Source organism: Zosterops lateralis, assembly GCF_965231275.1.
Source record: "Zosterops lateralis genome assembly, contig: HAP1_HAP1_SCAFFOLD_56, whole genome shotgun sequence".
NCBI classification, from domain to species: domain Eukaryota; kingdom Metazoa; phylum Chordata; class Aves; order Passeriformes; family Zosteropidae; genus Zosterops; species Zosterops lateralis.
Window position 1 is genome coordinate 281334 of NW_028154610.1, and position 71912 is coordinate 353245.

At 44.0% G+C, this 71912-nt stretch overlaps 2 protein-coding genes across 3 annotated transcripts; one reads left to right on the forward strand and one right to left on the reverse strand.

The window, feature by feature from the left end:
• The first annotated feature begins 20399 nt into the window (after nt 1–20399).
• Nucleotides 20400–23297, forward strand: LOC310923452 (uncharacterized protein). Of its 2 annotated transcripts, none has more exons than XM_083885452.1 (4): nt 20400–20473; nt 20583–20666; nt 21681–21761; nt 22851–23297. In XM_083885452.1, the coding sequence occupies exons 1-4, from the start codon at nt 20423–20425 to the stop codon at nt 22923–22925; spliced, it is 291 nt and encodes a 96-aa protein (XP_083741578.1). In that variant the 5' UTR covers nt 20400–20422; the 3' UTR covers nt 22926–23297. The 2 variants fall into 2 exon arrangements, with proteins under 2 accessions (XP_083741578.1, XP_083741577.1); XM_083885451.1 differs by lacking the exon at nt 22851–23297 and adding an exon at nt 22565–22843.
• A 241-nt stretch (nt 23298–23538) lies between these two features.
• Nucleotides 23539–36943, reverse strand: LOC310923451 (mitochondria-eating protein-like; the record flags this gene model as incomplete). The annotated part of the gene is made up of 12 exons (XM_083885450.1): nt 23539–23592; nt 24331–24384; nt 25908–25973; nt 26324–26447; nt 28355–28530; nt 28890–29051; nt 30033–30525; nt 31196–31330; nt 33148–33266; nt 34691–34755; nt 34868–34973; nt 36857–36943. 12 exons carry the CDS (start codon nt 36941–36943, stop codon nt 23539–23541), a joined length of 1641 nt encoding a protein of 546 aa, XP_083741576.1.
• Between the last annotated feature and the right edge of the window lie 34969 nt (nt 36944–71912).

The window sequence follows — 71912 nt, forward strand, 5'->3', positions numbered from 1 at the left end:
AATTTCTAAGCCTTAGAAACCTTTAGTCCTTTCCTTCATATCCATTGCCCATTTACAGAAATGCTAGGTCTGGTTTAACATGGGAATTTACTTTCCTGGCCTTTTGGCCTTTTTCTGTTCTTGGCACTGGGTATAAGTGGGGTTTTTTAATAATGAGCTGATATTTTTTTTCTTTAAAGTCAGACATTGATATCTTGGACTTAATTTAGCTGGTTACTTATGTGTAAGATGAAGACAGAAAAAACAAAACAACAGATCTATGCCACTGTGATCTAATAAACAAGTTCATTTAAAGTTTGGGAAAAAATCAAAAAATGAAAGGTAAAATATTCATAATACTTGAAACAGTCCATGAAATGCTGATGGGAGAGAAATGACAAGGCCAGGGAATCTAAAGGTTTGCAAGGTTATGGGAAGCGAAAGCTAGTCAGCTACCATTACCCTTTGGGTGACCACTTTGATATGGTGAACAAAAAGGTTAAAGGTCTCATGTTGTTTGCTTCTTCCCTTTTCCTTCTGGGAACAGTTGCATCCCTTTTCTTGGCTTGATCAGCAGTAATGTCCCGACCTCATGAGGCATTTTCCCAGGAATTAAAGTCCCCTCCCTCTGTTTCCTGCCCTCCTGTGTCCCATGGGATGGTGCTTCTCTCAGCAGCCTGACTAAATATCCCCATCACTGAAGGAGGATGTGTCTTCCAAGGACTTTTCACTGGGCTGGTAGGATTTTCTCTTTCCAGAGAAGACACAGTATTTATGATCAAGGATCTTCTGGGTGCTTTCCTCTGCTGTGCTTTTAAAAGCTATAAGCTTTTCCTAAGCTTCTCAGGGGTTACTGGGTCAACCATGGCTTCTGCTTCCAGAGAAATTCATTGGTTGGTGTTGATGTTAACAGTTCCAATCTGGTATAAAGTACAAAGCCAGTGAAAGGCAGGGAGCTCTGGCAGGCAGAAAAACACTCTTGTAGGTGGCTTGAAAGAACACAGCTTTTTCACAGACTGTCTTTATGTTACCTGTTTTAAATTTAATGTTTAACTGAATTTGATATTTAGGATAAAAAATGTAGTTTGTAGACTCTGGATCTTTTTTCAGAGTGAATTCCTCTTTGTGGAAGCTGTTGTGTTACTGGACTACCACAAAGTTCTCCAGTGCTACTGTTAATTGCTAGTTTTATGATGTGACTTTGCCTTTTTGTTGATTGTGAAGTGTGGTGACATTTGTGTTTTGATTGCACTGTTTACACCTTTGCTTTTATCTGTTCACCTGTCATCACAAAATTCAAGACTTCTTGCTATTAGCATTAGACTTCTACTCCCTCTATCGAATGATAAAGTAAAAGACTGAAAGCTTTGTGGGTGCAGAGGTTATGGTGTGTGTGAAGGCTGCTTGGATGAGCACCAGAGCACAGTTGTGAGCAACCAGTGTAAAAGTCTCACACTTTTCTTTTTGTTTAATGCTTTCCAATAGTTCCAGTGGTTCTGAAGGTCAGAGCAAAGAAAAGTACAGTCTCAATGCAAAGACCACTGTAAACAAACATCCTACTGTTCTTTCTGAAATCAGAAATGGCCAATTTGATCCTGTGCAGAAAAGAAAAAACAAACAAACAAACAAACAAAAACCACAAAAAAACCACAAAAAAACCCAAAAAAACCCAAAAAAACCCCCAAAACTTTGATACTCGTGATGGATTCCAGCCCCTTCCCGGGGCTCTGCCGGATCCAGAGGAGAGAGTATTTCTTTATGTATTTGGTTTTTTTTGCCACTTACACCTATACACCTTACACATCTATAAGAACTTTCTTTTGGAGAGTTCCTTGTTCTGGATTTCTTGTTCTGTATCAGTTTTGCCCTGTTTGTCTCAAAGTGAAAAGGGAGATGCTTTGCACATGTGCAGGATGAGGAATCACTGTGCAATTTACAGTGTGTTGCCGCTTCTGTTCAGATTTTTACCATATTACTGAAGAGACCTTATTTTCCGTTTTATCTTATTCTCTGGAATCTTGTCCAAAAGATTATCGTCAGTGATGTTCTGGAGTGTAATGGAATGATTTTAATGTGCATTGGACTTCTCATGTGGATAGTACCTGGGAAAAGAATTGCATTCATAGCTATAGCACAGTGTGGATATTCTCTGAATGCTGCTGTGCTATTCTGGGCACACTAAACCACCAGATGTACATTGCCCATTTACAACTTTCTAAACTTGCTGATAATTATAGCTACCTGCTGCTGAGTCACCGTACTGTGCATATAGCTGGCATTAGTTTGTATACTTAAATTCAATACCCATCTCTTTCTGGATTGGGATGACAGTCGAAAAGTAGGTATACTCTTGCTCCAGAGTTCAAGCTATGCTCTTGCACAGGAATATGTAGATGGCATTTGAAGTCCTGAAACTAGGGCACTCTACCAGTTCTTAGTGATCAAACCACCCAAGACCACCAAGATAACATCAACACACTTCATTGTGGAATCAAAAGATGACTTGTGTTTGTGCTCTTTGTCTTCTCCTTCAGTTTCTGGTTCAAAAGGAAAATAAAAATGGATTTTCCAGTTTAACACAACAGAGACTTGTTTTCTCACTGGAGCCACCAGTGCCCCAGGTGGGGTTTGGGGAAAGGGGCCACGATTTGGGGACAGCTGGGGACACCGAGATGGGGCCGGGGCCAGAGCGGGGAACAGGAGCAGTACCAGGCCCAGCACCATCAGCGTAAGCGCTGGGACCGACAGATTTCCCGCAGAAATAGGAGCCGGAATCCTCGTCCTGGAGGTTGTTCATGGTCAGTGTCACCGAGCTCTGCCCGTTGTCCCTGGAGATCCTGAACCGGCTCAGCACTGATGGTCCGTAGCTGATGCTCAGAGCTGTGTTGATGTAGGCGACCCATTCCAGCCCCTTCCTGGGTCTCTGGCATGTCCAGAACATCGCGAAATATCCCAAAATTTAACCCAGATCCGTGGCAGAGCAGAGTCAGGGACCCCCCGGGGTCTGCTCGGCCCCCCCGGACTCCAGCAGGGTCACGGCCGCCCGGAGCCCTGCGGGAAAAAGGGGAGATGGGGATGGGAAAAGATCAACCACTGACACAAAATTCTGACTTATTATAAATTAATTAATATTTTCTAGTTTAATTTTTTACTGATAATGTGTGATCTGTGGCCAAGAGTCGGGATTTTGGGTCAATGTGGAGCTTTTCCCATCCCTATGCCACAACCACGACCCATCAATTGGACGCTTGCAATTAACACCGGACAGACTAATTAATGCATTGTACACCAGCGATCACCTGGGACTGTTTAATGAATGGGCGGGGTCAGGGAATTAATTAATATGTGTGAGGGGGGACCACGGAATGTCATGGATATGTAAAACCTCAGGGAATAAATAGTGAGGAGGGGGAGTTCCCTGGTGGGTGGGCGTGTCTTTGGTGAAATTATTCCCCAAACATCTCGACATCGATAAATCCACACAGCTCCAACAACTGCCATTGGTTGTGGGGTTCTTTCCGCGGCGTTTCAGTGTCCAATTAATTATTTAATACATCTGAGTTAATTGCAGGGGTTCAATTCAATAATGAATGGGTCCTGTGCTAATTGCAAGAGTCCTAATAATGGATCCTGGTTTTGATCCTGGAGATGGGAAAAGCTCCACCATTGACCCCAAATCCTGACCCTTGACTCCAAATCAAACCCTTGGGGTTCCCAATCCTCCTCCTGGCCCTGCTGGCCCTGCCAGGTGTGTCCCGGTGCCGCGGGTTTGCAAAAACCACCTGAACCGACACCCTGATCTGCCGCGGATCCGGGTTCAGTTTTGGGAGTTTTGCAATAGACTGGATTCGACAGAGCCCCGGCAAAGGGCTGGAACACGTTGCAGGGGTCAACATTTATGGTAGTGCCGGGTACCCACCATCGTTCAAGGGCCGGTTCAGGATCTCCAGGGACAACGGGCAGAGCTCGGTGACACTGACCATGAACAACCTCCAGGACGAGGATTCCGGCTCCTATTTCTGCGCCAAAAAAGGTGGTGCTGTTGCATGGGCTGATGATATTGACAATGCCTTTGGAGGCTCTGCCCCCATCTGGGTGTCCCCAGGTGTCCCCACAGCCCAGACCCTTCCCACAAACCTCAGCCCCTGGCCCAGCTCTTGGCCCTTTGCCCCAGATCTCCCCCGGCTGCCCCAATGCTGGACTGCTTGGGCTGCTTTGGCCCCAAACCCCAACCCTGGGCCCCAAACCCCAACCCTGGGCTCCAAACCCCAACCCTGGGCCCCAAATTTCCACTCTGGGCACTGAGTCACTCTGGGAACTGAGGACCCCAATCTGCCCCATCAGACCCAACTCTCGACCCTTTGCACAAAGTTCTGGGGAACTCGGGTCAGACCCGGAGCCGCCAGCTGAGGTTTGCTGCCAACAGTTGAGATTTGGGGCTGAACAGGGGAATTTTGGGTCCAATGGTCACAAGTGAAGCCCGTTGGGATCTGGGGCACAAAGGGCTGAGTTTTGAGGTGAAACTTTGGGATTTGGGTCAAACGCTGAGAGCTGCAGAGAAATGTGAGAGTTGGGGCAGCGATGGGGGAGTCTGGGGGAAAATGGCCGAGATTTGTGTCCATCCAAGGGTTGGGATTTGGGGGAAATATTTGGGGCCATTTGGGGGTTTGGGGTGACAAGGAGCAGCAGAGCCCCACCCGCCGCACCCAGAACATCCCGAATTATATTAAATAATAGAACATTAAATATAATAATAAATGTAATAATAAATGTAATAATATTAAATATAATATTAAATATAATATTAAATATAATATTAAATATATGAAAATTTATAAATACTACTATTATTTCAATTATATTTATTATTTTTAAAATAGAGTTTTAAACTCTTAAGAGCTTTAACTTCAATTTAAAATAAAATATACAAATACTTAATAAATATCTTATTCCATTTCCTGAATTTTTTAATTTATGACACAATTTTATACTTTAAAAAATTATATTTAATATTTAAATATTCGACTATTAAATAACCTTCAAATACATTTAAATAAATAAAATAAATATATTAAAAATTTATATTAATATATTACAATTTCCAAATATATTTCATTAAATAAAATAAATATATATAAGCTTAAGAAATTTAATTTATTATTTTTTTAATAATTTCAAAATTCTTTAATTCTAAATTGAATTTCTTGGAAAATTAAATTTTTTTAAAAGATTGAAAAGGGGAATTTTTGTCCCAAAATTCCTCAAAAAAAACCCCTTAAAAATTCAATAAAATTTGCTTTAAATGCCCCAATTTTAACAATTAATAAACATTTAATTGATTAAACAACTATTCAATAAATTATGTAAATATTTAATAAATTTAATTGTATTTTATTGTATTTAAGTAATGGGTAAAATTGGAGATTAATAAAGGGAATTTTTGACCTAAAAAAGGAGCCAAAACCCCTCAAAGTTTAAATAAAATCTGCTAATTCTAATAAATATTAATAAATATTAAATAAATATTAAATAAATATTAAATAAATATTATTAAATTTCGATAAATTACATCAATATTTAAATTATTTCAATAAAAAACGGGATAAAAAGGCAAAAAAAGCCTCAAGAAAAGACCCCAAAAGCCTCAAAAAGCTCCAAAACTTTCCCCAAAAATTGAATAAATATTTAAATAATTTAATTTAATTTTATTTAATAACAAGTTAAAGGACTTTTAATTAACTTTAAATTTTTAAAATTTTGTGCCTCAAAGAAGCACAAAAACCACCTTTGAAATTAATTAAATTCAACCAATTAAACGCTTTATAATAAATATTATTAAACTGAGCTAAAATTTCATTTAATTGGATTAAATTTAGCTAAAATTAATTTAATTTCAACAAATTAAAGCGCCTAAAACACAAATTGGTCCCAAAAAGGGACAAAAACCGCCCCAAATTTAATTAAAATTAAAAAATCCCGAGGGAAAAGTTCCTTAAAATTCAGTAAATTTGAGGCGATTTGGGTTAAATTTGAGGCAAAAAAAAAAAAAAAAAAAGGTTTAAAAAGCGAATTTTGCCCTAAAAACCTCTCAGGGAAAACCTGAAGAGCCTCAAAAAAAAGAAAGAAAAATTAATTAATTAAATTAATCAATGAAATAACTTGCTTTAAATTAATTAATTGGCTTTAAATTAATTAATTGGGTTTAAACGCCCCCCCCCCCGGGTCGGATTTTCCCCTTTTAAAACCCAAACCAGCCTCGAATCGCCCCCGGCGGGGCCAATTAACGCTTTAATTAACGCTTTGATTAATCGCCGCCGCTCCCCCCACGCCACTGATAAATTAATTAAAGTAATTAAATTAATTAAATTTATTAAATGAGGGAATGAAGCGTTTAAACCGCCGCCGGAGCCACCTCCGGACTGAGCCTGAAGGGGCCACGCCGCCTCTTTTACCACCTCGGTGGCCACGCCCCTTTTTCCTATTTCAACCAATCACCACGGCGCTCCCCACAGGAGCCCCCGCCCTTTTTCCCGCCCTTCTTTATCCCGCCTTTTTAGCTTCCAGCCAATCAGCGCACAGCTTTCCCCTCGGCCACGGCCGCTGTCCAATCAGAAAAGGGGCGTGGAAAGGCGGGAAACGCTCAGCCAATAGCAGCGCCGGGCGCCTCACGGCGGGCGGCCAATCAGAGCGCGGCTGCCGTGAGGGAAGAAAGGGAGGGGGGGAAATGGCGGCCGCCAGAAACCGCGGGAGCTTTGAAGGCTCCGGGGGAGTTTTAAAGACGATTTAAAGTGAATTTTTGAGGGTTTTGATGAATTTTATTAAAGGTTTGAGGGATTTTGAGGGGTTTGGGGGATATTTGGGGGATTTTGGGGGTTTTAGGTGAGTTTGGGGCGGAAATTTGAGGGATTTTATTTTTTTTTTAGGGGTCCCGGGTGGGTTTGGGGAGAGATTTGAGGGGTTTGGGAGGGATTTTGTTAAAGTTTTGAGGTATTTGGGTGGTTTTTGATGGATTTTGTTGAGATTTGAGGGATTTTGGGGCGAATTTGAGGGATTTGGGGGGTCCCAGGTGGGATTTGTGGGCTCTGGTTCAGTTTTGGGGTGAATTTCTGTAATTTTGGGGCTCCCAAGTGAATTTTGGGGTAAATTTGGTGAATTTTGGGGTGAATTTTTTGAATTTTGGGGGTCCCGGGTGAGTTTGGGGAGTTTTTGAGGGATTTTGGAGGTTTTTGGATGGTTTTTGTTGAGGATTTGAGGGATTTGGGGGTGAATTTTTTGAATTTTGTGTCTCCCAGTTGAATTTTGAGGTGAATTTGTAAAATTTTTGGGCTCCCGGGTGGAATTTTGGGGTGAATTTTGGTGAATTTTGGGCCTCCAAGTGAATTTTGGGGTGAATTTGGTGGATTTTGGGGCTCCCAGGTGAATTTTGGGGTCAATTTTGAGGATTTTTGAGTTCCCAAGTGAATTTTGGGGTGAATTTTGGAGATTTTTGGGGCTCCAAGGTGAATTTTGAGGTGATTTTTTTTGAATTTTAGGGCTCTAAGGTGAATTTTGTGATGAATTTGGGGTGTTTTTGGGGTCCCAGGTGGGATTTGTGGGGTCTGGGTGAGTTTTGGGTGAAATTTGAGGGATTTTGGGTGTTCAGAGAGGATTTTTGGGGGGATTTGGGGGTGAATTTTCTGAATTTTGGGGTTTCCAAGTGGATTTTGGGGTAAATTTGGGGAAATTTGGGGTGAATTTTTTTTAATTTTGGGGATAATTTGGTGAATTTTTGGGGTAAATTTGGGGATTTTTGGGGCTCCCAAGTGAATTTTGGGGTGAATTTTTGGGATTTTGGAGCGAATTTAGTCAATTTGGGGGAATTTTGGGGATCCCATGTAGATTTTTGGGGTAAATTTGGTGGATTTTGGGGCTCCCAGATGAATTTTGGGGTGAATTTTTTGAATTTTGGGGTTTCCAGGTGAATTTTGGGGATTTTTGGGTTCACAGGTGGAATTTGGGGTGAATTTTTTGAATTTTTAGGCCTCCCAGGTGAATTTTGGGGCAAATTTTGGGGATTTTTGGGGCTTCCAAGTGAAATTTGGGGGGAATTTTTTGAAATTTGTGTCTCCCAAGTGGATTTTTGGGTGAAATTCTGAATTTTGGGGCTCCCAAGTGAATTTTGGGGAATTTTGGGGTGAATTTTTTGAATTTTGGGGATAATTTGGTGAATTTTTGGGGTAAATTTGGTGGATTTTTGGGGCTCCCAGGTGGATTTTGGGGTGAATTTTTGGGATTTTGGAGCGAATTTAGTCAATTTGGGAGATTTTTGGGGATCCCATGTGGATTTTTGGGGTAAATTTGGTGGATTTTTGGGCTCCCAGGTGAATTTTGGGGTGAATTTTCTGAATTTTGGGGTTTCCAGGTTAATTTTGGGGATTTTTGGGTTCCCAGGTGGATTTTGGGGTGAATTTTCTGAATTTTGGAGCTCCCAGGTGGAATTTGGGGTGAATTTGGTGAAATTTTGGGGCTCCCAGGTGAATTTTGGGGCAAATTTTGGGGTTTTTTGGGGCTCCCAAGTGAATTTTGGGGTAAATTTTCTGAATTTTGGGGTGAATTTTGGGGATTTTTGGGCGTCCCAGGTGGGATTTGTGGGGTCTGGGTGAGTTTTGGGTGAAATTTGAGGGATTTTTTAGGTCCTGGGGAGATTTTTGGGATTTTTTTGGTGGGATTTTTGGGATTCCTGAGGAAATTTGGGGCAAATTTTGGGGAATTTGAGGCTCCCAAGTGGATTTTTGGGTGAATTTCTGGGATTTTGGGGCTCCCAAGTGAATTTTGGGGTAAATTTGGGGATTTTTGGGGCTCCCAAGTGAATTTTGGGGTGAATTTGGGGAATTTTGGGGTGAATTTAGTCAATTTTGGTGAAATTTTGGGGCTCTCAGGTAGAATTTGGGGTAAAATTTCTGAATTTTGGGGCTCCCAGGTGAATTTTGGGGTAAATTTGGGGATTTTTGCGGCTCCCAAGTGAATTTTGGGGTAAATTTGGGGAATTTTGGGGTGAATTTTTTTGAATTTTGGGGATAATTTGGTGAATTTTTGGGGTCAATTTGGGGATTTTTGGGTTCCCAGGTGAATTTTGGGTGAATATTTTGAATTTTGGGGCTTCACAGATGAATTTTGGTGTCAATTTTGGGGATTTTTGGGGCTCCAAGGTGAATTTTGGGGTGAAATTTTTGAATTTTGGGTTCCCAGATGAATTTTGGGGTGAATTTTGGGGATTTTGGGGGTCCCAGGTGGGATTTGTGGGGTCTGGGTGAATTTTGGGTGAAATTTGAGGGATTTTTTAGGTCCTGGGGAGATTTTTGGGATTTTTTTGGTGGGATTTTTGGGATTCCTGAGGAAATTTGGGGCAAAATTTGGGGAATTTGAGGCTCCCAAGTGAATTTTGGGGTGAATTTGTGACATTTTGGGGCTCCCAGGTGAATTTTGGGGCTCCCAGGTGAATTTTGGGGTAAATTTGGTGAAATTTTGGGGCTCCCAGGTGGAATTTGGGGAAATTTTGGGGATTTTGGGGTGAACTTGGTGGATTTTTGGGTTCTCAGGTGAATTTTGGGGTGAATTTGGTGGATTTTGGGGTGAATTTTTTGAATTTTGGGGACCCCTCATTTGCATAAAAACGGGCGTGGCCAAAACACGAAATAAAACCATTTTAATTCTTTCAAACCAACTTTATTTGCATTTACAGAATTAATTAATTTATTGCTTTTCCAGGCCCCATTTGCATAAAGTGTGTGGCTGTTGGAGAAGGGAGACGCTGACACCATTTGGTCCTCAGCAGAACTCACTTTATTCAAGCACAGCCTCAAGTTATATACTTTGCTTAATTAGCTCATACATATTGCAAAAGCCAAGCTCTTGATTGGTAGTGACTACACAATAGTTTACTTCATGTTATATCAGCATATTGTAACAGTTGTATCGCCTTGTAACATTTAGTTCCTCTTTTCTCATGATCTCAGTTTCTCTCCCTCATCCTCATGCTGGCCTTGTCCTAGCTTCTAGTTACAATATTAGTCTGAGAGCTATTGTGTCCTTTATCTTCTTCCCATTTCTCAGCTATCCTCTCCACAATTCCCCCTTTTTCTTTAATGGTTGCAAGCACTTGGGGCTGACAATGAAAAAAGCAAGCAAACTCTAATCTTACGCATAGAATGACAATTAAAATCATAAACTAAAATTATAGCTTTTTTTTTTTTTTTTTTTTTTTTTTTCAAAAGCTGAGTTAGCCATGGTGTTAGACTAAAAGTTTATAGCGGCTTTGTTCTGAAAGACTGCGTGTCTTAAGCTGTTTACATTTTGAGTGAGTGCTGATATGACCTCTGTAGTAACATTTACCTGCTTTATAGCCCAACATGCAAGTGTATTAAGTGACACTAATGCATGAGCTGTGCCAACTTTAGGGGTTATAGATGCAAAAATACAAGCTGCAGGACCGCATAACTCTACTTTGTCATTATAATTTTTATCAAGGGCTTGTAAAGAACTTAGTCGTTGCTAACATCAATTACTAAATCAGATATAATGTTGGATGTAATGTTGTTTACCTGTCTAACAAGCCAATTGCTTTAACTGCATTAAGGCTTGTGACCCTGCTACACCTGGGGCAAGGATGGAGGCAAGGATCACTCCTGGGGGATCTCACAAGTTTACCTTGTTATTGCAGTTAGGACCCAACTGGTTCATGGCTTATACAACAGCTGACAATTCCAAAGTTTGTAAAGAATCTCCTTTTTCAGCAGGCAATATTACTTCTTGCCACTCATTTCCCTGCTGCCATGTAATAGCAGCTTTTTGTGACTTTTTCCCAGCATTTGTGAAAACTGTGATTGCTTTTGGGATGGGCTGTTTACTCCGCAGAGGTTTGCTCAGCCACTGTTGTTCTCCCACCCATCGCAAGGGTGGGGGCCACTTTACCGTTGTCACAACTGTGGCCCCTCCTCCCAGCAGAGCAAGGCCCACCTCCTCATGATTTTCAATGTACCATTGCAGTATATCTCGAGCTATTGGCAACAGAAGAGTGCCTGGTTCATTCCCCATAATCTGTCGTGCACGCTGTCTGCCTTTATGGATAAAGACTGCCAACATTTCTGATTTTTGAAAAACAGTTTTACATTGTTGTAGGGGTGGCTGTAACCATTCTAATACCCGAATGTCTTTCTCCTCTCCCCTATTCTCCCCCTTTTTCTTTAATTGCTGAACAAGGGCTTTAAGAAGATAGCGTTTTTTGAGCTATATAGCTAAATTAATAGGCAGGAGAGGGTTACGATGAAAAGTACTGCTTTGCTGAATGATTTCAGCAAACTAAGAGCAATATTTCCATTGTGCTGTTGTCTTGTTTTGCTAATGAGAAATGTAACTTTTCTACGCTTCTCTTGCACATTTTTGTTTTAGACAAGTGCGAAATGGATTGGAAGGCGTGGCAGGTGATAAACACAAATTATTCTGACCAGATTGATTAACCCAAGTGACTTACATGTTTTGCCTTTTGTCTGTTTTTGGTAGCTCTGTGAGCCTAGTGGCGACAACACATATCTCAGTCAGCAGGATCCACTTGATGCATATGAGGTATTTTTACTCCATATTTGCAGGTTGTCTGCAATATGAGAGTAGCTTTTTGTGCCAACAGGCGATACACCTTTTTTTCTATTAAAAATACTAATTTCAGCCTATCTTTTTGACTTAAATCTTGAACAAGGTTTACTGCTTCTGGCACAGTACTGCACTCTGTATAATTTTTTATGGCTGTTTGCCAATTATAACGATGCCAATAAAAGGAGCAGCGTGGGCACCATGGCTGTGCAAGCTGCTGTTGAAAGACTCACTATTGTCTGCAACAAGCCTTACAATATATTTTTACCCAAGCACCACAGTTAGGCTTGTTGCAGTGCAGACAGTTAGAACTCTTAATTAATTGTAGTTAGGTGCTTTGTAGTTCATGCAACAATGTTAGTACATTAGTTTTATTTTCTACTACTAGAGGATTAGGCTACACTGGCTGGAGCTGAGCTATCACAGGTTGAAGGATCAGGAGCAGGTGATGCCGCTCTCGTTTTGCTGGACTGCTGGGTGCTGTTATTTTCTGCTTGCATTTAGCGGCTGGGAATTTACACAGGACTTGTGGCTATAAGCACACACATGTGACTTCAACTAATATATTGTACTTCAGCAGGTCTAGTGTTAAGAATGCTGATCTTTTTGTAGAGTCAAAACTATAGTCTTCTTTTTGTGTTTCTGAGCAATGTTCTGGAGCCAAGGTCGAAAATGGTAACAATTGAGCTATCCGGGTGCCAGCTGGAGTGAGCACTGGAGGATACAGTGTCTGTGCTAAAATACAAATCTCGTTTGTGAAATCAGCATCAATAAGTCTTACAGTAATGTTTAATCTTTTTAAAAAAGTAGAAGATTATTTTAAAAGTAAAGCAGGAACCGACTGTCCCTGATAGGTTACTGGTCCCTTTACTCCAGTGGGAATTGGCACAGGGCGATTGTCCTTAATAGATATGTCTACTGTGGCTGCCAAGTTCAGGCTGAGGCTTCCGGAGGTGGCGGGGTGCAGGTCGCTGGCTGCTGCACAGCTGCTATTTGTGTCCCGGCGCGGCGGCTGGATGGCGCACTGGTTTTGCCGTTTTTCGATTTTCTCTGACAGGCTCTTTCTTCGGTCTCCTCTGCCTCGCTTCGGCTGACTTGCTGTAACAGCAGCTTGGAGTGGAGCAAGAGCAGCAAAAACTTGAGCTTGACTACTTTTTGCCTGTTTTTGAAGTGTTTTACTTAGCCTTTTAATAGCTTCGACAATAAATGCCTGAGGCCCAGAGGCATTTAGAGCCTCTTCTACAGACCAATTAGCTCCCAAGGTGTTAACTAGGTTTTTTGTAGCTTGATTACCATTTTGGAGTATACACTGTTTTAACATAGCTCCTTGCATATAGAGTGGCACTCTAGCTTTTTCTATTCCTTTTACTAGTTGATCTACAAATTTGTTTAATGGTTTTTTTTTACTTTGTTTTATTCTCATATATATAGGGGTTTTATGTGGATCTTTTACTTTATTCATAGCAGCTTTAGTGAGCTTCAGGACTTCTTAACATTTTTCTGGTCCTAACAGAGCCTGTCCCTCTATCCTTATTCAATTGCTTATTCTCTGCAATTTATCTAAGGTAACTCCATGTAGAGGATCTCCAGGTTGTCTCTATGTGGCAACTGACTCTTGCGCTAGGGCTTGCTAGTGAGCTTGAAATAACAAAAGTTGGTGGGGTGTAAACACAAGCTTAGAAATACCCCGACAATCTGCTGGCAATAGCAAATATGTACCCTAGATATAATCCAGCATTTGCCGAGCAGGCTCACTGTTTACTTCATATTGGCTAACAGTGGAGCGCAATTGGGAAAGTAATTTTCAATTAAGGGAAGTCAACTGGGCAGTGACACCTCCTCCCGGTGCAGGATTATATATTACCGGGCATGCTATCGAGCTCCCTGCTTCTATCATCTGTGCATTTTTTCGTTTTACTTTTTTTTTAGCTAGTGCACTCTATGCCTCCCTCCGATTTTTGGCCACTACTTCTGTCAAATCTGATTCAACTTTCAGAATAGTTTCATCGCTCTCCCCAGTCCATGGTAATGGACATGAATCTGTTAGCTGACCCGCAGCGACTGGAGGCATTGGGGGAGCCGATGGTACAGAGTCTGCAGCTACCGTGTCCCCTTTGGTGGCACTTATTTGCTCTGGAGACAGATGTACTGTTGTACATCCAGGAGGCAAGGGAAAGTCTGACTCTGATGAATATGTCAGATTCATTCCCTGGGCTGCTACTGCCTGCTGAGCTGCTCGTTTTTCTATTTGGTGTTGCAGCAGAGCATTATGTACTGCTTGCCACTGTTTCTGTAACTTCTTAGCTGTTTTATCATCATCTAAACTTGCCTCCCATATCTTATCCCCAAATTTTCGCCATTCAGAAAGCTTATGTACTGTATGGGGGTTTATAAAGCACCCTTTAGCATATCCATATGCTAGCAAGCCTGGCAACTCCTTTTTAATATCTATACCCTGGACTTGCCATTTTTCTAGCATACAGGCAAATAAATCATATGCTGCTTGCCTCTCCATATTAGTCAGCGCTGTGCAGCTCCCAGAGGTCTTCGGCAGCACGTATCAGCCGGCCCCACCGATGTGAGCACCGGGGCGCGGAAGCGTAATTGCTTCTTTCGCCGTTTCTCTGCCGGCCTCACCGATGTGAGCACCGGGGCGCGGAAGCGTAATTGCTTCTTTCACCGTTTCTCTAACCCTGTCATAAATAAATCATATGCTGCTTGCTTGTCCATTATGTCGTCAGCGCTGTTGCAACTCTCCGGCTTCGGCAGCACGTATGGCCCAGGACCACCGCTGTAGCTCCTGGGGGCGTTATCCCTTCGTCGTTTAACGCCGACCCGGTTGCATCAGGCCCCAACTCTACTTCACCAACCGTGGCAGACGTGCTCCCCCGTTTTCTTTTTATTCGAGACGCGAGGCAGACGTCGTCGGGGTCACCATTTGTTGGAGAAGGGAGATGCTGACACCATTTGGTCTTCAGCAGAACTCAATTTATTTAAGCACAGCTTCAAGTTATATACTTTGCTTAATTAGCTCATACATATTGCAAAAACTAAGCTTCTGATTGGTAGTGACTACACAATAGTTTACTTCATGTTATATCAGCATATTGTAACAGTTGTATCGCCTTGTAACATTTAGTTTCTCTTTTCTTATGATCTCAGTTTCTTTCTCTCATCTTCATGCTGGCCTTGTTCTAGCTTCTAGTTACAATATTAGTCTGAGAGCTATTGTGTCCCTTATCCTCTTCCCGTTTCTCAGCTATCCTCTCCACATGTGGCCCCGCCCCCATTTCCATATAAGGTGAGCTCATTTGCATAATGACCTCTGACCCCAAAAAATTACCCAAAATGACCCAAAAAGATCAAAAAATGACACAAAAATGACACAAAAATGACACAAAAATGTCACAAAATGAGCCAAAAATTTCCCAAAAAATGACCCAAAAATGACCCAAAAATGACTCAAAAATGACCCAAAAAATGACCCAAAAATGAACCAAAAATTACTCAAAAAATGATTGAAAAAATGACCCAAAAATGACCCAAAAAAGACCCAAAAAATGACCCAAAATGACCCAAAAAATGATCCAAAAAATGACCCAAAATAAACCAAAAACGTCCCGAAAAATGACCCAAAATTACCCAAAAAAGACCAAAAAAATGACCCAAAAATTACCCAAAAAATGACCCAAAAATTGCCAAAAATGACCCAAAAAAAGGACCTAAAATTCTCCCAAAATTGCCCCAAAAATGACCCAAAATGTCCCCAAAAATGACCCAAAAGTGACCAAAAATGAGCCATAAATGAGCCCCAAAGGACACAAAATATGACCCAAAAAATGACCAAAAATTGACCCGAAACCACCCAAAAAATGACCCAAAAATGACCCAAAAAATGACCCAAAAATGACCCAAAATTGAGTCCAAAAATGGCCCAAAAATGATCCAAAATTGAGCCAAAAATGACCCAAACACGACCCAAAAAAGGATCAAAAAAGTCCCAAAAAATTACCAAAAAATCACCCAAAAAATGACCTAAAATTGACCCAAAAATGTCCCCAAAATGTCCCCAAAATGACCCAAAATTGACCCAAAAATGATCCAAAATGGCCCAAAAATGACCCAAAAATGGTCAAAAAATGACCCAAAAATCACCCAAAATGGCCCAAAAAATGACCCAAAAATGATCCAAAAATGAGCCAAAAATTGCCCAAAATTACCCAAAAAAAGGACTCAAAATTCTCCCAAAATTGCCCCAAAAAATGCCCCAAAAAGCCCCAAAAAGCCCCAAAAGCCCCAAAAGCCCCCAAGGGCTCCAAGGGGCGCTGTCTCCTCCCGGCCAGCAGGGGGCGCGCTCTGCCCCGGGTCATAGAGACGTGGCGGGTCCAGCCCGGGCCGGGGGATCAGGGACACCAGGGACTCGCTGGAGCGGGGCCTGGGTGACCAGAGTGACCCCTGAGTGACCAGAGTGACCACTGAGTGACCCCTGAGTGACCCCTGAGTGACCCCTGAGTGACCACTGAGTGACCAATGAGTGACCCCTGAGTGACCAATGAGTGACCACTGAGTGACCAATGAGTGACCCCTGAGTGACCACTGAGTGACCACTGAGTGACCCCTGAGTGACCCCTGAGTGACCAATGAGTGACCACTGAGTGACCAATGAGTGACCCCTGAGTGACCCCTGAGTGACCAATGAGTGACCACTGAGTGACCACTGAGTGACCCCTGAGTGACCCCTGAGTGACCCCTGAGTGACCACTGAGTGACCAATGAGTGACCCCTGACTGACCAATGAGTGACCACTGAGTGACCCCTGAGTGACCAGTGAGTGACCAATGAGTGACCCCTGAGTGACCAATGAGTGACCACTGAGTGACCACTGAGTGACCCCTGAGTGACCCCTGAGTGACCAATGAGTGACCCCTGAGTGACCCCTGAGTGACCCCTGAGTGACCAGAGTGACCCGAGTGACCCCTGAGTGACCAGAGTGACCACTGAGTGACCACTGAGTGACCAATGAGTGACCCCTGAGTGACCCCTGAGTGACCCCTGAGTGACCAATGAGTGACCCCTGAGTGACCCGTGAGTGACCAATGAGTGACCAACGAGTGACCCCTGAGTGACCCCTGAGTGACCAGTGAGTGACCCCTGAGTGACCCCTGAGTGACCCCTGAGTGACCACTGAGTGACCCCTGAGTGACCCCTGAGTGACCACTGAGTGACCCCTGAGTGACCCCTGAGTGACCCCTGAGTGACCACTGAGTGACCCCTGAGTGACCCCTGAGTGACCCCTGAGTGACCACTGAGTGACCCCTGAGTGACCAATGAGTGACCAATGAGTGACCACTGAGTGACCAATGAGTGACCCCTGAGTGACCAATGAATGACCACTGAGTGACCCCTGAGTGACCAGTGAGTGACCAATGAGTGACCCCTGAGTGACCAATGAGTGACCACTGAGTGACCACTGAGTGACCCCTGAGTGACCCCTGAGTGACCAATGAGTGACCCCTGAGTGACCCCTGAGTGACCAGAGTGACCCGAGTGACCCCTGAGTGACCAGAGTGACCACTGAGTGACCACTGAGTGACCCCTGAGTGACCCCTGAGTGACCCCTGAGTGACCAGAGTGACCACTGAGTGACCAATGAGTGACCAATGAGTGACCACTGAGTGACCCCTGAGTGACCCCTGAGTGACCAGTGAGTGACCAATGAGTGACCCCTGAGTGACCAATGAGTGACCCCTGAGTGACCCCTGAGTGACCAGTGAGTGACCCCTGAGTGCCCCCTGAGTGACCACTGAGTGACCAATGAGTGACCCCTGAGTGACCACTGAGTGACCCCTGAGTGACCCCTGAGTGACCCCTGAGTGACCCCTGAGTGACCACTGAGTGACCCCTGAGTGACCAATGAGTGACCCCTGAGTGACCCCTGAGTGACCAATGAGTGACCACTGAGTGACCACCGAGTGACCCCTGAGTGACCCCTGAGTGACCACTGAGTGACCACTGAGTGACCCCTGAGTGACCACTGAGTGACCCCTGAGTGACCCCTGAGTGACCACTGAGTGACCAATGAGTGACCCCTGAGTGACCCCTGAGTGACCAGTGAGTGACCAATGAGTGACCCCTGAGTGACCCCTGAGTGACCAATGAGTGACCCCTGAGTGACCCCTGAGTGACCCCTGAGTGACCAATGAGTGACCAATGAGTGACCACTGAGTGTGATACCAAATTGCTCAAAAACCGCGTGAAAAACGAGCCAGGAATGGCCAAAATCGACCCCAAAATGACCCAGAAATGAGCCAAAATCGACCCAAAAATGAGCCAAAGTGGCACAAAATGGCCACAGAGTGGCCACAGAGTGACCACAAGGACAACCCCAAAATGACCCAAAAATGACTCAAAAATGACTCAAAAAATGACCCAAAAATGACCAAAAAAAGACGCAAAAATGATCGAAAAAAGACACAAAAATGAGCCAAAAATGAGCCAAAATTGAGTCAAAAATGAGCCAAAAAGTGACCCAAAAATGGCTCAAAAATGACCCAAAAAATGACCAAAAATTGACCCAAAAATGACCTAAAACCACCCAAGAATAACCCCAGAAAATGACCCAAAAATGACCCAGAAGTGACATAAAAATGACCCAAAAATTACCAAAAAAGACGCAAAAATGATTTAAAAAAACCTCAAAAAAAGATCCAAAAATGGGTCCAAAAATGGCTCAAAAAATGACCCAAAAAATGATCCAAAAATTACGTAAAATTGACCCAAAAATGACCCAAAAATGACTCAAAAAATGACCGAAAAAGGATCCCAAAAACCCCCAGAAGTGTCTCCAAAAATGACCCAAAAAATGACCCCAAAAACCACCCAAAAATGAGCCAAAAAATCAAGCAAAAAAGTTGCAAAATGTGCCAAAAAATGACCCAAAATCAGCCAAAAATTGACCCAAAAATGGCCCAAAATCACCCAAGAATAACCCCAGAAAATGACCCAAAAATGACCCAAAAATTACCTAAAAAAGATCCAAAAAATTACTACAAAATTGACCCAAAACCACCCAAAAAGTGATTCAAAAATGGTCAAAAAATGACCCAAAAATGACCAAAAAATGACCCAAAAATGACCCAAAAAATTACCCAAAAATGACCCAAAATTGACCAAAAAATGACCCAAAAATGACCCAAAAAATTACCCAAAAATGACCCAAAATTGACGCAAAAATGGTTAAAAAATGACCCAAAATACCCAATATATGACCCAAAACTGACCCCAAAAATGACACAAAAAATGACCCAAATTAACCGAAAAACCCTAAAAATGCCCCAAAAAGCCCCAAAAATGCCCCCCAAAAATTCCCATTAAAAACTGGTATTTTCAAAACCCCAAAAAACCCCCAAAAATCTCCAAAAAATCCCCCAAATTTCACCCAAATCCTCCCCAGTCCCCCCCAGTATAAACCAGTAACCCGCAAACCCCAAACCAGTATAAACCAGTATAAACCAGTATAAACCAGTAACCCGAATTCCCTCCCAGTTCATCCCAGTATAAACCAGTAAGGGAAAAATACACCAAACCAGTATAAAATCAATTCCCGCCCCTCCCCTCAGGCCACGCCGCTCTGAGGGCTGCCCTCACTCAATATGGCGCACTTCCCGCCTTTTATACCTTTACGCTGAATCCGCGCGCTCCTATTGGTTGATTCCGTTCCCGCCTCTCCTCTTTGGCCACGCCCCTCTGAGGGCTGCCCTCACTCGACATGGCTCTTTCCGCCTTTAATATTTTTACGCGCAAACCGCGCTCTCCTATTGCTGGATTTAATCCCCGCCTTGCCCTTTTGACCACGCCTTTGTAAGGGCTGCCCTCACTCACCATGGCGCTTCCCGCTTTTTATACTTTTACGCCCAAACCGCGCTCTCCTATTGGTTGATTCCGTTCCCGCCTCTCCCCTATGGCCACGCCCCTCTGAGGGCTGCCCTCACTATGGCGCTTTTCCCGCCTTTTACGCTGAAACCGCGCTCTCCTATTGGTTGATTCTATTCCCGCCTCTGCCCTTTGGCCGCGCCCTTGTGAGGGCTGCCCTCACTCAATATGTCGCATCCCGCCTTTTATGCAAATGCGCATGCGCACGCTGAAAGCGCGCGCTCCTATTGGTTGGTTGGTTGGTTCCGTTCCCGCCTCTCCCCTTTGGCCACGCCCCTCTGAGGGCTGCCCTCACTCAATATGTCGCACCCCGCCGTTTATGCTAATGCGCACGCGCACGCCGAAGCCGCGCGCTCCTATTGGTTGATTCAATTTCCGCCTCTCCCCTTTGGCCACGCCCCTCTGAGGGCTGCCCTCACTCGACATGGCTCTTCCCGCCTTTAATATTTTTACGCTCAAACCGCGGGCTCCTATTGCTGGATTTAATCCCCGCTTTTCCCTTTTGACCACGCCTTTGTAAGGGCTGCCCTCACTCAATATGTCGCATCCCGTCTTTTATACTTTTACGCCCAAACCGCGCTCCTATTGGTTGATTCCATTCCCGCCTCTCCCCTTTGGCCGCGCCCCTCTGAGGGCTGCCCTCACTCGATATGTCGCATCCAGTTTTTTATGCTAATGCGCACGCGCACGCTGAAACCGCGCTCTCCTATTGGTTGATTTCGTTCCCGCCTCTCCCCTTTGGCCGCGCCCCTCTGAGGGCTGCCCTCACTCACCATGGCGCTTTTCCCGCCTTTTATGCTAACGCGCATGCGCCGCCTCACGCCGACCAATCAGAAGCCGCGCTTTTGGCGGCCCCGCCCTCCTCCCCCTCTCCCCTCAGGCCGCCATGATGGCGGCGGCGACCCCGCGGCTGCTGCTCCGCGCCCTCAGGGCTCAGGTCGGCTCCCAAATCGCGTTATTTTAAATAAATTTTCACTTTTTAAAGCGGGTTCTGAGGTAAAGATGAAAGCTTTTGAGGTTTTAAAGGGGATTTTTTCTTCCCGCAGAGGTTTCGGGTGCCCGTGTGGAGCTGCGGAGCCTCCCCCGGGCTGGGCCTGGCCCTGAGGGGAGTGGCGAGCGCGGGAGCGCAGGTAAAGGGGAATAAAGAATTCAATTAGAAAGAAATTGGGGATTTTTGGGAAATATTGGAGAAATTGGGGCGTTTTGAGGGGGAAATCTGGGATTTGGAGGGAGAAAATCTGCGATTTTCGGGGAAAAATGGGAAAAATTGGAGGTTTTGGGGGGGAAAACGTGGGCTTTTGAGGGGAAAAAATCAGATTTTTAGGGGGAATTTGGGATTTGGGGGGAAAAATTGGGGATTTGAGGGAAAAATTTGGATTGTGGGGGAAAAATTGGGGATTTTGGGGAAAGAAATTGGGATTTTTTGGAAAAAATAGCGAATTTTAGGGGGGAAATTTGGGCATTTGGGGGGAAATTTGGGGATTTTGGGGGAACAAATTGGAATTTTTGGGGAAAAATTAGGATTTTGGAGGAAGTTTGGGAAAATTGGGGGGTTTTGTGAGGAAATCTGACATTTTTGGGGAAAAAATCGTATTTTGGGGGTGAAAATCTGGGATTTTGGGGAAAAATTTGGGATTTGGGGGAAAAAAATTGGGATTTTGGGGAAAAAATTTGGGGATTTTGGGGAAAAATTGGGGATTTTGGGGGGAAAATTGGGGATTTTGGGGGGAAAATTGGGGATTTTGGGGGGAAAATTTGATGTTTTGGGAGGATTTAAGTGAAAATTTGGGTCTTGAGGGGGAAAATTGGGATTTTTAGGGAAAATTTTGGAAAATTGGGGATTTTTGGGGGGAAATTTGGGATAAAATGGTAAAAACTGGAGGTTTTGGGGGAGAAAATGTGGGATTTTAACGGGGAAAATTCGGGTTTTTGGGGGAAATTTGGGATTTGGGGAGAAAAATTGGGGATTTGGGAGAAAAAATTGAGATTTTGGGGACAAATTTTGGGTCAAATTTTGATGATTTTGGTGAAATTGAGGAATTTGAGGGTCAAACTTTGGGGTTTTTCACTCGAAATTTGGGATTTTTGAAGTCAAAATGTTAATTTTTTTTATTTTTCACCCCATTTTTTTTTGTTTTTTTCAGGTCCCTCCTCCTCCCCCAACCCCAAAACCCGAAAATTTGGGGGAAAATTCCCCAAATTTGGGGCAGCCCCAAATTCAGGAGGTGAGTTTGAAGATTTTTGGGGTAAATTTGGGGGATTTTGGGTAAATTTGGGGTTTTTGGGGTTAAATTTGGGGATTTTGGGGTAAATTTGGGGGATTTTGGGTAAAAAAATGGATTTTTTAGAGTCAAAATTTGAATTATTTTGTTAAATTTGGACGTTTTTGGGGTGAAATTTTGGTGGTTTTTTTCTGTGAAATTTTGGGGGTTTTTTAATCAAATTTTGAGGGTTTTTTGGGGTCAAATTTTGAGGTTATTTGGGGTTAAATTTTGAGGTTTTTTAGGATCAAATTTTGGGTTTTTTCTGTCAAATTTTGGGGCTTTTCTGTATCAATTTTTTTGGTTTTTTTGTAGCAAATTTTGGGGGTTTTGTATCAAATTTTGGCATTTTTTGGGTTAAATTTTGGGGGTTTTTGGGTTCAAATTTGGGGGTTTTTTGGGGTTAAATTTTGGGGTTTTTCTGTCAAATTTTGGGGCTTTTTGGGGTGAAATTTGGCATTTTTTTGTGTCAAATTTTGGGGGTTTTTTGGGTCAAATTTTTGCGGTTTTTTTGGTCAAATTTTGGGAGGTTTTGGGGGTCAATTTTTGGGTGTTTTTTTTCTGTTGAATTTTGATGTTTTCTGTCAAATTTTGGGGAATTTGGGGTTAAATTGGGATTTGGAAGAAATTTAATGTTTGGAGGTCGAATTTTGGTTATTTTGGGTCAAATTTAGTCGATTTTACCTCAATTTTTGCTGTTTTTTACCTAAAAATTCCATTTTTTTAATTTACACTCAGAATTTTTTTCCTTTTTTCCTCTTTTCCAGCCCCCTGCCCCTGTCCCAGGGCCAGAAATTTCGGAATTTTCGGGGCTGGTGGAGCCCCGGCTGGAGGAGCTGGGCCTGGGGGTCAAATTTTGGGGGTTTTTTTGGTCAAATTTTGGGGGTTTTTTGGTCAAATTTTGGGGTTTTTTTTTGATGTCAAAGTTGGGAATTTTGGGGTGAAAATTTGGGGGTTTTTTGGGTGAAAAATTGGGGGGTTTTGGGTCAAATTTTGGGGTGAAGCTGATTTTCTGCCTGGAGTGGCTGGAATTCTTTGGTGCTGTTCCTTCAGGTGTTCTCCACTGACCTGCACACCCTCTCCAGGCTGTGGCCGTCTCTTTCTGGCTTGGAGAGCCAACTGGTATGAGTGGGATGGCACGTCATACCACATCTTATCACTGTTAAATCTCTTCAGGTGTCTCAAATTTTTACACTTAAAGTGCAATAAATGCCCACACTAACTAGACAGGATTTTTTCAACTGTATTTACAACAGTTACTGATCTATCAATATGGTATGAAAGCCTATTAAGTGTGACACCAAAGAGGCCTCAATCAAATCTTTTAATCCTACAAATACTCACTGGCACACTTTCAAAATACTTCTAATCTCAAACTACAATTTTTTATTACAATAATTTCTAAGTAAGAATGTATTTAAACAGGGACTATTACTGCCTTGCTAAAGGATACGTGTGCATTCATCCATAAATGTCAATAAAGCCCAGAGGATTGCTGTAGTATTGGCAGTTTATGACTGTTCTGTGCAACTTCTACACTGTAGTTAGAAAATTCAGTGGATCACAAGGATATATTTAAAAGGCTGCTGTGTGAGACTGGCACATCCTATGATTATAGCTATTTTCTAAAATCGTAAATAAGCACCAGTTAATTACATTGCTTTCAAGTAACAGCTAACCTCAACATTCTGCAACATTCACCATTAAGGTTCTATTAAGCATCCTATCAAGATAAATTGCATCATTTGGAATCTGTGGAAGGCAAACGTTCTAGATGCAGTAATTCTATCTCCACCTGCAAGATTACATCATGGGTTCCTGAGAGCTTTGCAAATTTTGCCAAATGATCCTGTACTGCATGAACTTTTTTCTTTTCTTTGTATCAAAATAGTTTAGTTTCTAAAATTATAAATAAGCCTTCTATAATTCTAAAAAACACACTGAACACAAACTCTGTTTGACAATTGTCATGCACATTATTGAGAGATTTGAGGTTTTTCTGAAAAGAAAAGGCAGCAGCAAAGTTGTTGAATCCAGAGGCACTGCACCGTAGGAAGATGTTAGCGGCCTATGGAAGAAAAAGACACATTTCAGTGCAACTATATTTTCTAAAGCTCTAAATTGGGTTGGCTTCAAGATAGGCACATATTCGTACTGCCTGAAATCCCTCACTTCACTGTCACCACTTAGCCATCTCCTTGGAATTTGAAAGGCAGGAAGCCAGCAGCTGTGCAGCAGCAAACTGTCTCTTGTGTAGGGAAGGAAGCAAGTTTTACTACTACAGCACTGGCCACAGTGAAGACAACCACCAGAGAGAAACCATGACAGTGGTCCAAGTAGAGTGAAAAAACAAATCCTTCTCCAGGTCAGAAATCTTAGCCTTTTTCTACATATAAAAAAGGGCTACCCAATTTAAAACTAAGACTTGGGCAAGTATTTTAGAATCAAGGACGTTCAACATGTTATTTTGTTCCTTTGTTCAATCATTCAAGGGCTTAATGTGAATATCATGAGTCCCTAGGAACCAAGTTACCAACTTACACAAAGGTTTGAACCGCACTGTTGAATGACTACGGCTTCGAGTCATCTGCAAGATGAAGAGAAAAGGAAAATCAGGTGTGCTAAAGAACTGTACCCAAGAAAGCCATCTGGGGACCCATCAACATTCAGAAAATCTGCATGTATCTATCAGTGCAGCTCTACTGTTACAAAGTTCAACAACTTTCTAGGGTTTTTTTCACAGCCTGCACACACACAAAAAATTGGGCCCTACCCAAAGCCTCTCACATTTCCAATATTCCCATTTTAAGTTGAGGGCACCTATCTCCATTTAATAAGATGGGAAAAGAACTAGAAAAATATACACATTTTTTACAGAAATAATTAAAAATGTTGTGTAACCATACCATATGCAGAACTTGCTACAGTTTCATATAGCTTAGTTGTACCACCTTCCCTTCCTGCTCACCCTTGTTGGGAAAGATGAATCAGGGAAACCTTATAAATATGATTGCTTAGCAAAAGATTCTGAAAATATGAAACCTGTAATCGAAATGGCGTACTTTGAGTTGTAGGATACCAAGTCTTAGTTACTAGATAACCTAAAGACAATAGCCTGGCCAGCTGAAGAAGAATCCCTTTGGATTAAACAATGCCTTTCTGCTGGCTAAGGATCCAAAGGTCAATGTAGCAAAACAAAAAAGTCTAAAGAGTAGTTTTTAGAGTTTAAACTATAACACATGGTAATGTAGTAGTTCTTATAGGCTGTATGTAGATTCTATAGGGTTGTGTGTCTTGTATTGGTTGGTCACTGTAAATTAGAATATTCATCACAAAAGAAGATATAATGTATTGTAACCTGGACCTCGCTCTCTTGCTCTTCTCCTCTCTTAGCCTTCCCGCTCTCCTCTTGGCCCACTTCTCCTCCCTGCTCTTCTCTTCTTTCTCCCCCCTGCACCCTGACCCCTGCCACGTTTCTCTAGCTCTCTCCCATCTTCTTGCCAGCTTACCCTCTTGCTTGCTCTGTCGTTCTCTCTCTGGGACTTCCCTTCAGCTGAGACTGGTGGCTGAAGGGAAGGCCCTTTCTACCCACGACCCTTGCAATAAAACTGCATATTCTAGAATATCTCAGGTTTGCAGAATACCTTGTCCCTGTAAGTCACGGATGCTTCTACAACCCTACACTTATTTTCCACTCCTTTGATGCATTTAGAAAATTAGGAGTAAATTTAGGTTACTAATTCTAGGAGGTAGGACCTATGTGTTGTATATGTACTCCAAAATGACTGAAATACTTCTAGATGATCCAATTATTTATTCAGAAGGGCACTAAAACAAGGGGAGTAGGCAGAAACCATTCCAAGATACACAGTTGATACTTTTGAGAATTTAACTATGATCTGCTTCTCATACAGTATCTCTACTGATCATTATACCAGGCAATAACTATCTGTAAGTTCAGCTTCACCTCATTCAAGACCATCGAGCAAAGGCATTTATTCCCAGTGTTGAAATGAATATGTGGCATACCAGCATTTTTAACAGGTTGCCTATATTCCTCGTAAAAATACTTGATGCTGTTAACACTACAAACATTCAGCTGAGGCTTACTTGACCAGGCACAAGACGACGGCCACAGAGGCAGCTTCTGCTTCTACGATTGCTTCTGCGATAACACTACAAGAGAAGAGTTTGAAAAACCTCTTCTGAGAGAGAAGGCTTAATAAAGACAGACTCTGCAAGCAGACTTGCCATGCTGGAGACAAAGTTTGAGGAAAGAGAGGAAACACAGTAAGCTTTCTCCTTAGAACAGGCTCTGACAACAACCATACATCTGCATAATTAATACACTAGGGAAAATGGAACTATTCATCCTATGTACAGGATAAGGCACTAAAACCTAATTGATATTTGATATACTACTCCACCCATATAGGGAACAGTTAAAAACTTATATTTTTAAATTTTAAAAACAGTGTTGAAATCCACTGACTTCCCTTAACGTATTCCTTTAACAAAATACATACCTGAACCATTTTTCTAGTGACTACTTCTCCCTTCCCAAGTATAGTATCATTTTCAATCAGAGCAGGCCAGACGTGATAGGCCACAAAGGGAGCTGTGGAATCTGAGTCACAACTACGATAGTACCTGTTGAAACAAACAGTACAACATATGTCTGCATACAAGTGCCAGAAGACAAGTACGTTTCAAATCATCAGTGCTGATAAAAAGCAGCTACGGTGCTAGTGTCTTTTCACATCACAAAAATACGTATTCTTTATGTGATCCTGTAAAAGAAATGGACTTGGAAGACAGACTTAGCAGAACATACTATTTACTTATACTGACAGACATTCTAATAAAGCCATCTCACACTTCAGAAGGCCACTAGACCTTACTTTTTGCATAAGCCTCACACAAACCAGGGCCTCTCTGTCCACTGACAGATTACACCTTCTGAGCAGCAATTTGGCAGACAGAGTCATCCCCTCTTCCTGTAATACCTTGCTAAAACAAGCTCCCTATAAAGGACATTGCAGAAATACTCAACTATAAAGTTACTTCCTAGTATCTTATGAGACATGAGGCAACTTGATTAGCAAGATCCTCATATATTGATAATGAAACGGTGACATTTTAGCTATGAAAAATCAATTCAGAGGTATGTATACTACCTTTCTAAGTCTGGAATATTGGCTAAATAACACATCTGGCTTTATGGATTCAAACTCAGAACAAATATCAAATAGCAATTTTAAAAAAAAGTTAAAAGCCGTGCATCTACACTTTAGTAATGTATTACAATAGCAAGTTATATAAAACAATGTTGTACCCTGAGGCATGAAGCAAGGCATAGGGTACAATGATGTTTACCTGGCCCTTTATAGAATGCTATCACACAATAAACAGAGATATTTTAATTTCTACAAGTTTTGCTCCATCTCTGTGTGCCATATATACATGCTATACATGTAAACATACACATATGCCACATTTATCTAGATAGATAGACAGAAAGATGGGAGTATGTGTCTCCCACAGCAGCACACAAAAACATATTAGATGTGGTTTTTTAAGGCCATACACACCAAATAGGTGGAGAAGGCATCCCAAGACTATACCACAGTGTTGGTGCTTTTTAATCAGGCCAATAGCTTTGAGTGTCAAAAGCTAACTTTCCCATATTTGAATAGGATCTTTGAGTAGTCCTGTATGACTTTGCACTCTCCTATCAAGAGTCTACTTTCATCTTCTCTCTTTCTCTCCTTGACTTCTCAAGCTCTTCACCACCTGGGTCCCATTCTATTCTAAATTGTATTACTGGAAACCTCCTTAGTGATGTAAGGTTTTTTGCTTTTGAGAGCCATTTTTTATGACTTATCAATCCCATGAATTTTCTAGACAATATGGAAGCACCCTGTTCTCTGCCTGCTAAAAAAGCAGCTTGATCCAACAGAAAAAAAAAAAAAAAAAAAACAAAACAAAAAAAAACAAACCAAACCTATGCCATGGTGTGAATTTTTTTAAAACAAAATTCACATTTTTAAAAGGCAGATTTGGTTTTGCTCAGCTCTTAACCAGAAGAGGTGGGACCATATTAATACTTGTATGTTATACAGCAGCTGCAGCCGGGAGGTTGCGGCAAACATGTTGATCCCAGTAACATCAACTGCCAGATCTCAGTAAATATGACTTTTACAGAACAGGCCAGTAAGGAGGAACAAAGATGCAAACATCTTTAAAAAGGCAGATAGAGACTAAACAGGGAAATCTGATGATCATTATCTTCTTAAATGATAAATTAAATATGCTCTTGAGACTGAAGTTTATCCAGAAAATTGCTCTGCTGTTCACTAAAAAAATTGTTAACACTTGTGTACATGCTGGCATTTATACACTATCCTAAACCTTAAAGATATACCACATTCACTACAGGCCAGGGGTTTTTGCCCAAATTAATGTTTAGAAATCTTAAATTTTTATATTAATTAGGAAACAAGTAGGCTACACAACATTTAATGGTAAGAGTCTGACTGAATATAAAGATTTCTTACATTCTCCTGTTGAAAAGTTCGCTATCAGCACCGGAGGCAACATCAAGAGGAGGACAGAGTGTCTGCATTTTAAAAGCCAAATGGCACAACGCTCGAATGAAACAGCTGATCACACTGAAATCAACATTTTCTGGACCTGGAAGCTTTGGGTTCACGTTCATGCAGCAAATAACTTCCTGAAAATAAAAATACAGGGGTAATTTGCACTCGCTAACAATTTTATTCACAAGCAAGTATAGAAATCACCCCTAAGTATGCCTCTCAGCTTTCTACATTTAAAAATCGCTACAAAAAGCTCATGTTGCCCTAGATTATTCCAGAAAACAATAACTTCAGAAAGAATGTGCTGCTACAAACAAACGAGCTTTTACTAAGTCACACATACACTAGTCCTAGCAATGTTGTTCTGGAAAGTAAACTGCTACAAGACAAAGTCTATACAGTAACTTTTTTCTCCTTCAGTTTACATATTCTGAATTTACTAGCTCCTGAAAGAGATCACCACATCACTTTCCCACCACTGCCCTTGACTTACCTGGACACTGCAACAAACATCATACAGCTCCTCGTGGCAAGCTATATAATTGAGGGCAGAAATTTCAAGTGCTGCAGGTCCCCGGCACTGATCTACAGCCAAAGTCTCTTTTACACGTATTTTGATCTTCCGGAAGGCTTTCTTTGCTGCACGGAAAGATTCCTGCAAATATAAAGAACATCTAGTTAAACACAGGAGGCCTAGATTAATTTTTATCAGTTATCTGCAAAAATTAATTTAACCCACTGTCATCATAATAAGGAGGAATATAATAAACTGCTGTAAAGGAGAAAGTTAACTCATTGGGAATGAATTCTTTGATTGACTGCAATTTATTTGCAGAAGGTACGATTGAAAATCTTCCCACCTAACTTTCTATATTTGCACAGGATTCCATCACACACCCATGATCAATGCAATCACATTCAAAGATATCATGAGTAACAGCATTTTATGTCCCGCAGCCCTACATGTAAGACAGGAACACCTCATTTTTTGGGAAAAGAGGATGAATTGGAGCGTATAAACTGAATGACTGTTGAAAGAAAAAATCTTCAATAAGTTAAATGTGCTTGGGATCACACACATTAAGATATGCTGCCTCTCTAACACGTGTTACATCATTTTTATAGAAAAGAAGATTAAATACAGAAAAAATGAAAACAATTTTCTTCAAACTGAGTTCATGGTAAATGTGGGGTATCTAGGTGGTTTCAAGGGACCCAATTAAATTAAAACAGCACATAGCTACAAGCATAAGGAACGCATGATATGGGAAGATTTTTAGCTTTGTAGTGTTGTAGTATTTAATGCAGCATTCCCAAAAGAATTTTTCTAAGGCAATGTTGATCACTGCAGGCAGCATCTACTTTTCAGACCAAATTGGTCTTCTTTTAGCACCTGTATAATAAATCACTGACCCTGTTCCAATCTCGGAACACGTCAGGTAGGACACTACATTGAGAGTTCAAAGTAGAAGTGTGAGGGGAAGAAAGAAAAATCAAAATAAAAAAAAGGAAGAAAGCTTTTCCTCTCTGGGCTTGACAGAAATGCTAATTTACCCACCATTTAACCCAATGCAGACATAGTGTTTTACAATACACCCTCCAGCCTGTAAAATAAGAAATACTATTTCTTCCTCACCAGAGCTGCAACATATATTATCCTCTGCACCATCTCTATGTCACAGATATATTTCTTCAACAAGATCTCTGCATCCAGGCGATCTTTAGCATAAATTAAGTTAAAGCAAGCTATGAGGCAGGCACGACGAGAAGCATTGGCCCGCCTGCACTGGGCAGGTGAACAGATCTTGACAGGAAGACTGCAGGGGCTGCAGGGTTTGCAAGGATTGCAGGGATCACAGGGATCACAAGGATTGCAGGGATCACAGGGAATGCACGGATTGCAGGGATCACAGGGGTCGCAGGGAATGCAGGGTTTGCAGGGGCTGCAGGGATTGCAGGGATCACAGGGAATGCAGGGTTTGCAGGGATCACAGGGGTCACAGGGAATGCAGGGTTTGCAGGGATTGCAGGGACTGCAGGGTTTGCAGGGATCACAGGGGTCGCAGGGCCTGCAGGGTTTGCAAGACTTGTTCACACAGCACCGCCGAGGAGAGCAGCTCCGTTCAAGCCTACAACACACATGCAAAGAAGTTTCTTGTCAGTTTACCATCCTCAGATGTTTTTCCCTAAGGCAGATTATTTTGTCAATTTAATTTTTATAAGAGTAGGGTGGGATTTTAAACCAACATAATTAAAGAAGCTGCAGCTGGTTAGTCTAATATGAAGACATTCTCATCAATATGTTTTATGGGCTTTATTTAAGAATAAACAAATAATCTTTATTTAAGAATAAATGGTAAAAGTAAAGTAATTCCTAAAGCATGTGTAGCCAAGCAATTTTTTCCTAGGAAACACACTTTTAACGAGTAATATTTTGCAGATTTGCTCCTCTTTCAGTACCACAGAAGAGTACTGTGAAGCAAACAAGTGAAAACTGAAGACTGTACAATTACAGGGCAGAACTCATCGACTAAAAATTCTCTTTTTATTCCATACAGTTGCTCTCTATGTATTTTGTAAAACTGCATTATTTGCTGTTTTGTCTAAAACTTAACATAGTTGCTTTAAAATAAAATATTTGGGCACCAGAAGAAATCATCCAAACAGTTTTTGTTCTCTCATAACAAAGTAAAAAGCTTAGCTTTTGTTTATACTTCAATTTCAAATGAGAAGGAAATGCATGCTACCTAACATGACTGATTTCTATGATTCAGGGACTTCTCTGAGTAAGGCCTCTACCTGCACTGGAGAGCAGACCTTTCGCAATCCAGGAAAGAAATATTATCCTGCAATAGTTGAAGCTGCTGCTCGTAGTCATTCAGTTGCTTTAACTTCTTCGAGGTTTTGCACTCTTGAAAGTGGGAAGCCTTCAGACTTAATCACACAGAACAGTCAGTCACAAGGTATCCTATCAATGTAAACTATCTATCAATTAATCCTTATCATCATACAACAGGAGCAGATTAAAGTGGAAAATTATTGAGCAAGCTCCTTATGCTAGCTGAATAATTTCAGTATGCTTTCCTTATCCTGAAATACAGGAAAAATCAAGAGTTTAAAAACAAATTAAACAAAGCAGACCCTTGATCTTACTTCAAATTGCATAAGTGTATTGTGGCAGGAGGATGGATATAGCACTCCATGCTATAGGAAAAATCACTGGTTAACATTTGGTGTCCTTATACTAGCTCAGATGATCAGGTCTAAAAGACTAATTTCTTTCTCATATTTAAGATGTTAACTAAACCAGCTCAGTTTTCTTTCCTACAGATTAAGAACCTAGGTATTTTCTTCTATCAGGTTCTTGGGCTCCTTTCTTTGCTGCAATGTATTACTCAGCCAAAGGATATCACAGGTATTATTCAAGTAATACCAAAGCTAACAATTCCTCTCCTGCTGTCCCCAAAAGGAGTGTTTCTTAAAGGTTGGCAGACAACCAGTGAAGCAAGTTTATCTTTTGTCCTTTACTCTTACTTCATATTAAAAACTATCCCAACATCTCTGTTTTCCCGTCAAACACTGGTATTACTGTTGCTTTCCTCTTACCAAAAGTGGAAGGAAAAAATTAAAAAATACGTTTTCTATTTATTTTGAAGGTATTCACTCTGTCCTTTCTTCTCTTTACTGAAGGACCCTGGTGAGATTTTTGAGGATCTGAACCAACAAAAGCTCTAACACTTATCAATTGACAAGATTCTTGTTCCACCTTTTTAAGGAGCAGGCTGACTGAGATGACCACAGGTAATAAGGCCAGCAACATCTGCTAAGAGAAAAGACTGCCCAGTTCCATCCTTAGTCAGCTCCTTCAGGGAAGACTTCTAGCAGGAATAGTAGGGCTAAAGAGGACTAAAGAATTCTACTAGAAAGGACAACTGGGAAAGAAAATTAGATTTGGGAAAATGAGTTCTAGAAATAGGCACAGGGAAAATCCAAACTGATATTCTTGGAATCACTTAATAAGGGCGTGAACTTATATCACTTAATGTACTGACCCAAGACTTGTGAATAATCATTGTTCTCATGCTAATAGGATGCATGATAATGTGTCTGCCACTTGGAGCTACCTCTTAAATGGCCCTGGAACTGGTAATAACTGCACGAATTTGTATCTGAAGCAATTTAGTTATTTTTATATTATAGTGCTCCACAAAATATGTTTTATGCAACTAAGCAAAAGCTGTTCGGGTCTAGTCACTTATTTGGAAATCCAACCCTCTGCCTCCATCTTATGACAGTGGCTTTTATCTTCTCGGATATTTACATACCAATTACATTGCATAATTAATTGTGACATGTTGTAGGTCCTTCAATAAATGTTACACTATAGCTACTCAACTGATTTTTTATTTAGGGTTTATTCAGCATGCAACATTTCATAGACTGTAGCTCCACATGGGATTGTCATGGACTATACAAATCCTTTTTATGTAGAATACTGGAATGTTTTTCAACACCTCTGCCAGAAGCAAAACCTACCAAGTCAATTTATGAATGTGGGTGTGACAGTATCATTTGTACCCCTCATTGGATACATACACATGATATAGAGCTTAGATGCATTTTGAAACTCTGGTTTTAGGCCAGGAATGAAACATTTTATAAATCTCCATCAATATTTAGATGTCAAGAGAAAAACATGGCTTGCTGAAAAACAAAAAGCAAACAGAAAGAACTGCAGTTGATTTCCCTACTCTTTTTCCATCTCGCAGAGCTCTACAGGAGTTTCAGCTAGTTTTCCTTCCAGGTCTCGCAGTCGACATTTCAGTTTGCAGGCCAAATCTTTCAGCTGTAGCTCTCCTCCATCTGGATCCTACCAGGAAATGAAGTCACACTGCTTGAATGTTCTACCTTATAGATTCTCTCAGCAAAATACTATAGCATTAAGGGCAGATGTATTTCTAAATATTTCATCAACTACCATTTCTAAAGAAACTGAGAACAAAAACAATTGCATTCTCTCTGAGACATAAGAAATACTTTTCAAGCACAGCAAACAAAGACTCAATTATATAAAGAAATATATTCACTTATTTTATACCTCATGGTAGAAATTATGGAAGGTCTGCATATGCAGATTTACTGCCTGAGTCATCAGAACAAAGCACTTTGCAGATGTATTGCACAGTTGGTTTTTTCCAGTTAGTCAACTTCTGATTGACTACATCACCAACTCAAATAAACTTTTTGAGAATTCATGTACACAAAACAACAGAAAAAGTTATTAGAACACAGGAGACAAGTATTATCATTCCAGAAAGCACACTACTTACTATACATGCAGCTGCCTTTTACAACCCATAGAATGGCCTACTAGAACTGGAATTAAATAAGTAACTGAGCAACAGGGTTTTCTTTAAATTTTGAATGTCACATGCAATGACAAATCTGTAATTGGTGTGCCTGGTGTACTGTCATTTAATTACATTGTTATTTTGTGTTTTGGGGACGTTTTGGCAGAACCCTTCTACTGCATTATACTAGACTCTGACTCTTAAAGGATATCACTTTTTATTCATCCTATTTTAATTGTGAAAGGTTTTGACAGAGCAGGTGTAAAAATGAGAAACCAAAGAACCTGGAGACATCACTCTCAAATCTCAGGATCTTGAAGATCCTCCCCTAGCCTGAATTAGCCAACTCTCTTATTTTTTTCAAAGCAGAAAGCCACAACAGATCTGTCTTTTCTGCCAAACTGTTAGTATTACAACCCCTTCAGTAAACACCAAATACATACGAACTCCAAATATCATGGCAGGAGCACGATGGTATTACAACACACATGAACACTTCTCTTTTTTTAACACTTCAGGAAATAATATAGTGTTAAGATAATCTTAGAGGTTTTTTTCTTTAAAAAAGAAAATAAAAGGAGCTCACAAATTAATGCATAGAGTTTATGCACACCTTCAGTTTACACATGTATTTCCACAGTGTTATTTTTTCTGAAAGAGATATGGCACAAATATCTCATAAACATTTTAAAAATGGCATTTTTATGATGTCTCTGCAAATGTAAATGTAAATGTAAATATCAAATCTTTACCTAGGAGAGGAAAGCAGTATAATAACACAGACTTCTTCTTATACAAAGCAAATTCCTCCACAAGCAACTAAGGATATATTTCATTAAGTAAAATCTGAGAGAGAGGCTAATATTAACAGAAAGTCATTAAAGATCTTCTGCTGGTATCAATTCATGTAGTTCTATTCCCTTAAAATAAGTTTCTTACACACCTGACCTCCTGAAGCAGAACAGCATACTTTTCGCAGGAGACAGCTTTTTACTGCTGGACAGTCTTCTAAAAAACACACACACATTAAGAAATGGTGAGAACACTTACAGAAAGAGCCAGAGTTGGAAAAAATGCCATATGTGAAACATGTTCGTAATTAGACAAGGCACTGATTTACCTTCTTGAGATATTTCATTCAGAATTGATAAGAGCTGCTTTTGAATCGCCGTGTCCAGTTCTAATAATTTACAGCATCGGCTCAGATTTTCACCACTGGAAATCAACTGTAAATGAATGTGCGTTACTACATCTGTGTGGGCTTTCTTACTTAAAGCTACAATCACGACGTTTTCCCCCCTGTAATTACATCTTTCCAACCTTTCCTTACTGAATGCATTAGAATACTCATTTTTTAAGGTTCACATTTTTAATAGGCAAATGAACAATGCATCAGGACTTCTATCACTCAGATAATTCACTACTTGAGAAAACATACTCCTTTTCAATTATAAAGATGCTGCAACCACAAGTATCTCTAAAAGAAGAATCATAGAAATTATGAATCTGGGTTAAAATCTTTCAACAGTTATTAAAATAATAATCTAGCAGATTGTCGGATTAAAAGAAAAAAAACAAAATCTGGTTTTCCATATTAGCTGAAATAACACATACAAGGAAAAGGCTCTTATCTTGCTTTGTCAGCAGTCACATGAAGTCTCCACGCAATTTCACCTGATTTTTAAGAGTTACAAACTGAAACATATACTACTGAAGGAGCAAAACCCAGAACTATGCCTAGGAAACAACAAAACTACATCACGTTCAGCAAATGCAGTTTTGAAAATTTTGCAATTTAAACTACACCTGCCAGAAGAATACACACTTTTTTACTTCCTTCCTTAATCTTTATCTGTAACCTGTGTATCACCTTCCACATAGATCACTCTCTAGGTCTTCAGGTTTTAATGACTCCGTATGGTTTTTACAAGCTTCCAAAAGAGCTGAAAATCCCACCCATGTGCCCATCAGCTTGTGTTTTGATTGCTGCAATATGCTTTCCTCGGGCCTTGGGGAGCACTGTCAACCTGCTCACCTTCACAAGAACACAGCTACAAAAGTGCATTTTTCCAGGTCATTACAGCAACATAACACAGTGTTTCCATCTGCCAGCTCCTCTTTTCCTGCAACAGCAGCCTGAAACTGTTCATCTTCATTTTCCAAGACCTGAAAGACTATTCCCAACCAACTCATGATGGAGGGGTCAGCCCCCACTGCTGCTCAGCCCTCCTAAGGTCTACCTCACCATCCATTTGCAAGATTTTGAAATGCACGGCACTGTTTCTCCTCTGTGGTGGCTTTACCAGCTACTCTCAAACTCCCTAAAATTGTCCTTTGTCATGAATCCTGCAGAGAGTTACACTGGCTATGTAACTGTAACTCCTATCCAACCAGAAAGTAAAAGAAAATAGCTGATTTTCCCTGGAAACGCTGCATCTCTTTCCTCACCAAGCACAGCACACAGCAGGTGGTTACAGGCTCCTGACCTGAGCACAAGCCCCATCTACATCCTGAAGGTACAGAGACCTGGGGATGCAGGAGTGAAAACTCTGTCACGATTTTCCACTGAGCAAAGTCACACCTGACAAGTTTCATGTTCCTCCGCCTCCTCTTTCCCTAATTTCACACCTTCTCTACTTCTTCCACTGTTTCACCTCCTCAGTTTCCTGTCACTCCCTGGATTCCACTACATTCCCTCTGCAGCCGAAACTCTTCCCTCAGTCCCGTTCTGACCCCTCGGGGCCGTGTGGCCTTGCAGCAGCCTCTTTCCCCTCCCAGAAGGGCTGGGGTGCTGGATAGCCCGTTCTCCGCCTCAGCACCTCTTTCCCCCCCGTTCTCCTGCCCGTTTCTGGCCCACGGCCGGTTTCTCCTGAGCACAAGCCCGCCCCGGGTCCTTTTCACCTGCCGCTTTTTTACTCCAACGCTCTCTCCTGTTTAGAGCCAGTGTGCCTCAAACCTCACTTTCAACCTCCGGCCCTTGTTTTCAGGGCAAAGAGGCAAAAAGCCGGGGCTGGCACTCAGAGGTGTGTGAGGGGCGCGGGACGGGGCCCAAACCGGCCACTGCAACGCCCGGCGGCGGCCGCCCCGGCCCGGGAGCGCCGGCACCCACCTCGTACTCCTGATGCCAGTTCTCCAGCTTCTCCTGCAGCTCCCGGGCGCCCCCCGCGCCCACCAAACTCTTTGAGTCTCTGGCCATGGCAGGATGTTAGCTCGCTCTTGGGGGTGTTGCCTTGGCTCGATGTCGCTCCGGGAGCGCTCCTCGGGCGGCGCGGGTGTAACAGCGATGGTACAGCCGGCCCGGTGCCCCTGCCCCGGGGCCGTACAGCCGCGATGGTGATGTACGGCCGGCGGCGGCGGCGGTGCCGCAGTAACGGCGAGGGGCAGCGAGGAGCGGGTACGGCCCGCGGCCGCCAGGTGACGCTGCCGGGTAACGGCAGCGGGCGCGGGGACCCGCCGCGCGGAGCGGCACCAGGGGCCGCCCGCGGGCCCCGCGCGGCGGCGGCGGGGCAAGATGGCGGCGGCCGGCCCCGAGCAGGTCCGTACGCGGCGGGACACGGGCACGGGAGGGCGGCGGCGCCGTCCCCGCCGGGGTCAGGGGGGACCGGGCCCGCGGTGAGCGGGCGGACCCGCTCGGCCGGGGAGGGGAGAGGCGGCCCGAGGCTGCTGTCCGGGCGGGGCGGGGCGGGGCGGCCCGCAGCGGCGCCGTGCTGCCCGAGGCGTGGGTGTGCCACAGACGGCAATGGTGCCTGCCCGGCACTGCACTGAGGCGCAGGGTTCTGGCCGGGGCGGGAGGCGGCGGGTGCCCCGGGGCCCGCAGGTCGTGTGTGCTCTGCAGGGCCACACGGGGCCCGAACATCTCCATAAACTTGTCGGGTCAAGCACCTTTCTCAGTACTATCTCTTAGCTCTTCAGCAGCAGAAGAAAACACGGTGTTGCTACTTCAGCGTAGACGTGCAAGTGCAGTCACTTAAGTGTAGTTTTAGGATTCAAGTGAACAAACTTAATTCCGTCCAAAAGATCAAGCTTCTTCTTTGAACATGTGAATCCCTAAATAACAAACCGTTCCGTTTTGGACAGCTACAAAAATACATTAAAGATTTATTTTCACTACGAATATGTACAAGAGTTTCCTCTATTAATTTGTTACATTGAGAGGAAATCCCTTACAATGTCATAACTTCAGATTATTACACGAAAGCCACTCCGGCCAAGTTCCCCATGCCAGGTGTGAAGCCTCACAGTATCTTTCTCGATGCTGCATGCAAGCAACAGGAGTTGAATGCAAACCCTGTACTGTCAAACTAATTTAAAAACTGTATCCACCATGCTCTTCTTGAATAGTCACTGAGAGTCTATCACATATGAGCACGGAGGGAACTAAAATCCTGTGTACTGGCAGATGACGTGCAGGATTATGTCCTGTATCATCTCTGAGAGGTAAAAACTTGATGAATTTCTTGGTAGCTGGTTTTAGGTTTTTAACTGTAACAATATAATTAATAATTCCCATCTGCCATGATAAATATTAAAGTCATATATTGTCTGAAAGTATCTGGATTTTAAATTTAGTCATTATGTTAGCAGAGGTTGCTGTGGTTCTAAGTGTGTATTCTGACAGCAGGGTGGCAGACCGAAAAATTATTCTCAACATAATATCCAGTATATTCCACCAGTCAGTTTACATTGTTTGCATACATATGTGTGTGTCATTGTAGCTAATTTACGTGCCTTTTGAAGCTAACCCATGCCCTGTGTTACAGCAAAGCTCTAACGGCCCGGTGAAGAAGTCTATGCGAGAGAAGGCTGTGGAACGCAGGAACGTTAATAAGGAGCACAACAGCAACTTCAAAGCAGGATACATTCCAATTGATGAAGACCGTCTCCATAAGACAGGGTTACGTGGCAGGAAAGGCAACTTGGCCATATGTGTGATTGTTGTTCTTTTTATTTTGGCCGTCATCAATCTGATTGTGAGTATAATAGCTATAGCGTAAGTAACATTAGGTCGTGTTTCATTCTGACAGTTCACTAAAAAAATAAAACTTCCAGGATGGCCAAGGACTTATAATGTACTGAAGGAGATTCCCACTTTTCTCCTTTCTTTTTAGTTCTTTTGTAGTCTGAGCAAGATTAGATGGAAGAATGGTGTCAATTCAGGCATGGTTATTTCGGTTATCATGGTCACCCCATGAGAAGTGTTACTAGTACATATGAATTCAGGATATATGGCATATAAAATATGGTTATATTTTACATTACAGAGCTGTATGTGAACATTTAGAATTAACTAGGTACTGCACTTTAAAATTTCATTGTTCTAATAACCACATTTTTATTGCTTGGTCAATGAGAAATAATTAATTATTTTTCGTAATTGCACATCCATCTCTGAGGATGCATTCTTGCAGTTCAACGTTAAGTATATACCAAGCTGAACTGTTCAGGAAATCTGTTTAGTCAGTGGTTACCCTTAAACAAAAGAAAGATGTCCATCGCTGACCCCTGACCTTTGCTGACCCCTGACCTTTGCCCTTTGACCCCTGACCTTTGCAGTGTCCATCCTGGGGCTGCCCGTGGCCCCCGAGGGCGTTCGCAATCGCGCCGCTCGCACTTTGGCCAACCTGGCCCTGGAGCCCGACGGAGCCCGCGACGTCATCGAGGCTGGTGAGATGAAATTTGGGTTTTTTGGGGGGATTTGGGGGGTTTGGGAATTTTTGGGGATTTTTTTGGGATATTTTTGGGGATTTTTGGGGGTTTTTTTGGGGGGTTTGGAGATTTTTTGGGATTTTTTTGGGATTTTTTTGGGAATTTTGGGGGGTTTTTTTGGGGGGTTTGGGGATTTTTGAGGATTTTTTTGGGATTTTTTGGGGATTTTTTGGGGGATTTTTTGGGGATTTTTGGCATTTTTGAGGGTTTTTTTGGGGGGGATTTTTGGGGGTTTTTCGGGAGGTTTGGGAGATTTTTTAGAGGAATTTTTAGGGGATTTTTGGGGGGATTTTTGGGGGGTTTGGGGAGATTTTTTTAGGGGATTTTTAAGGGATTTTTGGGAATTTTTTTGGTTTTTTGGGGGGAATTTGAGGGGATTTTTTGGGGGGTTTGGAGAGATTTTTTAGAGGAATTTTTTAGGGGATTTTTGGGGGGATTTTTGGGGGGTTTGGGAGATTTTTTAGGGGATTTTTAAGGGAATTTTGGGAATTTTTTTGGTTTTTTGGGGGGAATTTGAGGGGATTTTTTTGGGGGTTTGGAGAGATTTTGGGAGAACTTGGGGTAGTTTCAATGACATTTGGGGGATTTTTGGGGTTTTTTTGGGGGGGAATTTTGGGGATTTTTTTTGGATTTTTAATGGGGGTTTGAGAGATTTTTGGGGGATTTTTTTTGGGATTTTAAAGGGAATTTTGGGGATTTTTTAGGGATTTTTAGGGGATTTTTAAGGGAATTTTGGGGGATTTTTTTAGGGAATTTTGAGGGATTTGGGGGATTTTTTGGGGAAATTTTGGAGAAATTTTGGGGAAATTTCCCCCCCCCAAAAAAAACCCCAAACCCCCCAAATCCCCCCCAAATCCTCCAAAAAAACCCCCCAAATTTCCCCCAAACCCCCCAAATTTTCCCCAAAAATCTCCCAAATCTCCCCAAAACCCTCCAAAAAAAACCCCAAAAAAACCCCCAAAAATCCTGGAAAAAATCTCCAAATTTCCCCCAAAAACCCCCAAAAAATCCCAAAAAAACCCCAAAAAATCTCCAAATTTCCCCCCAAAAAACCCCCAAAAATCCCCAAAAAAACCCCGAAAAATCCCCAAATTTCCCCCAAAAAAAACCCAAAAAATCCCCAAAAAAATCCTGAAAAATCCCCAAATTTCCCCAAAAATCCTGGAAAAAATCTCCAAATTTTTCCCAAAAATAACCCAAAAATCCCCAAAAAATCCTGAAAAATCCCCCAAAAAATCCCCAAAAATCCCCAAAAAACCCCCCAAAAAACCCCGAAAAATCCCCCCAAAAATCCCCAAATTTCTGACAACCCCCAAAATCCCCCAAAACCCCCAAAATCACCAAAAACCCCCCAAAATTTTCCCCCCAGGTGCCGCCCCCCTGTTGATCTCTCTGACGTCGAGCTGTGTGACCTCGGGCTGTTTGCTGAGCGCTGCCCGAGCCCTGCGCATCCTGGGCACCCCCCGGGAGCCCCAAAACGCCCCGAATAGCCCCAAAAATCACCCCCAAAATACCCAAAATTACCACAAAAATCAGCCACAAAATCGACCCCAAAATCCCGAAAATTCGCACAAAAATTGGCCACAAAATCCTGAAAATTACCAAAAAAATCAGCCAGAAAATCCTGAAAATTCCCACAAAAATCATCCTCAAAATCGACCCCAAAGTCCTGAAAATTCCCATAAAAATCGGCCAGAAAATCCTGAAAATTCCCACAAAAATCAGGCACAAAATCCTGAAAATTCCCACAAAAATCATCCTCAAAATCGACCCCAAAGTCCCCAAAATACCCACAAAAATCACCCCCAAAATCAACCCCAAAATCCTGAAAATTCCTACAAAAATCGACCCCAAAATCGACCCCAAAATTCACAAAATTTCCAGAAAAATTGGCCAGAAAATCCTGAAAATTCCTACAAAAATCGACCCCAAAATCGACCACAAAATCCTGAAAATTCCCACAAAAATTGGCCAGAAAATCCTGAAAATTCACACAAAAATCACCCCCAAAATCGACCCCAAATTCCTGAAAATTCCCACAAAAATCGGCCACAAAATCGACCCCAAAGTCCCCAAAATTCCCACAAAAATCGGCCACAAAATCCTGAAAATTCGCACAAAAATCGACCCCAAAATTCCCACAAAATCTGCCCCCAAAATCCTCCCAAAACCAGCCCCCAAAACCCCCCTGGAACCTCTCCCTGGGACCCCCAAAATCCCCCCAAAAATCGACCCCAAAGTCCCCAAAATTTCCCCCAAACCCACCCCCAAAATCCACACAAAAACTGCCTCCAAAATTCCCCCAAAAACCACCCCCGAGACCCCCAAAACCCCCAAAATCTCCCCAAAAAACGCCCCTGGGACCCCCAAAATCCTCAAAATCTTCAAAATTCCCCCAAAATCCACCCCCAGGACCCCCAAAATCTCCCCAAAAAACGCCCCTGGGACCCCCAGGACCCCCAAAATCCCCAAAATTCTTCCAAATTTCACCCTCAGGACCCCCAAAATTCCTCCAAAATTCATCCCCGGGACCCCCAAAACTCCCAAAATTCTTCCAAATTTCACCCCCAGGACCCCCAAAACTCCCAAAATCTCCCCAAAAAACGCCCCTGGGACCCCCAAAATCCCCAAAACCCCCAAAATTCTTCCAAATTTCACCTCCGGGACCCCCAAAATCCCCCCAAAAAACGCCCCTGGGACCCCCAGGACCCCCAAAATTCCCCCAAAATCCACACCTGGGACCCCCAAAATCCCCAAAACCCCCAAAATTCTTCCAAAAATCACCCCCAAACCCCCCCAAATCCTCAAAATCCCCAAAATTCCTCCAAAATTCATCCCCAAAACCCCCAAAATTCTTCCAAAAAACGTCCCTGGGACCCCCAAAATTCCCCAAACCGCCCGAAGCCCCCCCTGCAGGACCCCGCGCTGCCCCCCGAGCTGCGTGTCCAGGCGGCCGCAGCCCTGGCCGGACGTTTGGCCGAGCTGGGCCCCGCTGACCCCTCGTGTCCGGCCCTGCTCAGGGCCCTGCGGGGGCTGCTGGTCACTCCGTGTCCGGCCGGCGTGGCCGAGGCCGTGACCCCTGCCCTGGGGGCTCTGGTCACTCTGGCCGGGCCTGGGGTCACTCAGGACACACCTGGGGTCACTCAGGACACACCTGGGGTCACTCAGGACAGCCCTGTGGTCACTCAGACCCCTCAGCCCGGCGCTGTGGTCACTCGGACCCCTCAGCCCAGCCCTGTGGTCACTCGGTCCAGCCCCATGGTCACTCGGGTCACTCAGACCCCTCAGGCCAGCCCTGTGGTCACTCAGATCACTCAGCCCAGCCCTGTGGTCACTCGGGTCACTCAGCCCAAGGCCGTGGTCACTCAGACCCCTCAGGCCAGCCCTGTGGTCACTCAGACCCCTCAGGCCAGCCCTGTGGTCACTCGGGTCACTCAGCCCAAGGCCGTGGTCACTCAGACCCCTCAGGCCAGCCCTGTGGTCACTCGGGTCACTCAGCCCAAGGCCGTGGTCACTCAGACCCCTCAGGCCAGCCCTGTGGTCACTCGGGTCACTCAGGACGCGCAGGGGTCAGCGCTGGCCGTGCTGGCCGCGCTCTGTGGCCGGGGGTGGCTGCGGCCGGCCCTGGGAGCGGCCGGAGCCGTGGAGGTCACTGTGGCCGCGGTGCTCAGGGGGCTGGGCCTGCAGACCCCCACCCAAATCCCGGCCGAGGGTCCACAACTGGGGGCTGGGGGTCAAAAAATTGGGGCTGGGGGTCACAAATTTGGCAAATTGGGGTCTGGGGGGGACGAATTTGGGTCTGGGGGGGATGAAATTGGGTCTGGGGGTCCCGAATTTGGGTCTGGGGGGGATGAAATTGGGTCTGGGGGTGATGAAATTGGGTCTGGGGGGGCCGAAATTGGGTCTGAGGGTCCCAAATTTGGGTCTGGGGGTCACAAATTTGGCAAATTTGGGTCTGGGGGTCTTAAATTTGGGTCTGAGGGTCCTAAATTTGAGGGTGAGGGTCCTAAATTGAAGGGTGGGGGTCCCAATTTTGGGTCTGGGGGTCCCAAATTAAAGGGTGGTGGTCCCCAAGTTAATTGTGGGGGTCCCAAATTGGGTGAGAGTCCCAAATTAAAGGGTGGGGGTCCTGAATTTGGGTCTGGGGGTCCCAAATCCCCCCTATTTGAGGGGGGTGGCCCCCAAATGAACGGGGGTCCCAAATTGGGTGGGGGTCCCCATTGGAATGGGGGGCACCAATCTGAGTCTGGGGGTCCCCATTCCCACCCCGGGGGTCCCAAATTGGAGTCTGGGGGTTCCAAACTCGAATCCCCCCACCCTAGGGGTCCCAAATCTGTGTCTGGGTGTCCCCAAATTGAGTCCGGGGTCCCCAAACCCATTTCCAAAGATCCCAGATCAGGTTCTGAGGGTCCCAAACTTGACAAAACCCCCAAATCTGGGTCTGGGGGTCCCAAATCCCACTCTGGGTGTCCCCAGTCTGGTTCTGGGGGTCCCAAACCCATTTCCAAAGATCCCAAATCCCACCCTGGGTGTCCCCAAATTGAGTCTGGGGTCCCCAAACCTGTGTCTGGGTGTCCTCAAATTGAGTCTGGGGGTCCCCGTGCCCACCCTGGGGATCCCAAATCCCACCCCAGGGGTCTCAAATCCCACTCTGGGGGTCCCAAACTTGACAAAACCCCCAAATCAGGCTCCGGGTGTCCCCAAATTGAGTCTGGGGTCCCCAAACCCCACCCTTATGTCCCCCAAATTGAGTCTGGGGTCCCCAAATCTGGTTCTGGGGGTCCCAAACCCATTTCCAAAGATCCCAAACCCCACCCTGGGTGTCCCCGAATTGGGTCTGGGGTCCCCAAATCAGACTCTGAGTCTCCCCAAATTGGGTCTGGGGTCCCCAAACCTGTATCTGGGTCTCCCCGAATTGGGTCTGGGGTCGGGAGCCCCCCGTTGGGCCCGCACTTTGAGCCCGCCCTGCGGTCCCTGTGCCTGCTGTGCCGCGAGGCCGTGACCCGGGCCCGGCTCCGTCACTCCGGGGGTCTGGGGGCTCTGCTGGGGGTCCTGCGGGAGCCCCGCGCCCGCCGCTGGCACCCAAGGGTGCTGCTGGCCCTGGCCGCCTTCGCCTGGGACCCCCCGGCCCTGAGGGACATGGAGACCTGGGGGGTGGTCCCGCTGCTGGCCAGGGGGCTCTGGGGGGACCCCCCAATTGGGGAGGGGGCGCAGGAGGAGGAGGAGGAGGGGGCGGCCTCGGCGGATTGGCCTCGGGAGAGCCCGGGGGGCAAAGGACGGGCGGCGACAGGGAGCAGGAGGGGGCTCAGGTGAGAGATTGGGGGGGGTCCTGGGGGGATCTGGGGGAATTTTGGGGGGGATTTTTGTGGGAATTTAAGGGGATTTTTGGGGGGGTTTAGGCTGTTCTAGAGGAGTTTTGGGGGGATTTAAGGGGTCCTGGGGAGAATTGGGGGGATTTTTGTGGGGTTTGGGGGAGTTTTGAGGGGTCCTGGGGGGATTTGGGACATTGGGGAGGGGTCTTGGGGGGGTTTGGGGGGATTTTGGGGATTTGGGGGCATTTAAAGGGATTTTTGGCAGATTTTTGGGGGATTTGGGATATTGGGGAGGGGGATTTGGGGGGAATTTTGGGGGTCCTGGGGAGATTTTTGGGGATTTGGGATATTGGGGAGGGGGATTTGGGTGAGATTTGGGGGATTTGGGATATTGGGGAGGGGTCCTGGTGGGGTTTTGGGGAGGTTTGGGGGTCCTGGGGGTACTTTGGAGGGGATTTGGGGGAATTTTGAGGGGCTTTTGGGGGTATTTGGGATATTGGGGAGGGGATTTGGGGGGATTTTGGGGGTCCTGGGGAGGGGTTTGGGGCTGGGGAGCCATGGGGAGAGATTTTTGGGAAATTTGGGGGTTTCAGGGGGTTTTTGGGGATCCTGGGGGGATTTGGGATATTGGGGAGGGGTCTTGGGGGGTTTTGGGGGGGATTGGGGGTGGATTTAGGGTGTTCTAGAGGAGTTTTGGGGGGATTTGGGGGGTCCTGGAGGGATCTGGGGGGGATTCTGGGGGGATTTTTGGGGATTTAGGATATTGGGGAGGGGTCTTGGAGGGATATTGGAGGGTCCTGGGGGGTATTTGGGATATTGGGGAGGGGTCTTGGAGGGATATGGGGGGATTTTTGGGGGGTTTGGGATATTGGGGAGGGGTCTTGGGAGGATTGGGGGTGAATTTGGGGCGTTCTGGAGGGGTTTTGGGGGGTTTGGGGGAATTTTGAGGGGCTTTTGGGGGGATTTTGGGGATTTTGGGGAGATTTTGGGGGGAGGTTTTGAGGGATTTTTGGGGGGGGATTTTGGTGTTTATTTACCAAAATTCCAAGAAAAAGAATTATTTTTTTTTTCTTATTTAACACAATAGTTTATCCAATTTCACAATTTTTAAAATAATTTTTAAAAAAGTAATTTTGATGTTTATTTTGTTTTATTTTTTTCTCTCCAAACCCAGGTCGTGGCTGTGCAGCACCTCCCCCACCCCCATCTCCCCTCCCCCCTCCCCCTCCCAACCCCCCCCAGCCCCTCCCCCTTTCTCTCACCACCCTGGCCCTCCCGCAGACCCCTCCCCACATTTCCGGGGACCCCCAAATGCCCGAGGCCCCCGTCCTGCTCCTCCTGCAGCGTTTGGCCGAGACCCCCGAGCCCTGCCCCTCCCTCCCCTCCCCCACCCTCATTTCCGCCCTTTTGGGGTATCTGGGGGGGTCCCCCCGCCCCTCCCCCCGCGCCCCCCGCCTCCTGCGGCTCCTTTTGGGGAACCCCCAGTTTTTGGGGGCTTTGATTGGGGGTTTTGTGCCCTCCCTGGTCCATTCCTGGCTGGTCTTGGGGGTCCCGCCCCAAATGTGGCTCAGGGGGGTGGGGGAGGGGAGAGACCCCCCCCTGAATCCCCCCCCGGGACCCCCCCGGGACAGGAGGGACGCGCTCAGGGAAATGGGTGAGTTTTTGGGGGGGGAATTGGGGATTTTTTGGGGGTTTTTGGGAAATTTGGAGGAAAATTGGAGGATTTTTGGGGAATTTTGGGGAAATTTTGGGAAATTTTAGGGGAATTTTGGGGGTTTTGGGGGGATTTGGGGGAAATTTGGGGGATTTTTGGGGGAAAATTGGGGGATTTTTGGGGAATTTTGGGCAAAATTTGGGGGATTTTGGGGAGATTTCGGGGGATTTTGGGGAAAATTTGGGGGATTTTTGGGGAAATTGGAGGAATTTGGGGGATTTTGGGGGGATTTTGGGGGGGTTGGGGGATTTTGGGGGAGAATTTGGGGGATTTTGGGGAAATTTGGGTGATTTTACAGGGATTTCGGGGAAAATTTGGGAAAATTTCAAGGGGTTTTGGGGGAAATTTGGGGGATTTTGGGGGGATTTTGGGGGAAAATTGGAGGATTTTTGGGGAGTTTTGGGGAAATTTGGGGGATTTTGGGGGAAATTTGGGGAATTTTGGGCAAAATTTGGGGCAAATTTGGGAAAAATTGGGGAATTTTGGGGAAAATTTTGGGAAAATTTGGGGAAAATTGGAGGATTTGGGGGATTTTGGGCAAAATTTGGAGGATTTTAGGGGGATTTGGGGGATTTTGGGGGAGTTTTGGGCAAAATTTGGGGGATTTTAGGGAAAATTGGGGGATTTTGGGGAAAATTGGGGAATTTTGGGCAAAATTTGGGGGAGAATTGGGAAAATTGGAGGAATTTTGGGGGATTTGGAGGAATTTGGGGGAGAATTGGGGAATTTGGGGGATTTCGGGTGGATTTGGGGGTGATTTGGGGGATTTTGGGCAAATTTGGGGGAGTTTTGGGGAAAATTGGAGGATTTTGGGGGCATTTGGGAGGAATTTGGGGGATTTTGGAGGGAGAATTGGGGGATTTGGGGGGAGTTTGAGGTAAATTTTGGGGGTTTGGGGAAGAATTTGGGGGGATTTTGGGGAAAAATTGGGGGATTTGGGGGAAAATGGGAGTTTTGAGGGAGATTTGTGGGAAATTTTGAGAAATTTCAGGAAATTTGGATAAAATTGGGGAATTTTGAGGGTATTTGGGAGAAAAAAATCCCTTTTTTGTGGCCAATTTTCACACAAATTTCCCACGAATTTTTACAAATCCTAAATTTTTTTAATTCTCCATTTTGCCACACCCCAAACCCCCCCTGGGCACTCCCAGCACCCCCTAAACCCCCCAAAATTTGTATTTTTTCCCTCCCCAGGTGAGAACCTGCTGCGGATTTTGGGCTCCCCGGCCTCGTCCCCCTTTGGGCCGGGGCTGCTGAGCCACGGCCTGAGGTGTGGGAGCCCCCGGGCCCGGCTGGCCTGCGCCACCACCCTCACCCTCATGGCCAGGTCAGTTTTAACCCAAAATTTATCTCAAAATACCCAAAATTCCCAAAAAAATCCAGCCCAGAATGGCCCGAAAAACCCTGATAAAAATTGCACCAAAATTGCCTCAAATTCCTCCAAAAAAACCCCAAAATTCACCCCAAAATCCCCCAAAAAACACCCAAAATTCACCCCAAAATCCTGTGTAAAATGTCCCAAAAAACCCTGATAAAAATAGCACTAAAATTGTCCCAAAATTGCCCCAAAATTCATCCCAAAACACCCAAAATTCACCCCAAAATCCAGCCCAGAATGTGCTGGAAAATCCTGATGAAAATCAGCCCAAAATTGCCCCAAATGGCCCCAAAATTGACCCAAAATTGCCTCAAAATTGTCCCAAAACCTCCCGATATATCGCGATAGGAGGGTGGGGGAGGGGCGGGGTCAGGGTCATATCACGACAGGAGGGTGGGGGCGTGGCTCTATCGCGATATATCGTGACGTGGCCCCTCCCCCCTGGCCGGGCTCCCCCCTGTGGCCGTTGCTCTGGGGTGGGGGAGGGGCGGGGTCACGATATATTCCGATATAAGGGTGGGGGAGGGGCGGGGTCCCGATATGTCGCGATAGGAGGGTGGGGGCGTGGCCATATCGCGACATATCGTGACTGTGCCCCTCCCCCCAGGCCGGGCTCCCCCCTGTGGCCCCTGCTGTGGGGTGGGGGAGGGGCGCTGCCGCTGCTCCTGGGCGCGGCCGCCCGCGGGGGGGGAGGGGCCGCCCCTCCCCCCTTCCTGCTCTACGAGAGTGAGAGAACACCTGGGACAGGTGAGTGACCCAAATGCACCTGGGACAGGTGAGGGACACACCCAAATACACCTGGGGACACCCTAGATATACCTGGGGACACCTGGGACAGGTGAGTCACCTACACATACCTGGGGACACCTAAAACACACCTGGGGACACCTGGGGACATTGGGGACACCTAAAATACACCTGGGGACACCTGGGACACACCTGGGGACACACCTGGGGACATTGGGGACACACCTGGGACAGGTGAGGGACACACCCAGATACACCTGGGGACATTGGGGACACCTGGGACACACCTGGGGACACACCTGGGGACACACCTGGGGACACCTGGGGACACCTGGGACACACCTGGGGACACCTGGGACACACCTGGGGACATTGGGGACACACCTGGGACACACCTGGGGACACCTAAAATACACCTGGGGACACCTGGGGACACCTGGGGACACCCAAATACACTTGGGGACATTGGGGACACCTGGGACAGGTGAGGGACACACCTGGGGACACCTGGGGACACACCTGGGGACATTGGGAACACCCTAAATACACCTGGGACAGGTGAGTGACACACCCAGATACACCTGGGGACATTGGGGACACCTGGGGACACACCTGGGGACACACCTGGGGACATTGGGGACAGCTGGGGACAGCTGGGGACACACCTGGGGACACACCTGGGGACACCTGGGGACACACCTGAGACACCTGGGACACACCTGGGGACACACCTGGGGACACCTGGGACAGGTGAGGGGACATTGGGGACACACCTGGGGATGTTGTGTCCCCACAGGTGAACGACTACGGGAACAGCGGTGACACCAACAGGGACCTGGGGGACACCTGGACACACCTGGGGACACCTGGGGACGACCAGGACACCTTTGGGGACACCTGGGACCAACTGGACACACCTGAGGACATTGAGGACACACCTGAAGACACCTGGGGACACCTGGACGCACCTGGGGACATCAAGAATGGACTTGGGGACATCCAGGACACACCTGGGGACACTGAAGACACACCTGGGGACACCTGGGAGCACCTGGACACACCTGGGGACATCCAGGACACCTTTGGGGACATGGAGGACACTCTTGGTGACATCGAGGACACACCTGGGGACACCTGGACACACCTGGACACACCTGGGGACATCCAGGACACACCTGGGGACACCCTTGGTGACACCTGGGCCACCCCACATGTCCCCAGGTGTCCCCAGGTGACCCCCAGAGCCCCCAAACGTCCCCAAATGTCCCCAAACTGTCCCCAAATGTCCCCAACGCCCCCGAAACGTCCCCGAGTGTCCCCAAACTGTCCCCAAATGTCCCCAAGTCCCCACATTTCCCGTCCCCAAATGTCCCCAAATCGCCTCAATTGTCCCCAAACGTCACCAGACCCCTCTGAGTGTCCCCAAGTGTCCCCAAGGACAAATTCCTGTCCCCAAATGTCACCACCACCCTCCAAACGGCCCCGAATGTCCCCAGACCCCTCTGAATGTCCCCAAGTGTCCCCAGACCCCAATTCCTGTCCCCAAAGCCCTCAAATGTCCCCAAATGCCCCCAATTCTTGTCCCCAAGTGTCCCCAGACCCCTCTGAATGTCCCCAAATGTCCCCAAATCTCCCCCAGATGTCCCAAAACCCCCCAAATTCCTGTCCTGACACCCCCAAAATGTCCCCAAATCCCTCCAAATCCTGTCCCCAAATGTCCCCAGTGTCCCCAAACCCCCCAAATCCTTGTCCCCAAACCCCCAAATTGTCCCCAAATGCCCCAAATTCCTGTCCTGACACCCCCAAATTGTCCCCAAATCCCCCCAAATCTTGTCCCCAAGCCCCCAAAACACCCCCAAATGTCCCAAATCCCTGTCCCCAAGTGTCCCCAGACCCCTCTAAATGTCCCCAAATGTCCCCAGACCCCAGTTCTTGTCCCCAAATGTCCCTAAACCACAATTCCTGTCCCCAAATGTCCCCAAACCCCCGAATGTCCCCAATCCCTGTCCCCAAGTGTCCCAAATGTCCCCAGACCCCCCTGAATGTCCCCAAACTCCCAAAACTCCCCCAAATGTCCCCAATTGTCCCTCAGTGTCCCCAAATGTCCCCCCCTGTCCCCAGGTGTCCCCAGGTGTCCCCCCCTGTCCCTACTCTTTGTCCCCCCACGACCTTCGGCTCCTCCCCGGGGGCCGCCCCCCCTCTGTCCCCGCCTGTCGCGCGGCTCTGTCGCGACATTCCCCGCTCCTATCGGCCCTTCTATCTAATAAGAGAGGGTTGGACCGAGACAGCCGTGGACACGACCAGTGTGGGTAATTCTACAAAGCCCCTCTGTTCCATCTCCAATGGCAGGTCACAGACTCCTCCAGACAGTTGACAAATGCAGACACGTTTCCATTGGCCCAGGGCAGAGGAAAGAATGTAAACACACATTGTTTGGTTTGCCCTTCAGGGGGCTCACACCTGCACACCAACAATTCTATTGAATGACCTTGAACACCCCGTTATCTTTCCCAAAAACACCTGAATATCGAATTCTGGCTGCACCACAGCTCACTGGGAATTTTCTTGAGTGTCACAGGCCAGGCCTCAGTCAGGGTAGTTCAATATCCATAGATAAATCATGGTTTCTTTGCCTAAGAAATTCAGCAACAAGTGTGGGTTTAACCCTGGGTTTGTGGGGTCAGTGTGGGTTTAAACCTGAATTTGTGTGTTTAATGTTTATTTAAATGTGGTTTGTGGGGTCAGTGTGGGTTCAAACCTGGGATTGTGGGGTCAATGTCTATTTAAACCCAGACCTGATTTCATTTGTAAAACTTTTGGCTCCGTGTTTGGTGCTGCTGATTCTGATCCCAACTTTGGCATTGGCCCAACCAGCCGAGGCCGTGCCCGGGCCCCACATTGTCCCCATCCCTCGGTGACACTTCCAGCCCAACCTGGGACACCTTGAAGGGAAAGGCCTGGGGGAAGGGTCAGGGGACAGCTGGGGACAGCTGGGGACACGGCCATGGGGGCGGGGCCAAAACCATAGGCAGTATTGGCGTAATTGCCACCACCATAAAGAGATTTGGCGCAGAAATAGGTGCCCGAATCATCTCCTTTGAGGTTGTCCATGGTCAGCGTCACCGAGCTCTGCCCGTTGTCCCGGGAAATTGAGCCCCGGCCCTTCACCGACGGCGCGTAGTAGATGTGGCCACCATTGCTGATCCCTGCGAGCCATTCCAGTGACTGCCCGGGGCTCTGTCGTACCCAATAATAGGAGAACCTCCCAAAATCGAACCCGGATCCGCGGCAGAGCAGAGTCAGGGACCCCCCGGGGTCTGCTCGGCCCCCCCGGACTCCAGCAGGGTCACGGCCGCCCGGAGCCCTGCGGGAAAAAGGGGAGATGGGGATGGGAAAAGATCAACCACTGACACAAAACCCTGACCAATCAAATCCTTGGACATAAAACTTAAATTGAAAAAGAATAATTAATTATTATTTTTTATTATAATATTATTTTTATTTTGTAATTATTAATGATCAGCTTAAAAAATGACCCTGACCCTGCTGGAGTCCGGGGGCGACCTCCAGCCCCCCGGGGGGTCCCTGACTCTGCTCTGCCGCGGATCCGGGTTTGATTTCGGGACTTATAGAATTAACTGGGTTCAACAGAGCTCCAGAAAGGGGCTGGAATGGATTGCAGGGATCAGGAACAGTGATGGTGCCACCAGTTACGGCCCATCAGTGCAGGGTCGGTTCAGGATCTCCAGGGACAACGGGCAGAGCTCGGTGACACTGACCATGAACAACCTCCAGGACGAGGATTCCGGCTCCTATTTCTGCGGGAAATCTGCTGGTGGTGGTGGTCCTGCTGCTCATGGTGATGATAGCAGTGCTATCCCCATCTCGGTGTCCCCAAGTGTCTCCACAGCCCAGACCCTTCCCTCAAACCTCAGCCCCTGGCCCAGCCCTTCACCCTTTCCCCCAACCCTGCACTGGTTCAGCCCCAAATGTCACCTCTGGGTCACACTTGGGACTCCTGTTGCCCAAAGTTTCCCTGAATCTGTGAAGATTTTGGGCACAAGATTGAGGTAAAGGGTCAAGAATTTTAATTTTAGGACAGAAGTCCCAATGTGAGGCCAATGGGGCAGATTTGGGTCTCTGGCTGTGACTTGTTGTGAGCAGTGGAAATTTCGGGTGGGAGTTGACAAGTCTTGGGTCAAATGGTTGGGAATGGAGGGACAAGGTTGAGCTCAGGGTGAGAATGTTTCCAATTTGGGTTCAAGGGTTGGGGTTTGGGGCCAAGGGTTGGGGTTTGGGGCCCAGGGTTGGGGTTTGGGGCCAAAGCAGCCCAAGCAGTCCAGCATTGGGGCAGCCGGGGGAGATCTGGGGCAAAGGGCCAAGAGCTGGGCCAGGGGCTGAGGTTTGGGGGAAGGGTCTGGGCTGTGGGGACACCTGGGGACACCCAGATGGGGGTGAGATAATCACTGGCATTGTCACTATAGTTCGCAGCATCACCAACAGTACGAGTCCTCTTGGCACAGAAATAGGAGCCGGAATCCTTGTCCTGGAGGTTGTTCATGGTCAGTGTCACTTGAGAAGGAAGTTATCATCAATGCATTTCTGGAACCTCCTGAACTGCCTGTGTCCTGCTGTGTTGTCCCTTCAACAGGTGTAAGGGCGGTTGAAGTCCCTCATGAGGACCAGGGCTTGTGAACATGAGGCTGCTCCTACTTGTCTGTAGTGGGCCTCACAGACTCGGTCTTTCTGGCCAGGTGCCTGTAGCAGTTCCCCACTAATAATGACACCTGTTCCTGCCCTCCCTTTAATCCTTACCCATAAGCTCTCAGTCAGCTCCTCATCCATGCACTCCAGCTGGTCAACAGAGAGGGTGACACCATTTGTCTCCCCTGCCTTTCCCTCATGAAGTGTCTTTGCCCTTCCATTCCAGCACTCCAGACAGAGGAGCCATCCCACCACCTCTCAGGATGCCAATAAGGTCTTAGCCTTGCAGGCTTCCACATGTCTCTAGTTTCTCCTGTTTACTTCCTTCCCATCCTACCTGATATTTTTGGAATAGAGGATTTAAGCTGGGCTCCTGGTGAAGCTGATTTTCTGCCTGGAGTGGCTGGAATTCTTTGGTGCTGTTCCTTCAGGTGTTCTCCACTGACCTGCACACCCTCTCCAGGCTGTGGCCGTCTCTTTCTGGCTTGGAGAGCCAACTGGTATGAGTGGGATGGCACGTCATACCACATCTTATCACTGTTAAATCTCTTCAGGTGTCTGAAATTCTTACACTTTAAGTGCAATAAATGCCCACACTAACTAGACAGGATTTTTTCAACTGTATTTACAACAGTTACTGATCTATCAATATGGTATGAAAGCCTATTAAGTGTGACACCAAAGAGGCCTCAATCAAATCTTTTAATCCTACAAATACTCACTGGCACACTTTCAAAATACTTCTAATCTCAAACTACAATTTTTTATTACAATAATTTCTAAGTAAGAATGTATTTAAACAGGGACTGATTTATTAAAAAACTATGGACATTGATCTAATACCAATATCCAACTATGACGGACAAAGACTCTCTAACAGTTTAAAGTTAGAAAGTGTGTGTTTATTACGACGCCGGGCAGCGTGCGGGATAGCTCCCAGAAACACACGCGCAATTTACAGATCATCACAGGGTCTTTTATGTACAGAAGTATTGAATACACAAACTACAAATGCATATTCATAGCTCTGATACCTCCCATTCCCCGCTTCGTATGGTAATTAGCCCAAAAAGCCACCAAGCATGCGTAGTTTGTTCTTTGAAATGGGTCGGTGGTCTTTTTAATGGGGTGGGGTCCCAAAATGATGAAGTAAGATTGTCTTCCTCAGCTCTGACTTTTTAACCTTTAGTGTTCGTGACAGCTAAATTCTGTTTTTCCCAGGACGGTTTGATTTATGATTGTATTGTGTTCATAGGGCCTATTGATTATTCAGGATGCAGAAGCTCTAGTTTGACAGTTCTCATGATTTATCAGTTCCTTATCAGTTCCTTCAGTCTGGCTTCTGTTAGCAAAAGGGAAGTCCTAGCTACATTATCTCAGCACTATCTATTTTGACTACCGTCTTCAATGCCTCATTTTCCCCACTTCTCTTTTTAAAGTGAGTAAATTCTTTTACTCAAAAGAGTCTTTCTCATCAATTCAATCTGTACAGCTAGTGTCTCTTAAGACCAAGCCATACGCTTTTGATAATGAGGTTAAGGCTGCTATTCGTCGTAGCATCCCTCAGTTCCAAACAAGCATCACAACAGATCAACACAACTATAGGGTGGACTAAGGCATTTAGTACCAGTTGCTGTTGGAGACCACCCAAAAGGCACATTCCACTAATGATGGGATAAATGTTCCTCAAGCCTCTTAAATACTCTTTTGATGGTTTCTGTGTTACAGTTAATTGTAATTAATGTCCTTCTTTCTTAATTTCCTTTAAGATTTCTTTCAATCTGGGATGTTCCTATGGGTACAGGCAGTATCTTACAGGAGCCTGATAGGAAAAATCACATCCCTTAATTCTAACAAAATTGCAAACACACAAATTGAATTGGGTTACAACTTGGTTGTCTATTTCTATAATGCAGCATGCTGTCTTTGGACAGACACAACCTTGCCCTGTATACACCAGTGAAGTTTTCTATTTGTCTCAAAGTGACAGATCCTAACTGTCTTCTTGCAGTACAGGGCTCTAGATTAACAGTTTGCTATTTTCTTTCAATTTCTTGTGCTCACATTCGGTGTTCAGAAGGGTACAATACAGTTCCCTCATGATTTAATCTTTAGGGGACTATTGGCATGTATAGTTAAAACAAAGGCTGTCACTGTACTAGTCACAGGGTTATAGGTGAAATACTCCCAACCCTGTTCCTAGCACCCCAGTGAGAGATCTCTAGATGGCACCTGGGGATCACAGCCTTTCTATTACAGGTATTTGAGTCATACTTTTTTATTGCACACCCCTCTATTTTGAGTCTAAATGGAGGACATTTCCTTCCCATAACCCTTAGCATCTTATTTAAAGCCTTACGAGAGTAAGCATCATAAGCTTTTCTTTGGCACCTGTTTATCTCAGTCACATTACAGCAATAATTACAACTTTCCACATAGTGTCTATAGTAGCTATTAGTCCATCTATTTGTGGTTCCGAGTGAGTTTCACGGTGGTCTTTTTGCCTGGTGTGATCTTCCAGATTCCTTCTGGGCCTTTCCTCACTCGGGAGTGATGGATCCAGGCCTTCTGTTCTTTGATCTTGATTGTAGTGAAAGTAGTAAGAAGCATCTGGAATGCTCCTTCTCACTGTGGTTCCAAGAACCTTTCTGCAAAAGACTTAATTTCTAGGTTGTCTAATTTTTTTGTTTTGAGCTCCAGCGACATATTTCTTAAATTGTCTATTTAGGGCCACCATATACTTGTGGCTCTCTATCTGGGGATATGGTGGCTGGAACTCTACCCCCGGTATTATTTTTGCAACCGTGCTTTGGTTACTTCTCGGGCTTTAGCCATTCTAGTAGGCAAGGCTTCTGGCCATCCTGAAAAGGTATCAGTTAACACCAATAGGTAACGATATCCTCCCTTCCTGGGCAGCTCTGTAAAATCAATTTGTTATTGTTGCCCAGGTCCACAGCCTTTCCCAATTTGTCTCATTTTAGGCTTTGGTGTATTTTTGGAATTAATTTGGAGGCAAAGACTACACTAACGGGTTACCTGTATCACTGTACCTTGTAACTTTCTGGCCACAATTCTTTCTTTCAAATAACTATACAAGATGTCTATTCCCCAGTGTGTTTTCCCATGTTCTCTTTGCACTAATGGCCATAACAAATAGGATGGTACTACAAGCTTCTCTTTCTCTGTCATGGCCCACCCTTCCTGATTATAATTTGCTTTTTCTGCTTTAATAAGTTTCTTACCCTTTATATTATATACTGGCTTACCTTTAATCCATAAGTGCTGCCTCAATTGTCTCATCGGGTACCTCACCTTTAGCTGCGTCTTTTGCCTCTCTGTCCGCCAGCATATTCTTCTAATTAGAGCTCACTTTTTGATGCGATCCGTGCCATCCTCTCAAGTAGCTACACAGAATCTAGCAGCTTTAGGATTTTTTTTCCAAATGGCTCCGTGTGCAAGGACTACCTCAAAGGCATACCTTGAGTAAATGTCCAGCCTTCTGTGCAGAGGTGTTGGTGGGCAATGGTCCAGACTCTATTACCTCTCTGCTGATGGTAACTGCATACCCAGCATGCCTCTTTCCACTAACCACGTAGCTGCTTTTGTCAGTAAACCAGGTCTCAGCATTCTCAATCGGAGTGTCCTTCAGATCCGGGTGACTGGAGTAGGTGGTTTCGATGGTCTCCAGGCGGTTGTGGATCACTGGTTCTCCTATACTCCCGCTGAGGAAGGAAGCTGGGTTCACAATGTTAGTTACCACAATCTTAACATCGTCTTGTTAGGAATCTCTGTGGGGAGATCTTGTATGGGACACTAGCACAGGCATCTTCTGGCCTAGAGTGAATTCTGAGGCACTCTGGCCATCCTTTAGGAGCCGTGTACTCACATCTGGAAGTCCGAGGGCTGGAGCTGACATGACGGCCTTCTTTAGCTGGTCAAAGGCTTGAATAGCTTTCTTAACCCAGGTAAATGACTATTTGCCTCATCAGCTGGGCTTTCTTCTGGGATCTGCAAGCCCAAAAAGTTTAGGAGGCTTACCGTCCGGTCCACTCATGTTCTCTGGACCTGGGTAGCTATTAGGAGGTCTTCTGCATACTGGAGCAATTGTTTGCAAGCTGCTCCCCAAATATCTTCCACTTTGAGGTTCTCCTGTGCAAGGACCACTTCAAAGGACTCAAATGAAAAGATTTTCTGGCTGGCTTTATGGAGAGGGAGGCAAAAGAAAGCATCTGCACATCTAAAACAGTAAATGAGTTAAGATATAAGGGTTAGCAACTACTGAATACAAGCCTTCAGTTATCTTGTCAACAGCTAAGTTATGACTTGTCAGGCTTCTTTACTGGCACGATAGGAGTGTTGAAATTAAACTGACACTCCTTCAGTATCTTTAAAAAGTTTTCTTTGCCCTGCCAGCATGTCAGGAGCCTACACTCCAGGAAACACCTAATCTATTTTCTTTTTTATTATTATTATTATTTTTTTTTTTTTTTTTTTTACATTAAACTTAACAGTTTTACATTCTTTACCTCCAAAATAATTTTTCTATTTTTAAATATTACTTTTGCCTCCAGCTGCTTTAGCAGATTTCTGCCCAAAAGTGCAGATGGAGCATTAGGCATATAAAAATCGATGGATTCTCTATTGTTTCCTCAATTTAAACTTCAATGGTTTGTAAATGTAAGCCTTTTTTAGGTTGGCCAGCCGCTTCTTTTATTATTACATAGTTACTGGTTACAGGTGTTAGGGTTTTATTGCCCCGGTGTCTTATCAAGAATTTTATTTCTTTTTTTTTTTTTTTTCTGTTATGGCATCAAGCAACAATTGGGATCTGGTAAATGCTGCTTGATTACAAACTTCATTTTCTTAGCAACCCTTTTCCCAAATCTCTAAATCACTCTCCATCAGAGGTACTTAAAAGAAAAACCCCATACAATTGCCTAGACACTTAATCCAAATTACTGGTTATTAATTTTTAGGGTTTCTGAAATTCCGTTTCTGGGCAGGGGAACTTTTTGAACCAGCTTTTCAATTCTTGTTCCTTCTATTCTTAAAACAAAAAGTTAGCAATATGTATTCTTTAAAACAAGGCTCGAAGCACCAGCTGTTGAAGAAAGAATTTGTGTTTACATAAAAAAGGAAATTTTTTTTTATTTAAAAGAAAAACCCACGCGATTACCCAGACACATAATTCAAATTACTGGTTATTAATTTTTAGGGTTTCTGAAATTCCATCTCTGGGCAGGGGAACTCTTTGAACCAGCTTTCCAATTCTTGTGCTTAAAACAAAAAGTTAACAATTGAAGAAAATTTGTAATCAACTTCTTATATACTGTCCCCCTTCACCAAAACCTGTTTATGGGATAGCAATTTTTTTAGGCTCACAAAACAATGGGTTCAAAAACACTCCACAAATTTTTGCACTGAGGAAAAAGCGGGGGGGTTTCTCGGTCAGGCAGTTTTGGCTCTTTTTACAATTAAAACTGTATTCTACAAACAAACAATAGTTAAAACAAACACATCAGGCTTTTCAGAATTTCAAAGATACAGCCGGAGGCGACAGATCCCGGCTCCCTGCCGGTTACCGGGACAACCCAGATTCCTGCCTGATCACTGTGATATGTCACAAAAAACCACCCAAAACTTTTTTTTTTTTTTTTTTTTTTCTTATAAACAACAAACAGCCTATTCACCCACAGATGTTTTTCTATTGAACAGCACACTGATTAAAATCACACTATCAGTTATGCGGTCAGAAATTACAGCGCTCTCCGTGACACCCTCCAGTCACGGCCCAAGCACATCCCCCCCGAATTCCTCTGCTTTTCAGCAGAGATATCCTTCCGCGGATCGGCGGGGGTTTTAAAATCTCTTAAAAACAAAAACACAACACAAACTTAAAAACAAAAACACTTACAACACAAACTTTCACAATTCACACACATACAGTCACTCAATCACAAAGAAAACCCAAACAGACACAAATACACACACATCCAGCGTTCGCGACCACAACTCAAAACGGGACCCTGTTCACCTTAAAAATTCAGGCTAGCCTCTCAGATTATGAATCACCAAAGTGCACCTTTAAACTACAAGCCAAATTGGAACCAATACAATAGCTCTGTGCTGCTGCTGCTTTCCCCCTTGAATGCAGCCTACAGTGACCAGCATTACCTGGACAAACCAAAGATGGAGCTACTACGCTCCCGACATCAATAGCTCTGTGCTGCCGCTGCTTTCCTCCTTGAATGCAGCCTACAGGTGACCAGCTTTACCTAGACAAACCAAAGATGGAGCCACTACGCTCCCAATACCAGCATCTCTATGCTGCTGCTGCTTTCCTCCCCTGGAATGCAGCCAACAAGTGACCAGCTCTACCTGGACCACAACAACACAACAACAATACTCCTCGGAGATTCCAAAACCCAGGCCTCTGCTTTGCATAAGACGTCTCTTATGACTTATAAGCCGCCTCTATTCAAAGGTACCTTCATTCAATAAATTTTTCTTTAAACATACCTTTTGTCCGTAGTTCCAGGAGGTTCAGGTCTTTCCCCGGGTGGACGGTAAGGTCTGAGGAGCCCTCACCCCGAAAACTTCCGGGTGGGCGCCCTGAGGGGTCCTAGACCCCACCGGCCCGCCGGGCAGCGTGCAGGATAGCTCCCAGAAACACACGCGCAATTTACAGATCATCACAGGGCCTTTTATCTACAGAAGTATTGAATACACAAACTACAAATGCATATTCATAGCTCTGATACCTCCCATTCCCCGCTTCGTATGGTAATTAGCCCAAAAAGCCACCAAGCATGCGTAGTTTGTTCTTTGAAATGGGTCGGTGGTCTTTTTAATGGGGTGGGGTCCCAAAATGATGAAGTAAGATTGTCTTCCTCAGCTCTGACTTTTTAACCTTTAGTGTTTGTGACAGCTAAATCCTGTTTTTCCCAGGACTGTTTGATTTATGATTGTATTGTATTCATGGGGTCTATTGATTATTCAGGATGCAGAAGCCCTAGTTTGACAGCTCCTCTGATTGATCGGTTCCTTCCAAGGATTATCAGTTCTTTCAGTCTGGCTTCTGTTAGCAAAAGGGAAGTCCTAGCTACATTATCTCAGCACTATCTATTTTGACTACAGTCTTTAATTCTTCTAAATCTATGCCTCATTGGGATGCCATAGGCGATATGATCTCTGACCCTGCACCAAAGCCATTTCAAAATTATTCAAAATTATAAAAGCATGTGATTACTCAAATCCTTCCTTCTGACTACAACTACACTTTTTTTTTTTTTTTTTTTTTTTTTTTTTTTTTTTTTTTTTTTTCTCCCCAAAATGGATCTTTTGTGCTCCTTCCCCATTATCTGCTCTTACTAACTGAAAATTACCACAAGTGCCAACCAGCCCACAGACAGGGTTGGACAAAACTCTGGCACTGGCACTTCAAGGTTCAAGTGTGTCTGAGGCAGCAGCAGCCCTCACCAGCCTCCTAAAGAGCCCATGGGAGACATCCCCACCAGTTAATAAAGCACTGTCTGTCACCCCCACTCCTCCCAACCTCACCCCTTCCTACCTGTCAGCTAATGAGGGAGCTCATCGCAGACAGGCAGAAATACTATGCCCAGAGGCAGCTGCTTTGAATAATGTCCATTTACATTGGTATTCTAGTCCTGCTTTCCCTTAAAGCTGAAAACATAGGGGCTTACAGCAGTTAGCTGTCCTTATGCATCCTTATGAGGATGTGAAGTTGAGCCTATAGGGTTTTCCTTTATGGGTGCTCTTCAAGGAAAGAAAAGGGGAAAATCGATGGGTACAGAAACTAGCATAAAATTAAATCTTGTGAAACACACAATCCTACATTTATTTATGCTCATTTAACATGTTGAATGGGCTATTAGCAGGCCATAACTTTTCCAAGTGTCTCTGCATAATCCAGGTCTTACATTGCTACCTCTTTAACCCTTCTAGAAAGAGTAAGACAGCAAAGAGATTTAAAGTTCATTTGTAACGGGTTTCTATGAGTAGCAGTGCGCTGGCTGCATGTTTATCAATGTGCCTTCCAGTCTTGGAAGTAGAAAAATGGGTGTTTTCCTCTCAGCACTTGCACTCTGTTAACAGAGTAGCGCACAGTTGTCAGCTCCTCTGAACCCTTTCAGCAGCTACGGGCTGAAAATTGGACAGAAGAGGAAAACACAATCCAAACAAAATTGTCAACTGTGAAGCAGCACGAATCTGTCTGCTCACTTCGGAGACCCTGCACCTTGTTACCTTTCTGTCGTGATAGGATATCAGGAAAAATGAGGGAGACATCTGGAAGAACACTTAGAAATGCACAGGAAAGAGAGGTAAAGGAGCCAGAAGCAGAGTAGCTTACTAAGCAGTTACATCTTGGAGGGACTCTCTGAGCATTCCAGGCCACTTTGCTTGGTGTTTGTACAGACTTGAATTGCCTTTCTAAGCCATAGTCCCATTTCTCTCCAGATCTCTGTATCTCTGTTGTCCTTACATACCCCAGCTTATCAGTTTTGTCTAGTTTTCTTACAAGAAAGTGAAATAAAACTTAAAGCAAAAGAAAGAAGAGGAGAACATCTATCAGTACATAAAATGCTTCAGGCAGATTTTCATCTGGAAAAATATTAAGAAATGAAAAGGAATGTATAAGCGAGCTACTGTGAACAACAATAAAATGTAGTGATAAAAATTACATGTAAAATAGAATTGAGCCATCGGCTCAGAAAGCCCACAGGTTGCTTCTGCAGCAAACAAATGTCCAGTCTGACATTTGAATGCCCAAAATGTTTGTATAATTTTCTTCCTCAGTGCACTGTGAACAGCGTCCTTAAACAATTACCCTAATGGATGGTTCGAGGGAAACACCCTCATATTTTCCATTGATATGCAAAATGTTTCCTTAGAGAAAATAAATAAACCAAGCATGAATAAATTTAGGCTGTTAGATTGGGATGTTCTTTACAAGTGAAAATCTGGGCCAAGAGTCAGCTAAATACAACAAATGTATCTTCTAAAAAAAAAGCAGCCCAACCAAAACCTAACAACTCTGAAAGAAAAGGTATGATACAGAAAACAGTTCTATGAATTGTTCTTACTACTATTTAATTGTATAACTGGCTCCAAAAAGGAACCATCAACATCAGAGCTGAACCTTCACTGTATCATTCTACTAGTGACTTCTCAAAACATCTCTCCTGGTTAGTGTTGCTGATTCTGTTCTATAAATGATGTTTAAGGTTATAGAAGAACATAAGGAATGCATTTCCCCTTTGTATTGCTTATCTGCATCAACAATCTATTTAAAGTATGAGCAGAGAGAGAAATAAAAAAGAAACAGAAAGAGCAGGTTGTATCTAAAACCTCTAAACCCTTTCAGGGTTGAGAAACAGGTCAGGAGGCAATAGGGACCAGGGCAAAAAGAAAGTCGTGCTGTGATTACTTTCTTCACTGAGATAAAAAGGACCAATGTGGGGTACTTGTGTCTCTTCATTGCTCTGGGCAAAGAATTTTCTCAGTAGTTGTGTTAGGTTGCAGGGTTAAGCCGGGCTCAGTCCTCTTGGCCATGGCTTCCTGCCTGTGGCAAAGCTGAAAGCAAGTTTGTGTTTATTTGCTTTGAACTTGGTAGCCTACACATGTGGTTTCATCCTAACTGAAGGCTATCTCTGTGATTGCTGATGTGGTCTTTTCCTTCATCCTTCTGCGGCCCTTCTTTTGTGGAGGGATTTGGGTAGAACAGCCCTCATTTGCAGCAGCTGCTGCAGGACCCCACCCTGCGCATGGGACACACCTTCTGCCCTAATAAAAGGGTTATATTGCCTGAGAGTAATGTGTCCTTCTGTGGGATCACCTGCAGTTTGCTGGGTCCTTCTCTCCCGTGCTGTGGTGTTGGGAACCCTTCTGTGGGGTATGGGTGGGCTTGTGAGCTGGACCTCTGATTTGTTTGGGACCAAGTATCTGCTGCAGGGCAGCCTGTGAGGGGCACTGGACTCAGTAATGCTGATGTACTCCTTGATGCTACCCTTGAAGAAATGTGAAAAATCATATCCTTTGCATATCAAGAATCAATCTTACTTATATCAAGGTTAATGGCAAATTTACCATCTATTTAAGTGGAAACGAGATCAGGTCACAGGTTGCTAGAATTAGAGCTTGGAGCAGGAAAAGACATTGAAAGTTAAGAAGGTGGTTGTGATTACATGGACATTTTTCCATTGTTACGCTGACTGAAACAACCCTGCAGTCACTTGTTCTTGCCCTATTTGCTACACTGACCTCGGAGTTTGTACATGGAGCTAAATTACTTTTCTGGGTGAAAAACAAGGAGTTTTGGTGGGGATTGATTTGCAAATCCATGTAACCCCTTGTGTGGCTCATTCTGTGCTCGCGCTTATGCTTTGCAGTCACAACAACTGAGGGTGACAGGGAACAGGGACAAGTGGCCAGAGAAGTTGGGAGCTGCTTAAACCACTTTTAACACCACTGACTTTACCTTTTTCCTGTTTCCATTTTGAGACATGAAATGCAAAAAGAAAATTATATTTCATCTTGTCTCATAATTGCCATTGCTGCCTTCGTGGCTCTGTCATCTTCTGTCTTTCAGAGATGGTTCTGGGTAGAAGTGCTGAGGGCAAGTCCAGGTAGATGAGGTGACACAACTCTTACCCTAGCTGGAAGACAGAAAGTTGGCCAACACCCTCACAAGCATTCAGACTTTGTGTCCACTGGATGCCAGTGTGAATTAACAGCCCACAGCTTACCAGTCAGAGAACAATAGCTGCAAACCTGTGTGTCCTCGAGTGAAAATAAAGTGAGCTGCCTCACTTAAGTCTCTCTTGTAGAACCCTGAACTAGGGCAAATTGCCTCAAATTTCCTGGGGCAGTCCACTGTGCTGATGTATGGTGACCTGACTGCATCTGAGTCCTTAGTTCAATAGGAAACACATGAATATTTTAAAGGACTCGACTACTAAATATTAAGGCATTAGTCTATATGTCATCAAGGAATGATAGTACAACATTCACTGCTGGGAAATAATACACCACAACTTACCCCATCTTACAGTTTATTTGCCTTCCAGTTTTGCACCTTTTACCCAGGAACATTCTTGTTTCTAAACCTTCTTTTAGAAGTGCCATTAATGCCGGGGCCCGTGTGCAGCTGCCCTTGCTGCTGTTGGTCCCTCCCCCCAACTCCTCTGACTCAGCATTTTGTGGAAACCACACTTGGCAGGAAACATACTTTTAGAGGGACCAACTGTAATTTAGACAAAAAAACCCATTAGCTGTACTCAGCAGCAATGGCAAGGCTGCTATTTTGCTGCTGTGTTAAAGCAGACCAAGGCCAGGAAGAAATATATTATTTATGTTCACTATGTTTTGGGTAGACAGCTTTTCAAAACTTACCCTGGTTCTTTTACAGTATTTTGTTCAAATAGATGACAGGATCTGCTGAGAGATCCTGCTCTGTGGCATTAAGTAGTTAACATTTAACAAGGATCAACCCACAAATCCACAGATGTTTCTGTGAGCGCTTCAAAGGAATGTGGAATTTTCTAAAATGGGAAGACCATAGCATGTGGCAACCAACAACGGCATGGTCTTTGAATCTGATTCCTTCTCCCTGTAGAGTGGACTCCCAGAACTGCCTGTTATCCTCATTAGGACAGAATTGCCATTTCTTCCACGGCTAACTAGCCACATACTCTGGATCTCCTTTTGGATGTCAAACACAGGAGAAAAGCAGAGGTAGCTTTAGGTGATATATTTACTTCTTGTCAAGGCTGGGGGATATTTCTTTTAAAAGAGCAGAACTCCTTGCTGATACAGCCAAGGTCTCTTGGAATTGTCAAGGCAGACACTTAAAAAAACTATATGGCTTCTGATAGGAAAAACAGAAGTTTTCTCTGGGAACAGGGCGGTCAAAAAGTCTATTCAGGCCTTACTTTAGGCACAGCATTAAGGACAGGTCAAGGATAATGAGCTGTGATTGTAAGAGTCATGTGTAAGAGAAAGATGCAGCGATGTGTCATTTCAATCACGGGAGAGTGAGTGGGAAGGGGGAAGGTATTTGTCTTGTGCCTTCTCAGGGAGAAATCTGCTTCCTCCTGCAGCACCGTCATCGCCTCACAGCAGTTACTGTTCTGCACTGGCAGGTTCTGCTCTTGTTTCTGGACCTCTGGAGAAGGGTAAGAGCCCACTGTAGCTTCTGATCCATTGCAATGCCTGGCTGCAGGACAGCAGACTGGGCATTGCAATGCGGTGAAATAAAAGCCATCAGCAATTAAGCAGAATATTCATGACGGTGATTGAAGATGACTTTATTTCCTGCTGCCTCTGTTTGAAGAATGTCCTTTCCATATACTCATAATGTACACGACAAATGACTCCATAGCTGTGGGGGAAATACATAATGCACTCTGTCTCCTATCCAAGGTTGACCACCAAATGATTAAAGCAGTGTTGTTTAAGGTTATTCCCAGGAAGGACTTGCTAACTTCTTTGTTATTGATGCTTATTTGGACTATTTTGCCAAAGTATGTTATGTCTGCAACTGAAAAACTTTTTAAACTCATATCTGAACTCATGTGTGTCTGCATATGTAAACATATCTATGTATAAGTAATTTAAAATATTGATTTTATTTTAATGTCTTTCTGACAAAGAAATTACTATGGAACCAAGAAAGAACAAAGGTAAATGAATACACATTTGTTTTAGCATGAGCAATCCATTCTCTTTCATTGCAAAATTTGAACCTTTTGGCTAAATAAATTCTGAGAAACGTTAGGTGTTTTTTTTTTTTTTTTTTTTTTTTTTTTTTTTTTTTTTTTTTCCTTGGGAAGGAAGGAAGTAAGCACCAGCAGGTGCGATGTGTCAGTGCAAATGAAAAAACAAACCAAACCAAAACCCAACCAAAACCTTCCCTAATGTAACAGGTTAGAAGACATTGATCTCAATGGAAAAGAGATGCTCATTGGTTGAAATCTCTCCCAGGAATGTTCTCCCATGGATGTTTTTATAATGGATTAATTTGAATAGCAATTTTTAAGAAATTATCTGACAGTCTGAGAATTTAGATTTTTAAAACAGCTTTCCAGGACTGCTAGCCTGTTTGAGGTATATACTCTCATTTTAAATAAAATTCCAGTTATTTTAAAACAGTAGAACTAAAAGCACTACAGACAAATCAACAGATCTGATTGCAAATTTAATGGCCTTATTCACCTGTGCTCTCCTTCAATTTTGAAGCAGTGTGAATCCAGTGCTTTTTATCTTCTCACCCCAGACACAATCTGGACTAGCACAGCAAGAAACAAGTTTCTGGGAGCTTAAGCTTGTTCCGCTTTATTTGGCTTTTTTTTTTTTTTTTTTTTTTTTTTTTTTTTTTTTTTTTTTTTTTTTTTTTTTGAGAGCAGCTGTCTTTGAGATTTCTGATGTTTTCTAAAAGCATGACCATAGTGATCATAAGGGCTTGGTGAATTTATTAACTCTACTTGATTAAATCCTCCTTTGACTCCATTTTGAAAGAATTAGTTCCGGAACACAGATTTAGATCTCCTCTACCATGTATTTTCCAGATGTAGGATGAACTTTATAAGCACTCCTATTGCTTTGGACATGAACAAGAAATATCACAATATATAGTGTAAACCACTAAACCCGGAAGTTAAAGATCATTAAGGTTTCTTATTCCAGGCCCTGAACTCTGGAAATGGATTATCCAATGGTACCCACCTTCCTTTACAATCCAGGAATAAATATGTGACCCTGGCTTGACAGGTAAATATTTTGAGGGATCCAAATGTGGCTATGTGTTATCTCTGAACAGTGTTTACCTGACTAAAAAAACCTTTAATGAAAGAGGTTGTATTTTAATCATAGCATGAGATATTTCTAAAAAGAGATGAAGCTTATTAGATCTCCAACACAAAGACATCTAAAGGCTGAACATTTGGCTCACGAGGAAAAATCTGAAATTCTGAGTTGTGGACATTATATTTTCATCACATCTTCTTAGCTATCAGCAATGATTGCTTTTGTTTAAATATGACCAAAACTCCTCTCCTTCTCTCTTGCCTTTTATGAGGTTTTCCACGCACCTCCCCCCTCCAGAAATCATTAAGTTAATCCTTGATAAGCCAAGAAAAAAAACAAAACAGGGGCAGTAGTTCAAGCTCTTCTGTGTGTGTGTTCAGCAAAAAGTGATACAACTCCACCATTAAAACACTTGGTTTTTTTATCCAAATTCTAATAAACACTATATGATGTATAAACTCATAAATGTTCACAGCACACAAATGGGCTGCCTCTGGAAATTGCATGGCCTGAGCACAGCATGATTAGATGTAAAGGAAAGGAAAGAATTTGTTATGACATTTCAAAGCTTCTTATAGCATAGTACCTTCACCTACACTTGCCAGCCTGTTACCACAGGGATGTGGACTGTTATTTAAAAGGCTTATAAAGATGTTTCTTTCATAAAAATAATGATGAAATTAAACATTGTCATTTAAAAATATTTTTAAAACGAGGTTCTTGTTTTCTTCCTTATTTTCTTTTGTTCGGTAGCAGTGCTGATTTAGGGAAGAAGATATGCAAGATTAGCTGATGTCAGATGATATCCTAAATGACATTGTGCAGTGATTAAGAGACTTGGATTTTTCTCAACTTATATTTTAGTGCTATATAGAGGTGTTAAAATGACAGCTCTGGAGGCTGAGGTCTCCTCTTTGCTCAGCAGTGGACAGAGACAAGATAAATCTGTCTTTGCTTCATTCAGGTTGGTTTTCATCTGTCTTCTACAGCTGCTGCTTGTTTTCCAATCAACCAAAGCTTGCAGTCAGGATTTCTCAGGACAATTTAAAAATAAGATTAAAAGTGGAAGACCATTGCTGTATTTTACCTAGGAATCCCTTGTGAGTAGCTTTTCTTTCTTGACATTTGAATTCATGGGTTAGTAATCTAGAGGTACAGACTAATTTTCTAATAATCTTTTAAGTTGACTTAGTTGTTTACCTGCTTTCTAGCTAAAAATGCACCTTATAACATGCAAAGCCTTGCAGACTGGTTTTGGTGTGAAAGTGTATTTGAGAAGAGACTGGAAACTACTTCCACAAGTGAAAAAGCTGATTTACACTTAAACAGACTGTTTCTTCAGAAAGGAAGTTTACCTAGGGTAAATGCTGGGTGGGAATGTTCTTTGAAAGGATGTTAATTGTATCTTGGTTCAAAGAACTCCTTGAAATTCCTGTAATGCAATTATGCTAAGTTAGAGGAAGTTAAAGGATTGTGTATTGGCAAAAATGCAGTTAAAATCCCAGTTGAAGTCATGTGTCAGAAGTGCTATTGATGATAACATTGACACCTGCCTCTGATAACTTCAAAGCCTGTGCTCTCTGTATGAACCTAAGTTCACTGAGCTCAGCTAGCAAAAGGACAAACCCAGACAGAGAAACCAGTCCAGACCTCCAAGAAGTGTAAATGGAGCTACGCCACTTAACAACAGCACATCAAACCCCAGCTCAGCAGCTTTTAACACACAGGATACAATGGTGTGCTCTACCAAATGAAACCCAACATCTGTAGACCTACAGCTGTTCATCACAGACAGAAAGAGATCTCTGTGACTATCTGCTTTCTCCATGCTGGTGGGAAAAATGAGATTGCTCTGTGTGAGTTTCTGAGGAAAGACCGAGTGTAAAAGACAAGTTCCACATTGGTTTCTGAAAGCGCTGAGGTTCTAAGGTTTCTGATGTCTTCTGGGCGTGAGTTCCACCCTTGTAGGGGGCCATCTTCAGACAGAATGATGGCAGGCTTTTTTTTCTGTCCCACAAAGTACTTCAGAAATAATGAAGTCTGAACTGATGAATGCACCCAGAACTTAACCTTTGGCAATAGAACTCATTGCTCTGTGTATCACCCAGGGTTTTGTAAACTGCTGTTTAACAAATGTTTGTGCATTTTGAGTCTGCCTTGATAATTTCTCTACTTTCAAACATAAATCTCATATTTTATTAATTGCTGCTCTGTTTGCCCAGTTCTGTGAAATGACAAGCTAGAGATGAGAAGCCCTAAGATCACGCACCCTGTTGGGATTTGGCTATGTATTTGAAATAAGAGTGGCTTAGCAGAAGTCCAAATATGGAAATATTAATAAATATATTATTAACCTTTTTAGGTTAATAATCCCTTTTTAGGAGATTTCCAATTTTAAAAATGGGGTGAGAAAGGGATAGATTTTTCTGCCTGAAGCTCTTCTAATTATTTGGTTCAATATCTGCCCTGTCACAGAGGCTCTACCTTTGGGTTCTTGTCCTTTGATTTCCCCTCTGCACACAAACTGAAACATTTGGTAGTTCTCACCTCAGTCGCCACCATATTTTCCTTTTTTGAGGAAATCAGGAATAGGAAAGTTGCAGAGCAGTCTAGGTCTTCCCCAGTTTGGAGTTCCCCTGCAGGTGAGGAACATAATAAGATCTAGGACAACAGAGCTCTTCCAGCTTCTTTAGCAGAGATGCATCCAGCCCAGACCCTCAAATGTTAAGGGACCCAGGTCCTCACTCTCTAGATTCAGTCTCTTATTGCTACTCTCCTCAGCACTGAGTTCTGTTTATAGCATAACTAAAAGAGTAAGATCCATGGACTTATGTGAGGAAATAATGGAGGATTTTAAATTTAGAATTTTGCAAGGGAAAATACTCCTCCTGGTCTTACTGTGTACACACGCCAGAGGTGCTTCTGATCTGTTATTCAAATGAATTCTCAATGAAAAATCATGCATTTGTAGTAAAGAGGAGAAAAAAAAAATCACAATTGCTCCTATAGTGGAACTGGAAAATACGGAGTCATAGAATCCAGATGACAAAAATAGATTAATTTTTTATGTAGTGCACTGCAGTTAATCCTTGTGCTCACAGTATACTTTATTTAGAATCACTGCAGAATTTCTCCTCTGATTTTTCTCCCTGAAATTAGACTGTAGTGATATGCTTCAGACTTCACAGGAGCCTAAAGGTATTTGATTAAATTTATATCTATGAGTTTTGTTCTTCATTCATTTTAATCACTGTTGGTTTTCTCTCCTTTCGACTATCCTAGATTTTGTTCTGATAAATCATTGGTTATTCTGATCTAAACAGTTGTCTACTGAATTCAGGTTCCCCAAAATTTCAAAGTACATCCATCTCATTTGAGAATGGGTATCATTAAAAGGAACTGTGGGATTCAGTAATATTTCAGAAGCAGAATGTGCATTTATAATGTTTCTATAATATTTATGGTGGTAATTCCAACCTTCATGCTAGCACCTGAGTTTTAAAGAAATTTTGAACTTAGTATTTTTAGATACAATTATTATTTTAAGGAATATGTAAATGTTTGTAAATGTTACAATGCGTTAGGATGCTGGGTTGGTTTTTCTTTTTGTTGTTGAGTATTCAGATGTATTATTTCATAATGTATTCAAAGTATAAACCAAAATATTTCAGTTTTGTATGAAAAAATATTTGGATACTCAATCTTAAAAAATTAAAGTGATTGATGCCAATTGCAAGAAAAAATAGAATAGCATATTCCACAATTTGAAGCTGACATCCATTTGTATTTACTTACTCAGTTATCACTTTTCAGCATGCAATTACATTAATATTTTTAGATGTTGGATGGTTTGACATTTTGTTCCAACCCTAGACAGCCAACTATGCCTTCAGATGGGTCCCTGCCAGCTAAAAATACAGTCCTGGATAAGAACATACAACCCCCACATTAATATTAGTGACACCCAGAAACAGATTGCTGAGCTGAAATAATTAACTCCAAAGGATTCTGTGGCTTGTCCATTACTACACTAGGCCCTAGCTTGAATTTATGCAAGAGTAGAAAGCTGAACAGGCTGCATATCTGAGGGGTTAATGGCTACTTTCATTGGAGAACTGTGGTCTGGTACAACGCTGCAGCTCCTAGCAATTTAGGAGCATAGGATACAGAGGAAAAAGGAGTGTCTGGATCATGGAAACAGATTCTCACACTGTGGTGCTTTCCGTGGACATTGCCGTAAACCAATACCTTTAGTTTTTGTTTACAACTATTCATTCACCTAAGCTTACACCATCAGAAGGCTGCTCCACACTGTGACTTGTACATAGTGAGAAAATTTTTCATTTAAAAATTAATTTATCATCAGTGAGTCACAGCTTTGTCTTCAACTCTGTGCTGGTGTGTCTAGCATGGCTATGCAAGGTGATTCACCTCTTCACAAAGAAACACAGTGGAGGCTTCCCTAGCAGATGGACAAAAACCTTCTCAGTCTTGCTAGAATAGAGTGAATACAAAAACTTCTGGTCACTGCCAGATAATCTCTGTAATCCAAGTTTTGAATCTCACTCTGCAGTTCTTTGATGACAAATAAAAGCCTTGTCTGCATTGGTGGGATTTATGATTTCCTTTTCAATAAGCAGAGGGATGTTTTGCATACCAAACTCTGAACATGAGACAGTGTTCTAGATGCCGTACTGTTTGAGGGTTCAAAGACCGTGGGGGACACGGCTGCCTTGCAGAAAGGATATTTAGAAAAGGAAATGTTAAGATTTAAAGTATT

Coding starts and splice junctions, on each gene's coding strand:
- LOC310923452 (XM_083885451.1), top strand. CDS start 20,423: ATGATGGCGGCGGCGACCCCGCGGCTGCTGCTCCGCGCCCTCAGGGCT. Junction 20,474..20,582: donor TCCGCGCCCTCAGGGCTCAG/GTCGGCTCCCAA, acceptor TTCTTCCCGCAG/AGGTTTCGGGTGCCCGTGTG. Junction 21,762..22,564: donor GGCAGCCCCAAATTCAGGAG/GTGAGTTTGAAG, acceptor CCTCTTTTCCAG/CCCCCTGCCCCTGTCCCAGG.